This window comes from Vigna umbellata, chromosome 8 (genome assembly GCF_029865625.1).
Source record: "Vigna umbellata cultivar VRB3 chromosome 8, Vumbellata_1.0, whole genome shotgun sequence".
Classification (NCBI taxonomy): Eukaryota; Viridiplantae; Streptophyta; class Magnoliopsida; order Fabales; family Fabaceae; genus Vigna; species Vigna umbellata.
Genome location: NC_142172.1, coordinates 43,834,811 through 43,896,714, shown reverse-complemented (window position 1 = coordinate 43,896,714; position 61,904 = coordinate 43,834,811). Strand labels below are relative to the sequence as shown.

Sequence of the window (61,904 nt, the reverse complement as noted above, 5' to 3'; positions counted from 1 at the left end):
GTCAACAGAACTAGAAAATTTAAAACATTTCACTCAAAGAAATAAAGGAAAAATTTAAAATTTAAAAACAAAGATAAAAATAATATTATAATCCTATTATATGAGAAAAATATAGCTTTTTGAGATATATATTAAATATTAATTTTATTTTTTAAAATATAAAAGCATTATTAAAATTAATATTGACATGGAAAATATATAAAAAAAATGTAAATATGGTTTTTAACATAAATATATTTTGAAATTAATTTAAATAATTACTAATTGGATTTTTGTTATTAAGAATTGTAAGACCCATAAAAAATATTTACCTTAATAGTAACAATTTTATTACTAGTAGTAATAAATTTCTTTGTGAATAGAAAATATAATAAGTTTATGTAAAAATAAAATGTGGAAAGCTATATAAGAAATTTTGGTAGCTTAGATGGTAGAAAATTCTGGTGATTTCAAGAATATGGGTTCAAGTTCTTTTCTACCTTTTTGTTTTAAGAAAAAATTAAAATATTGATAGTGGATAAGCACTCCACGTTTGAAGGCATTATTGAGGGATCAAATATGTCAGATGGTGATTAAAATATTAATATAATAAGATAATATTAAAATAATAAATAATATTAAAAAATTGTTAAATAGTAAAAATTTTGGACTATAAATAGCCATGAGAGGGGAGGTTATTCTGCACAAAGAGAGGAAGAATCAAATGAGAAACCTTGAGAAATAGAGAAGAAAGAGTTAGGAAGAAATTTTTTAGTTGCAAGAAGAGTAGAGGTTCTAGAGGGTTTTCGGGGAAACAAATTCGGAGCAAGAGATTAAGTCTAGAATAGAGGTAGGGGAACTAACCTTTCTAAGCTTTTATATTATGATTTAGTATTATTTTATTACTATTCATGTCTTGAAATTCTGTGTGAATACTGTTAATGAAAAACATATGTGCTTACTGTATATCTATCTATATTGAATTTCTGTGTTAATATTATAGGTTGTTGTTTTGAATCTGTAAATAAGAAATTTGTTAAAACTAGTTGAGGAACACTTTGGCTAAGGAAAGACTTGGTACTTAAGTTGTCAATTGTGACGCACCTCTCTTTCTTGGAAGTCTACTCGACAAGTTTTTAACTTAAATCTTGTTGAACATATTATGTACTGTTAAATTATTGTGCAATATATCTTGTTGGAATGAAAATTTCTGATGAATTTAGGTTATTGTCGTAGATATGGAATTATGAATTATAATTGTGATGGTAGGATAGAGAAATCTTAAAAACCAGAGTTGGTACATCCCTGATCATAGAGCAGCCCTGGTCAAATCCAGTAAGTTGTGACTAGTCATATGTACTGGCGTTTATGGTGAGTTTGATTAGTCAAACATTTGATTCTTCTCCGGTGACCATTTATGGTGATATTTTAGTATTGTTAATTTATTTTGTGATATATTCATTTTGTATGATTTATGTGATGATTGTATTTTATTATATTGGATTTGAATTTATGCATCTGAACATTATATGAGCATTATGGAGAGATTTTGTAATGGTATAATATGAGTTGAGGAATATGAGCATGGTATGAGTCTCGTGGAGAGATTATATAATGATATGGTATTTGTGTATATGTTGATGTTGAGGGTCCTATTGTTGGAGGTTATCCTGATACTCTAATAATCATCCAGTCTCAAGTAGAGAATGATGAATTATGTGTGAGAGGGGCAGGAGGTCCTGGTCTATGTGCCGGTTTTGGACATAGTGTTGAGGACTAACCTTGTGGATGGTATGGAGTATTTTGGAAGTGTATTTGTAAGAAGAAGTAGAAGTCATCACAAGTGCATAACCTCCCGTGACTGCTCATCAACGTATCATCCGAATGAGTGTCTATTGGGTATTGTGGAATGATGGGATGAGTATCTATGGTGAGATTGTTGTATGATGGTATGAGGATGTCTGACATAATTATTATATGATGTTTGTTGAGTGTATCAAAGTAATTATGCATGTTTTATGAATGATTTGTTGCATGTTAGCTTACCCTACTTATTTGTGTTTGTGTATGTGCGATGATCGTATAATTCGTTATACGGAAGCAGATGAAGGAATGTCGTCTGATTCAGTGCCAATGAAGAAAGAGATAGAAGAATAAATTAGAAGGATTCGAGTTATATTTATGAGTTTGTAGTTGAAATCTGAGTTTAATACATATATATATATATATATATATATATATATATATATATATATATATATATATATATATATATATATCAAGTGTGAGATTATGAGATGTTCCCTTAAATGTAATGCTACAATATATCAATTATGAATTATGAAGTGTGATATTATGGAATGTTACAAGAATGATATTACGGTTTTAATATCTATACCATATCAAAATGACATGGTAAAATAAATTAAATTATTATTTAAATAAAATATTATTATTTCATTGTCAAATATATTAAATTGTATAAATAATAACTTTGAAACTTATTTTACTATATATTTGTGTATGTTTAGTTAATAATTGTAATGTGAACTCCGTTTCATTTAAATTTCGCAGAAGATAATAATTCTAAATTCAGAATATTCAAAATCTACTTTATTAAACTTATATTATTCTATAATACAAAAGTTTACCGAGGTTTGAATTTAATGAACACCACAACTCACTATTTCTATTTTTTTAGGTAAAATCTAAGCCTTGATATAAAAAATGTATGAAGTTTGATCCTTTAAATTTGGTTGTTTTGTATGTTTGTTTACGTGGTTTGTTTTGATTTAGTTTGTATTGATTAATTTAAGATCTAATTGATTGAGCAAGTTCGCATGAATTTTTATATTAAAAGTTTTTTTTTATCAAAGTACTAATAAATAAATACAATTTGATTATATGAACATGTTTTTTTTTCTAAATCATAATATTTGAACATGTTTTTTTTTTTAAATCATAAAAATTAATATGCAGATATCCGATACAATAATGAGTTGTGACAGTTTGACATTGAACGCTAGTTTATTGTACAGATCTAAGAGCATTTTAACTTCAAATCGTCGAGCGTCAGTTTTGTATCACTGAGTATTGAAAAATGTCAATGCGTTGGCGCTAAGTAGGAGTAGTATATCACCACTAAATGTCATTTTTCACTGCATGTTTGGAGTAATTTTACGACAAAAGGGTGTCTCTAAGCATGCCTTTTTGCGAGAAAAATGACATTAAGCGCCACAACTTTGGTTAAGCACCACCTTTGCGAAAGGTTTGGCGATAAGCGTAAGGACTGTCGTTGAGCTACCTTTCACAAAAGGTTTGGCACCGAACGTCATTTTATATGAATATTATAACATTTTATTGAGATGATGATATTATTGTGGATATGTGTGATGATGATTGTTGAAGAAATTTTATGGAGAAATTCTTTGTGGTCTTATTAGTGTGTGTATTGACATATAGGGGTTAGAAAAAATGTATCATGAACTCTAATAACTATTCAAACTTAAATAGAGTAGAATGAGTTATGTGGAGGAGGTTTTAACCATTATATTGTTGGTCATAGGTACCAAGATGACTAACCCTATAAGGGGAAGAGTGATAACCTCTTTATTTATGACTTTGCAAAGCATATATACCATTACTATGTTGAATCCCTATGTCAAAAACATGTATCCGAATAATTGAGTATAATATCAATTATTTGTGTTAATATATGACTTTTTAAACATTATATATGTTTAGTTTATAAATTGGTATTTTATGATTAAATTAGACCAATTCTTTTGTATATTAGCTTACTATTTCTTGTATGTTGTTTTATTTGTATCGTTTTATTTCTTTTGCAATGATCACCAAACGAGAGAACAAGAGTTTATATATCTCAAGAGGAATATTATTATTGTTCTCTCGTTATTAATTTGTTTTTATTTTCTTCATACTTCTTATCTTCTTGTTATACTTCTTATCTTCTTGTTATACAATAATTTTTTGGAACTATATTTATATTTTATTTTTAATTGTAATTTTTTTTAAATATTACTAATAAATATTTTATTTTAGTAATTTTATGTTGAGATATTAAAAAACATTTTTATTATTGGATCCAGTGAAAATGAATTTAAATGCACATTTAAAATTAATATCTTATATTTTCTCTTTCTCTCGTCTCTATTGATTAGAAACCGTACAATTTTCTGTATTTTTTAATTTACATACAAAATGTAGTAGGTGATGCAATATTACATGTCTAGAAAAAAAATATTTACTCACACTCTCTTGTAATTACAGAGAATAAATTTTAATAACTTTATACATATATTAAACGTTAAAATTATACTTAATTTAAAAATATTTGTAAACCCAAATTACTTTTGTCGCAATAAAATTAAATGATGGGTAAAAATATGGAAAAAATTATAAATTGCAGTTCTGATATTAAGAAACCATTTACTTACTATTATTTAGTTTATCATAGAGCTCTAAAAATGAGTCACAACCCGTAGGTCAATTCGGCTCACCACAGGTTCAGGTCGGGTGGGGTTTGAAAAAAATGTATTTTTTTATGCGGGTGAGATCTCAACCTGGTTCATTTAAACCCGACTCATGCGGGTTGAACCCGTGGTGGGCCGGGTTGGCCCACCAACCCACCTACTTCATTTTATTTTAATAAGATTTAATTTTAATTTTATAAAAAAATATTTATTATTCTTTTTTGCTTGAAAAAATTATTCAAATTTCTTATTTTCAAAATTAATTAAACACTCATATTGGGAGGTGAAATTTGTTTAGATTTGAATTATAGAAAGTTTATAATTTTTTTTTATTTTAAACAAATTGTAATTAAGTGAGCTAGTGAGCTAATCCATTTATCTACTAACCTGTGGTGGGTCGGCCGAGTTCGAATTTTTTTGACTCGCTAAAAAATGAGTCAGGTTGGATTGATTCACTAAATGATTAACCCGTGGTGAGTCAGATCGGATCGGACCGAATGACCTGTTTTGACAACTCTACTTTATTATTTTAAGTACTAAAGGAGTCATGAAGAATCGAGAAAGTTAATTAGGCTCAAGAAGTGTGATGGGAGAGTTATGGGTGGGGCAATCATGATAGGTTGGATTACAATTAATTGAGACATGAAGCTAGTAATGGTAAGTTGGCATACAATAAGTAAAGTGATTAATAATTGAAGTCTATTAACAGTAAATATTAAAATCATTCCCTTTCAAAACCCTAAAAACTTTAACCAACCAAAGTTATTACAAGAAACTGAAATCAAATTTGGATATATGTGAACAAAAATTAAATATATATTTGGCAATTACACAATAATGGCCATGATAGATGTGACTATGTTAAGTTAGATTGTCCTTGTCCAACTCAACACTTAGTGTAAATATAAATCATTTCAAGACAGGACTGAAATCATTTACTCGAAAGACTATAAATTTAAAATCAAACAGAAAAAAAATATTCTGAGATGTAAATAGATTCTATTTTCGTTATATTTATAGGATGAGCCAATATATCATATACTAAGCAAAATATAGTTAAAATATATTGTATTAGTATTTAATAATGCATCATTGTTTTAAAACAGGGAATATCAAATATCAGATTAAATTAAATCGGCATAAAATATCACTGTATAACTCATCTTGTTCATCAAACCTTTCCGATGAAGAGAGAATTTGATTAATTGGAATCTAAGAAAATAGATTCAGTGTATATTGGGAGGAAGTTTAAGTAAAAATAAAATAAAAACTATGGAATGTTCCAATTTGACCCACTACCACGAATTCGCTTAAGAAACAATTTTAGCTAGTGTCTCGATAATTTTTTTAAAAATTAATAAATTATTTTATTGAATATATAGTATTATATCATATTTATATTAATAAGATTTATCTATAAATATACGTTATAAAACATGTTTATGCCATATGTATATTTCTTTTTAATTCAGCAATTTGTCTCAATGTGAATTTCCAAATAATATTTTAAATGTTGACGAGTTTTGATGGGATGATGTTATGATTTTTTTTTAATTTCATTGTTAGTTACGTTATGTCATCGGATGCAAATATGCTTAAGTTGTAATTTAGTTTTTCAAACTTTTATTATGTTATATCATTTTTTATAACTTCTTGTAACTTTTGTTTCAATATAAAGATCTATTTTGACTTAACGTTAAATATGTTAAATTAAGTTGACGATATGGAGTAAAATTGAATACACTTAAAATTAAATTAAGTAAAATCAAATAGAATCTACGTTAAATTTAATGAGTTTTGTAACTATTTCTGTAAATAAGGATTGTAATCCATCACGAGTTCTAATCGGATTAAATTTGAAAAAAATGTATTTCTTTTCATGTGAACGAGTTTTCAACCTGATTTACTTAGAATCCGGCTCATCCGAACCTCTGATAAGTTAGGTCGATTCACCAACCCACCTAATTTAATTTAATTATTTATTATTTTGTGTTTTAATATTATTAGTTAACATTTTTTTATTATATTATAGATAGGGATAAAGAAAAAAGATGTTTCAAGAAAGAAAAATATTATAGATTTATCTATTCAAGATTCTAATACTATAAATGGACAAGTGATACAAAAATTATCAATTTTAAAAATTTATTTGTTCGCTTTTGTGTTTGTTTTTGGATTACGCTTGGATTGTATGATATTTTTTTTTAAATTTATTTGTTTACTTTTGTGTTTTTTTAGTTGTCTTGGATTACGCTTGGGTTCGATTTTTCGACTCGCTAATAAGTGAGCCGGGTTGGATTGACTCATTAAATGAACAACCCGTGATGGACTGGATCGAATCAGATTACCTGTTCTAACAGATCTATATGTTATCATAATATATTTATTGCTTTTTAAAAAATTATTTAAATTTTTTTCAATAAAAATATAAATATTACATTAATAAGAGATATTATCATATATATATATATATATATATATATATATATATATATATATATGGGTTAAACATGTTTTTAGTACCTAAACTATCAAGCGAATTTGTTTTTAGTCTCTCTTTCAAAGTAAGGTACATTTTAGTCCTTCTCCTTAAGGAAACTTTAATTTTTGGTCCTCAAAAACTAACGTCGTTAAAAATCAGCTGACCTGGCTGACGGTGTGTCACGTGTGTTCATGGGTGTAGAAGCAGTGAGGGAAATGACAGAGAAGAGGTCGTCTACCTACATCTACCTCGACTTCTCCTGCTACCGTCCTCAAAATCACCTCACCGTCCACTTCCAAAAGTTCATCCACCACTCCACCCTTACCGACGACTTCCTCCCACCACACCATGCCAGGGAAGAGGCCGAGCAGGTCATGTTCGACGTCCTTGATAACCTCTTCGCCAACACCCGCGTCAAACCCAAGGACATTGGAATCCTTGTCGTCAACCCCACACCCTCCCTTTCCTGCTTTACTCTCTCTCTTTCTCTCTCTAAACTTTCGTTTACCAAGTTTTCTGTTCTACCTGGTTGTAGAGGAGAAACCGAAAAAAGACTTGGAAAAAAATCAGAGTTTTAACTTACACGCTTTTGGTCATGGACAATTATTGTCATTCAGCTGTTGATCTCATTTGGGTTAGTTAATCATGTATGTTTTGGCTAATTCTATACTTGTGTTTTTTCCCATTTATTCATTTTACTGTGAGATGTTCCTCACTGCTTTGAGGAAAATTGAATAAAATATCAAAAGGGTGTTTTAATTTTTAATTGGAAATTTCATATATACTTAATCCTTAATTCTATAAAGATACAAATTTGGGAAAAGGTAGAGATTTTGGTGTTTTACTTACCCGTTTGAAATTTGAAGATAGATTAGAGAAGAAAGGATGCGTATGGTGTGTTCACTATCTTTGTTTATTTCAATTTATCTCTATTTCACGGTTTCTAAATTTCAATCTCAATTTTGATGACTAAAGTTAGAATATGAGTTTGATACGAGATCTATAGTGAAAAGGGAAATCAATTTGGGTTGTGAAAAGAGAGCTCAGATTGTGTAGGAAATCGGCGAAGCGTGCAGATCGTTTAGGTTTTTCCAAGTGCAGAGGATGTGTGGTTATGATGAATTATGTATATTTTTGCTTTAAGAAAAAAGGTTTAAAAATAACATAGAAGCAGGGAGGGAAATGACAGAGGTGGCTCATGGCAGGAGTGATGTCAGAAAAAAAAATTGTGTGGCATTACACCGTTAGCCAGCTCAGCTGGCTTTTAACGGTGTTAGTTTTTGAGGACATAAAATTAAGGTTTCTTTAAGGAGAAGGACTAAAATGTACCTTACTTTGAAAGAGGGACTAAAAACAAATTTGCTTGATAGTTTAGAGACTAAAAATATATTTAACCATATATATATATATATATATATATATATATATATATATATATATATATATATATATATAAAATATTATACACTAATATTTTAAAAGTTTTGTAACTTCATTATTATTTCTTTCACTATTTACACGATATTTACGTATAACATACATGTCAATAATGAAAATTAAGGATATTAGGTATCTAAATTCTTTTCATAAGTTCAAAATTAACATTTTCATAAAATATATATAATTATTATATAAACAATTACACATCTCACTATTTATCATGTTACTCTTCATCTCTGTCGTAAATATGGTTCAATAATCAAAATTACTTGATATGAATCTTTTTCTAAGACAAAAAAGGCAGATATTTGGTGACAATGTATCGCAGGCCCAAAAATAGGTAGGAAGAACTTTCTTATGTTTCTAAACTCCAACATTTTAAAGCAATCATAAGGTTTTGCTTTCTGGTACCTTTAAAAGCATTGTAGAAGTACCAACACTACAATTGAAAGAGGGGGTAAAAATTGAAACTAAACACTTGTCCAAAAGTGTAAAAATTCTGTGGCATTTGTATAAACAGCAACGCAAACTAAGTCCAGAGACGACTAATTTGTGTTATTGGAAGTCATAATTAAGAGATGCCGGTCATAATACAATCAATTATGTTAGAAATCATGAGAGGGATAAAAATTCTGATATAGCATCAGCTGGGCACCCATTGGCACTGATTTCAAAAACATGGAGGAGGGGTTTGGAAGAAGGTCGCTTGATATGTGACCAAATAGTTTAAGATGTTCAATGAAACGTAACTGCAGCACATAGCGCTGCTTGATAAGACCAGAATGCTGATTTCACTTGTACTGTTGTCGGCAAGCGAAGTGAAATAAAACAGACATGAAGATAAAACGAGTTTTGAAGGAGCCCTGAATGATATGCACACCACACATCAGATATTAGAGAATATACATTATTGGTCTGATATCACCAAATCGAACCTTTTGCTGAGATAGTATTTAAAAATTTTCTGACTCCACCAGGTTTTGTTGCAGAAAATATATTAAGACTTAAGCATAAGAGCAATGTTATGCACTATACATTCCACCAGAATAATGTCATTTGCAGTAGTGTACGCATAGAAAGGGAAATGAAATGAAAACTTAAAGAATCCATTCTCCACAGAGGAGGGTGATGTAATGGTACCAAAGAAATGGATGTTAGATTTCAGTTCTGGAAAAAGTGAAGTTATATTAGGGAGCCGTCCAAGAGGAGGCGCACCACATAATAACTTTGTTCTTGTTCTCAAATGTCGAAGTCCAACTGAAAGTCAATAAGATTTACTACATATTTAAATAAATTTCTTTGTAAACAGAGTGAAAAGAAAAGTTTGTTTGATGATCAAAAAGCTATACCCTCTCTTAATTTCTTCTAAGAGTGCATTTGTCCGACAATCCTCTTCTATTCAAATGTATAGCTTTGCAGAGTAAATTGGGCTAGTAAAAACATATACAAAATAAAACTAAAAAAAATGGAGCTCCTCACAAGATATGAGGGCAGGTGCTGATGATTAAAGATCTATAACTCCAAAATCTAATCTTTGTCAAGTTGGGATTTGAGCCTCTTTGTCTGGAGTGAATCCATTATAATGGTTATCTTCAAATGCTACAGAAAGCCAGAAATCTTTCTTCAATCTGCGGACAATTATTGAAATCCTAAACTTGAGGAACTCCAATGCTGCAGAATACAACCTTGTACCATCAATAATAGAGCTCCTTTGATATTCAAGAATCCAAGTGTTGGGGTCTAATTGCACTGCTGAAGCATCCCATTTTGGTTGCATCCATGAAGTATTTCTCTTCAAAATCAAATAGCTTCCCTGTCCACTATTCCACTTTATAAACAGATTGACAAGGAGTTAGTCAACAACAATCAAGCAATCCTAGTCTAGGGATGGTAACTACAAAAACAGAGAATTCACCTGAGTGACTCTTCCTGATAAGAGAGTGAATGTTCGAGTAGAGAATCCATTTGTGAGCAATCCTGCTGTTTGCAAAGGCCATCCCCAAATGGTTACCTCCTCTGTAAGAGATTTGTACATTGTACACCTTGAATTCAATAGCAGATCATCCTGTACAAAATGTTAATGGTTTTTTTAAGCAATACTGCCCTATTATTAACAGCTTAAAAATGTATTGGAAAATGTGTTTTAGATTATTTAGCTGTAGTCTCATTTTATCCTATAATCAACTAAAACAGAATAAAAAAGCTTTCTTTTAAAGAGTAAGAAATACCTGGCTGATTTCCCAAGACGAGGTATCCGTAAAACTGCAATTTGAAACTTGTCCAACAACCACGCTTGCCAAATCTTTGTGCAAAAGCCTCAGCTTTCCATTCAAATCATTCACTCGGCTACATTTCTCACCGAACCTTTTTACCAAATGCGGCGACAAAGCAGGCTTGAAAACCCCAGAGACCACATAGGAGAAAACAAGGTCCGCAGATAGAAGGAATCCAAAAAAGAGAAGCAGTCTCGAGAAACTGAAAGCAGAGGTTTGTTGTCTCGTGCTCTGCCTCTCCATTTCGTGGGTGGAGTCTGATGTGGAACTTGATTTGGAGAGAGGAGTGGATGATGAGAGCTGAAAAGAACTGGACCGGGGAGTGGACACAACGGAGGCATCGAAGGAGATAGGAGTACATAGAACTTTGTTGTTGTTTTTGTTGGATTTAGAGAGCTTAGTGAGGGTGCTTTTATGGACGCTGGTGGGCATGAGATCGAGGGTGGCATTGATGCTGGCCAAACACATTTCGCAATTGCAATTGGCATCTTTCTTGCAACCAGGAAAGTAGCAGCTGCTGTCACGGTTGTCTTCTTCCCATGTGCTGGATTTTGATTTTGATTGCACAAAGAGGGTTCCCATGGCTTCTTCCTTCTCCCAACACACAGATTTTTTGTTTTTATTTTCTACTTTTGATTTTTCCTCTGGTGGCTCCTGGTAACAACCTTAAAGTGGTTTCGGGCCCACCTTTGAATTTGAATCCCAACGCTCATATTAGTTTCTTAGGATTTTATTTTACTTTAACTGTTAAGGTGTTTTCAAATTTCAAAAATTAACAATAGGAAAGAACTGTCTTCGAACTAACAAATTATCAGGTTTGAAGTAATTATTTATTCTCTAAGGCCAACCTCCTGAAAGTTAATAAAAAGTATTATTTCTTGTTTTTTTTTTCTCTCTATTCATTATATAGTAACATGTACAATATCTTTCATTGAATAAAAAAAAAATAGTATAATAAGTCGTACCCTACAAAAGTGCTACACGTAATAATATTGTATTTATATTTTTATATCAGTAGATATGATTTTGGAGATTGAAATTGTAAATATGTTTTTTTGTCATTATTTTAATTAGCAAGCCTGGATTCTTTTTGATAAAAAAAAATGTTGATATATATTATTATATTTCTATACGATTTATAATAATTATTAGAAAATATTTTATTTCAGAATATTATGGGTATAGTTTGGGTAAATTTAATACCTTCTCTTTTCAAGAATCTTATTGTTTTCACTTTTAAAATATTAGTTTGTGTTGAAAGTTTCACTTAAATAAAATCAATATATAATATATGTAAGTGAGTATATAATTCTCTCTTTAAATCAATTTTATAAGTTAAATTAAGTTTAAAATTCATAATCATGGTAACGAAAAATATATGAGGAAATTGAAGATTGTTGACACGATATTAAATGCTTAGGTCATCATGGATGATGGTGATAAAAGTACACTTGCATTGACTTTAAATGAAAATTGGAGTGAGTTACTTCCTAATGATCAGATTAAAATTGTGATACTAAATTAGAAACATTAAAATCATATGTTCATTCTGATAAAACGAAAACCTAGTATTTTTTTAATGTATATTTCTCACCATTTAATATTTATAGTTATAAGTATTTTTTTCATGTCATGTTAGAGTCATAGTCTCTTAATTCTTACTTTCATTTTGTACCAAAAAAGAAAACATGACTGGGACGACTGCATAAGTGATCCAAATATAGTTATTTTATTTTCTTTTCAATATACATTCTAAAGTTTACATTACAAGTTTTTAATTCAATAGGCATTATTTCTTCTTTATCCTCCTCTTTTTTTTTAATTCAATCGATTTTCAGTCTACAACTTTTCTTTAATTATGAATTTTAGTCCTTGCTTCTCTTTCCTTTTCAATTTTTTCTCTAAAGTTTGTGCATTTGTGAATTGAAATTTACAGTTGTCATTAACATTTTTTAATATTTTCTTTAATCTCTGAAGTTCATCTTATATACTTTGTTCCCGTCTACAATTTCTTTTATTATCCAGTCATCATTTTTCGATTACTTCATTGGTGTTTATTTTAGTTTTGCAATAAATTTGATTTCGTTAAGATGAAATCAAACGTTTTACTTGCAAGACCTTCAATGTTTTATCTCGCAAAGTAATATTGTTAGCTTGTGTTCGATTAATTAATATTTAAATATTCGTTATTATTTACAAATCAAAATCTTTAACGGGTCAAGGAATTAAGATCTTAATCTGTACATTAATCAACTAAGAATAGCTATGCAGAATGATAAGAGGATTTTATTTATCATCTTATAATTTAGAATCAAAATAGTCAAACTTAAAAGTGGCAAAATGGGCTTGATATGATATTTCAGATTGAAATTATTTTAGAAATGGGATTGAGATCAATTGTGTTCAACATCAAACTTCAACCAATCTCCAAATTAACATAGGAATCAAAGTTTTTACTTTATTATCTTTTATACAATATATACCTTTAAAAAATATTTAGATATTTAAGTCAGTAGAGTTAGATAATTAGAATTAATTTTTAATAGGACAATAAATGTGACCTCTTACCTTAATTTATAGGTTTTAGAATTGATTTTTAATTAATATGGACTTAATCCTGACTCAATAGTTGATAAACATATTTTACTTGTAAATACTTTTAATTTGCATCTCTAATAAACTATTAGATGACTTACAAATCAATCACTGACTCTCTAATAAGAACCGCTTTCTGAAAACTAACTAAGAATGTGAGGAAGGTGACTGTGCAGTTAACTGACGATTATGCGATATAAAGTTTTATCTCTTAGTTCGTCTTGAACTATACAACGAGTTAGACGTCAATATACTTTTTAAAAATAAAAATTTAAAAGTTAACTTTTATGTATTATATACACAATAATCTTATATTTTTAATTATTAACACATACAAATTAAATTTTAATTATTAATTATAATATAATAATTTAACCCGTAAAAAATAATTATTTTAATTAATTTATTTAAAAATTAATTAATTAATTACAACTTAAAAATATTCATAATATACTTTTAATATATATATATATAATTAAAAAAATTAATTAATAAGTCAGCTTATGAGTTACCTTTGCACGGCAGACTATAAAGTCTAATCCGTTTTCTTGTAATGAGTTAACCTAATTTATCCCATTATCCATGATGAATCAAATATTTGCCATCTCTGATAGACATTACATTTAGATTTTGAAACAAATGGAAAAAATTTTAAAACAAAATTTATTGTCCATTCATACAAAAAATTATAAAAAATTTCAAAATAATAAACAGGATTAGAAACAGCTGGCTTCCAGAATGAATTAACTCATATTTGTTGTCTCTCACCAAAATCAAACCATCCCAATAAAAGCCATATTAAATGCTATTCCGCCAAAAAAATTATTTTTCATTTTTAACTACTTTGAAAAACACACAAACAAAAAAGTAAACACATTACGGAACTAAATTTGTAGGTAAGAGTTACCTAAAATATTTATATTCCACCATATATTTCTAAGTCCAAAGTTCATAAAAATAGCTTACTAGACCAGAAGTATCCTCGAAGATTCTAGTAATTATAGTAGATTAAAAATTAAACAATTAATGAGATTACGATAGGATATAATGGCCATTAATGAAATAAATTGATACTTTCCCCTTAAGCGGGGCTTAAAACAAGAAGCAAACGTCATCAAAACTTAAGGTGGCCAGTTTTTCAACCACAAATATTCCTATAATTACCGTGAGGGAGGGATTGTTTTGAAACATTGTTTCTACAGTGACCTATGTCAGACCATAAGGGAATTATTATTCATGATAATGTTAGTGCCAACAGATATTTGGAAGTCATGCATAATATTGGAAACAAATACCATAAAAATTAAAAATATTAAAGTATATATAAAAAATGATTTCTTTAAATTGATTTCTTGTTTTTACATATTTTCAATTTTATATTTTTATTTTGTCTTAATTAAGTTTTATTTTTTTAAAATTAAACAATTTCATTTCTCTCTCAATTGAAATCAAATTGAGATGTGACATTTTTTTTTTAAATCAACTTATAACCATACGTTAGTTCAACTAACTTTAACTCGTTTTATCTTTCTTCTATTACTATTTCTCATATTTTAATATATTTCTTTCTTATTTTTTATAAAATTAAATTCTTTATCTTGATTGTTTTATTAGAATATTGAAGAGAATTTTAAATATTAAACATATTAATGCTTAAATATTACACATACCTTTTGGATTATTTTTTAATTATTATGTAGTTTGAATTAAAAATTAAATTAACGGACTAATTACTAATTTATTATATAATATATTGTGTAAAATTTTCATATACAAAATACGTATAAAAATATTTTAAGTAATTATAAGTAAACGAAAAATAAATTTGATTAATAATATTTAGACAACTAGTTAAAACAAGATGACTTCTTCAAATAAGAAAAAAAACACTTTTAAGAAATGAATAAAAGAGCTAAAATACTTAACAGAAATTTAATTACTTTTTTTAAATATAAAAATCATTATTACATAATATTTTTTCGGAAATACTAAACTTTTATTTATATAATAAAATTTATTATTTCCTATATATGCGGAAAATGAAGCAACTTTTTTAATTTTTTCAACATGTATGAATTGAAGGAAAGTTGAGTATGGAAGGGTTGGTGAATGTTGGGCTAAAGCAACGAAGACACGAATCCTGCGGTGGGAAAGTATCGCTTTTTCCAACAGATTGAGGAACGAATAAGTTTCGAAGTTTTTTCAATGCAATGCTTCTTCTGCCTTCTCAAACATAAATTTCAAATGCTATGTCCTCCACTATTGAAACATCTATCATTCCATACCATTTTTGTTTCACCTTGGATTCTCTAAAACTATATTCACATATGAAATAACGTCATTTTTTGCACATGTCGAGGTTATAAATTTAATTAATTTAAATAATTTTTGTATTCAGTAAAAGAATTTGTACTCAATTTCGTTGTTAAATCGTTTCATGATAATAACATTCAACTATAAGTCACACTACTTCAAAATCAGTTTCATTTTAAATTAATTTTGTTGATGCTAGTCCAAATAGACACTCTATATCTCTCATATCTCTCTCGCTGCTTTGGTGACAAATACAATGCAAATATTTGATCAAGAATTACATTGCAAATAATTATATAACCATAAAAAAATAACTTAATTAAATTTTAAAATCATTCAAAAAAAATTATATTCTTAATCAAGTTTTTTTAAATTTTTTTTAGTTTATTGAATTTTAAATTTTTATATATTTTTAATTAATGTTTATTATTTACTTTTCCATTAATTAGGTGATATAATTATTATTTTACTTTACCATTTTATTTTCTTGTCGCAACATGTCAAGACGGAAAGTTTTATTATTAATATAAAAATGATACTGTAGTTTGATATAAAAAATAATTATTTTATATTACTTTCACTGAAAATAAATTAAATAAAATGTTCGGTCTCTTTAATAATGGTGATCACTTATAATGAGAAAAACAATACTTAAGACACTTTATTTGATAATATAAATGATATTCGTTTTTATTAATGAAATGAATGAAAGTTACTCATTCATTTAAATTAAACATTATTACTTTTATATTAAAAACATAATATTACATTTCTTAATATATTGATACACAATAATTAGGTAATATAACTAACTGAGAAATTAAACAACAATAACTCAGGTAAAAAATGTAGTTAATACCCAATATACTAAAAAATAAATTAATAAAAACTTAATTAAAATAAGTTAATTTATATTTTATTAAATTAAAGTTAATTAAAATTAAATTTATAATTTATATTATATTATATATATTTTTTAATTTTAATCAGATTTTATTTTAAAATTTTATAAAATAATTTTTTAACTATACAGATATCACAAATATCCATAAGTTGTAAAATATTTATAGATATATTTTTAAACAAATATTTCACGACTATTGATTTTGTTAAGAGTCAGACAGCAACTCTATTGTTATTTTTAATTATTATGTTTTTCAGTTAGTAGATAACTAATCTATATGCAATAATTAATTATTTTGTTATTTTGTAGATGTAGGTAATTGATTGAGCAGTTACAGAGGGAGAATGCTCCAGATGTGCACTAATGAAAAGAGGGGTGGAAGACAATGTTAGACTTAGAAGAGATTTTCTTGGAATTAACTAACAAATCATAGCAAAATATCCATTGAGGGAGTACTGAACAATAACATAATTAAATACAAACAGAAGGCATTTTGGAAATGATCTCTAATGGAACTAAAATTAGTGGCAACACATTAATGATGATTTCATAATTCAACACACCTAACTTAATTATAATCAAGTACCTTAATGAACATGAACATTATTGATACGCCATATTTAAGCACAACCAATCGAGTGTCTTGGCTACTTCATGGTCCTTCATCTGCTCTGACTTTAATAGCTTCATTACCTCAACCACAAGAAAACTATGTAACCACATAACCAAGTTGAAAAAGGAAAAGTTTAACACTACGTCATATTAGCTACCGATGTGGGATTCGATAAGATCATCTGATATTATGCTATATCATGTGTTCTCATGTTTAAGTATATGGAAATTGAGGGAAGTTGACCATAGATATGGTTTCATCAAATTTTCGTACGGTTGTTGATTATTATTATTATTTTTTACGATAAATTTATAGCCAATTGATCGGATATGGTGACGTACCGGCTTAAAAGGACCAAGCGGTAGATGCGCAGTAGGGAGCTTTGCAGTCGCTCGGTTCCAACAACAATTAAACGGAGTTAAATCATAATTAATATTACAACGGTGACTGATAACTGGTTAAGACAAATATTAATGACCATTAAAAGATAAATTAATTGGTCAGATTCTTATAAACTATATAAATAAAGATTTAATTTTGAGGTAAAGTTTACACTTTGATAATCATATTACTTTAGATCTCGAAAGAAAAATTTTGACTTGAGCGTCAGTGTTTTAGTATAAACATAATTTTTATTATTCTTTTGCTTGGGGATATTATTGATTGTTTGAGACCATGTCAAATGCGACAAATGCATAGGTATTAGGGTGAATAGAGTGGTCTAAAATTGTTTCTTAAACCTAACAATTTATTTCCTTCAGGGCAATGTCAAAGCTTTGTGTTGCTTGACTTGCAAAATGGGTTATGTAGTATCTTCTGGCAAGAAAAATGTGCATAGAAAAAAAATATGGAGATGTAAGGAAAACGATGCTTGGATATTAATATCTTATTATGCATCCAGAGGAAGACGGTACTGGAGATAGGGATCGAAAAGAAAGAGATATTCAAAGTACAAGAAACATGATGACATAAATCTGTGAAAAAAACACGGACATGTGAAGTTTAAAGAGATATTCTTCCTTCTGTTTTCTTTTTTTCTTAATGATTATAGAATACTATAAAGATTTAATTTACTTTCATGTTGGTTTCATGAAATGTCTTGAATTCTTGTTCTCTTACCAAACTTATCGAATTTAATCCTTAATTGTTCCATTCATCGCAACTTTAATTCAGTTAAAGTTTCAAATAATTCTGAAATACCAGAGTTCACACAAAATATATCCATTAGAAATGCAAAAACTAATGTGAGTGGAAGATAAGGCTTAAGAAAAATCCAACCTTCCACTTTTTCGTAAGAATTTCAAGTCCTTAAAAAACTGATGCTAATAATTAATCAAAGAAGTTTGCTGGTACCCAAAACACCAATTTACCTCTCATCCTAATCAGAAGCATCAAAACAGGTTTTTGGTTTGTGCATTTATACGCAGAACCGAGTCAAAGTTTTGGAGGAGATAAAAGTTTGAGGTCATCTTTTTTATTTTTCTTGGAACTAGGTTACTATTTTGCCAATGAAGTGAACAAAGAGATGAGAAAGAGGATTAGGAATACCAAACTATAAACTAGAGATCAGTTGGAGAAAAAAAAAGAAAAAGAAAGCAGAAGAAAAGACCCTTAATATGAAATAACACTTCCTGTACATGACAAGAAGAAAGAACTTATCCCATAAGGCTAAACCTATAAACTTTTATTCCAACAAAAAGCAGAGTATCCTCTGCTTCTCCCTCTGCTCTGTTCCCACCCTGCACGAGTCAGTAGAAACGGAAACTCGAAGAATCTCCGACTTGAGAAGTGGTGGTTGACCTTGTATACTTCTTTGATGACGAAGATGAGGATTGTGACAAGTCACCAGACCTTCTCCTCAGCATCTGTCTCATCCCATCAGCCACTCTAACCGCAGGGTTTGATTTGAACTTGCGGCAGAATGACATGTGAGCCTTCACAGCTTCATCCATAGCCGGTGATGCCTTTTTCTCTCCGTAGCTCACTTCATCTCTCACTGCTTCAGAGCACAACCCACATAACCATTTTCCATCAAACTTGGACTTTACTTGGGTGATGTAGTCTTGGGTGCAATCCTCCTTCAAGCCACAACACTCGCACTTCACTGACTCAATCTCCATCTCTTTATAATACCTCTTTTCCGAACTCGTTGCTTTTTGTAAGGATGAGAATCTTTCTTTCTCCTTAAGACATGCAAGAAGGGTAAAGTGTATGGAGCACAATGATTGAGGTGGTCTTGTTTATTTACTAGCGTGTAGCATGGTTTTGTTGGCTGAAGGACTAGGAAGTGGGTTTTGTTGTGAAACGAGGGGCTTTATGGTGTTTGAGAGAGAGAGAGAGAGAGAGAGAGAGAGAGAGAGAGAGAGAGTGTGTGTTTAAGTTTAAGATGGTGAAATGCCATAATTTCCTCCATGTTCTAAGGGACATGGGCAGTGGAAAATGTGACAAGGCTGGTCGGAGGGACCTTTGCTCTGCCCTTTTCTAGCATTTAATATTTTAATTCTACCACCCATAAATCAAACTACCCAAAATGTAAAATAAGTGGGACAAAGAGGTGGCTACCCTTAACAGTTATAGTATCTCTATATTATAATCTTCTATTGCATTTTTACTAACTTCTTACTCCTTTCTGATTTTTTATTGTTTGCCCTGTTGTCCCACTTCAATATTTTATACTAATGCATCAATAATTTTTTCTTATTAATTATTTTACAAGAAATGTCTTCCACTTTAACGATGAGTTAGACCGCAGTATTTCAATATGATTAATTTGGAATATCCTGGCCACAAAAGCCCAACTATCATTCTCTTCAAACGTGTACAAAGTACTACTGTTTTTTTATGGTTTAAACAATTTCTTGTAATGATAAAAGTGATTCTCATTTATAAAAATGTGAAAGTTAAGGAGAGGAAGTTAGTTTGGAATTCTTTCGTGTAGTGATCCGAAGACTTGTCGAATTAGAAGATTATTATTTGCTGAATGATAAAAAGTTAACTGTGTTTAAAAGGTGTCATTCGCTCAATCCGAAGTCAGTTTTTTTGGAGTGATTTAAAAGGTGAAACCTGAACGCGTTGGAATGAATTTTTGGAGGGAGAAAGGATCTAGAAACTTGGGAGAGTTGTTGCATGAGGAGAAACTCCATAATGACTTTCCACTTCTTGGGTTTTTTTGTTTTTTTTATGAACTGTGATATATTAATAATTTTTCATAACAATGACAATAGATTAGGTGTTTTCATCTGTTTGAATTTACTTTTAAAAAAATATTTGAAATGAACTAATAACAAATCACCGTGTAAATGTTATAAAAATGTCATATAACATTCTTTATTTTCATAACTATGAAACATCAAGAAAGAATATAAAAGTCATATAACATATATTGCAAAAAAAACTAAGGGATTAACATTTTCATGTTAAGACTTTTAACTTTTCTTTTAAGGAATTAGAATATGAATTTATTGTGTGAACGATATTAAGTTGCGTTGAATATATCATGGCAAGAAAAACTGTATTGAATTGAGTTCATAAAATCTAACCCAGATACATCTTTTTTCTTATTAAGTAATATAATTTTAAGTTGGTAACTTTGAATAAACCCATAAGTATCACCACTCTTTAAACTTATATGAGCCAATGATTTTAAATTTTAAGTCCAAATTAAAAAGAATTCACATTGAGCAAACACACAAATTCTTTGGAAAATGATATATATATAAGCTTCTCATTTTACTTTACGATTTGATATACTTATAAAAGAAATAACAACAATTTCATCTTCCATATTTAAACTCAAAATTATTAAATAAATTGAAATAATTACTTTAATTGATTCATGTATTCCTCAAAAATATCATTTAATATATTTATTTTGAAATAAAAAACAATAATCTTGCACGTTTGTTGATATAATTAATTTTTTTTTATTTCACCATATATAACAAAAATTGTTAAATAATAAAAATCCATTCATATTATTTTGACTTCATGGCAATAATCGGTGTCAATATATACTTATTCATTTAATTTTAAAAAGTAAAATATTGAACTTATAAGTTCATTAATAAGTAAGTCTTAGTTTTTACAGCATGCAGTTAATGTGGAGAGTGTTTTTTTTTTACTTGGCTAACCTTCCTCGTTTCTTTTGTTCCTTGGGTTGTTAGAGAAAAAAAAAATAAGGAATAGAAAATTGAGAGAAACTGAAAGCACATGGCAAGGTAAAGCTACATTTGCTAATCCAATTATCAATAATTTTCAGTGCAAAATGTCAAGATTTCCTCCCACAATGGCCATGTGCTTTGCGCCAAATAGCCTTTGTTGAGCAAGCTTCAGTCACCATCCTAACTCACAAAACAAATTTTATCAAATCTCTCACAACTTTTCCCATGTTTATGTAGAGTCCTTATCTCAATTTCATTATACTGCTCTCATATATATTACCATAACATATAATTTAATATAATCATCTCCAACAAAAGTGTGAATTCTCAATATATCTATTTTGTTAAAAGTTGTGGACTGATTGGGCACCTCACCTTATTGTTGTTGTTTAGAGAAAAAATCTGTCACAAAAAAGTGTGGGAATATAATATAAGGATGAAAAGGAAATGCATATATAAAAGTAAGTTACAAAACTATACTTTCATTACAATCATAATTCTCTTTAAAATTACTTGACAAAAGAATGTGACAAATAACAAATTGACGACTTGACTGGACATTGCCAGATTTTTCCAAGCTGTTCAAAGTTCCAATAATACTGCTCTGCTCTCTCCATAAAAAACCATTTATTTTCCTTTTTTCTCTTCCACAGAGACAAAGCATCTGGTGATTCTAGTAAAAAACATATATGCAATTCTCCTTTTCCTCTAACAAAGTGCGCATGCAATTAATTACACACTTCTCAAAAATTTATTTTGAAGTTGCTTTTATAGGTCTCCATTAATATGACGCCAGTGTGACAATATCCTAGCATCAATGAAAAAGAAGTATCGATTGCTATATACTATTATATTTTCCCACAACTTTAATCTTTGTATTTTATATATAAATGTTGCTTCAACTGGATATTCTTTGGCCTATAATTTTGATGCAATTTGACATGAAAATAAATATGGACTTCTTCTATAATCGCGACACTGTAATTACTCATGAGCTCATCAGAACCCTGAATTGATTAAATTTGCCGAAAAGAAAGTCGAAGTCAGAGTCAGAGTAGGTGTGTAAATATATGGAAGAGGATGTGCAAAATGAAACATGGAACGTGCATCTTCTGTTGATAGTTTGAACTCCCTTCTCCAGCGACTCGTTTCTTAGAATTTGGACATTAACTTTTTTATATTAATAAATAGTTTACAGGCTGAAATCTGGAATGTGAATTTACAGAAGAGCATTTCTGTGAATAGTATGATAATTTGATTATGTTCAACAAAATTTAAGTTAAGTCTAATTATGGAAACAGTATTACATTTATATTTGCACATGTGTTACTTGCTATGAATTTGTATATCTTGAGTATATATATCAGTATACATTGCTATACCGGACCGTTAAACCCATCTACAAAGGTAGCTTTCAGGCTTTAATGTGATGGTTTTGACATTGAAAGGAAAGTGATGGTGAAATGGAAAGGGTTGAAAAGCTGTTCTTCTTCTCTTGGGACCAGTGATCTGATTTTGAAGGGCCTATTCAGATCATTATTAAGCAGCGGAAAATAAAGTTAGTTAGGTTGATTACATGAGAAGAACCATAATTCAGTGGGCTAACTTGCCACCAATAATTGCATAAATTTGGTAATAATTTTAGGACCACCGATGTTACTGACCAAAGCCTAAAATGGAACCATGATTTCTGTGATCAAAATAGCGACTCTACTCGTGCCACTGTTAATAGCTAAGAGTAAAACTTATATCTAATTTCTGTTTTATCAGAGACCATGGAAGTTTTTATACATGTTTAGAGATTGAACCCTTGTTAATATGCTTAATTAGTTAGGAATCAAAACCCTCACAACATACTTAAGAAAGAGTTATTCATCAATTGTTCTGCACTTGTTAGTGATGAAAATGATATGGTTGATGACAGTGAAAGTGTGTATAAGCATTGATGTCATCTAAAGAGGGAATTTCTTTGAGAATTCAAATCTGACTCTAAATTCCACGTTAAGTAGAAATGAAAAAATAGAGTACTGTATAAAAGTGAAAGATCGATTAATTCATATTCTTAAATCCCTTATATAGTTGGACTTATATCTCATTGGTGTTTGTATCTCCCAGTGAACCTCCTCTTTAATAGATCCAACGGTGGTATGTGGTTTGTCTTGATGACCGGCTCAAACGAGTACAATGGTTGAAAGATTTTCTTGGTGAAGAGTTCCACGTAAGCATGTCAATCCCTTAAACCTATACCCTTAAGATTTTGGATAAAGAATGGTGTTCCTGACATGATTGGATTCATATCTTGTTTGTCGTGATGACCAACTCAAACGAGTACCATAGTCCTTCGAAGGTCTTCCAGAGGTTCACGTAAGCTTGTCAATCCCTTTAACCTATAGCCTTGTATCTCCCAATGAATATTTATCCAAAACATGGGATATTATATCATTCATTTATATCAGAAAGTTTCTGATATGAACATGCATGAAGAAGATGTATAACATATCTTCTTTTATGCAATAGATTCGAGCGGTGTAACTCTCCATTTATTCAAAGCTTATCCTGCAGGGAGTCACCTTATTTAGAGTTCATACCTAATTCATGTTATTCTGCTCGCCATGTGTATAAAACTCGTCAGATCACTCATATACGTACAGTGACGGATGAGTCTTTCGATCTTTACTTAAATTCTCAGAAACAATCATAGCACGAAAATCTTTTATAAATAACAACACTGAAAAAATGAGAAAGAGAAAATCATATTCTTTGTTATAGAATTTAAACGCATGTTTTATATTATCCATTCGACTCATTCGTTTGTCGTTTCATTTTAAATTTCTGCGGCTATGCTTGTGCCGCACTGATCCACCATATAGCATTATTCCTTCTGAAAATCCAACCAGATTTTTTTATCATACTTTTTGTTTGTTTGTGCGCTGCTGTCAAGTCTGTTGTCCCTTATAATATTACAACAATACTGTGAATCTAATCCTTCATGCAAAATGCAAAAGCTCAAAACAAAAAGAATCTTACCCGTCAACTCCCTTAAGCCTCATTAATTATGTTTGTCTTGTACTTATATATGTACAAAACATATATATTTGAACTGGTTTTCACAGAAAAGTTCTAAGAATAAGAAAATAAAAAGTTATGAGAATTTTAATAATTTATGGAAAAAATATATATTTTTTAAAATTCTTATAGAAAATTTGTATATACGTGTGAGTAGTTGATGGGTCAATGGTTTCTCACATGCATAGCTTGGTTGGAGTTATGTTAAGTATTAGTTGGAAGTGTTAAAAAAATTTAATGGTGTTCACATGGCAACCCACATGGCACTTAGCTTCCTAATGTGGATTCTTTCTTTTCTTTTGTTTTCAATCCAACCACTATCAATCAATCATCTTGGAATTGGTAACCTACTTTTTAGTCTTCACACTTGAAAGTTATATTGAGAGACTATTACAAAGACCACCAAAATGGATATAAGTTTCATACATAGGTCATAACCACAAAAAGTCTAAATCATTCATCATTATGCTTTAATTTAATCTCTCTCCATTATCATTATCGCTGTCATTGTTTCTCCAAAATTACAACGGCAGCAACCACCACCAATTATAAAACTCATGCATGTAAGAAATATGTGTGATATTTATATTATTTTCAAACTAATAAAATTTGTCAAGAACAAGGCACTAAAGGTAAGGTGAATTTCTCTTTCTGGTGTTCAAGTTTGTTACATAATCAAATATACATGTTTAATTTGAGAATTAGAGATTAAGTTAAATATAAATTAATATCCAAATTAGAACTATTTGAATCCAAACATTGAAATATCAATGGAATGCTGTATGGCACAAACAAGATCCCTGACATTAACCAAAAGCCTTAAAAGAATTGGATGTCATAATCTTCTCACTGACAAATACATTAATTGAAGCAATAGCTTGGTCGAATTCAGAATATAATCCAAAGATCTTTTAGACATTATTGGGTTCCGTAAGTGTGTATCTCAGCTACACTTTATTATGTGGGGCATTATGTATACCCAAAAGATAAATCACAATAAACAAGACCATGATCTTGTATGATGAAACAGTGGTCTCAACATATTTTCCTTTTCTTAATTGCTAATGGGGCATCCATCTTCATACCTACGAGACGACTTTTGTAATTATACCAACATTCATCATTTTGTCTCAAAACAGGTATATTTCAAGTTCAGTCCTCTTGTCTCAAAAGCTTTTCGGGTATTGTTAGTCATGCCAAGAATCTCAACTGGCAATTCATGATTAGTTTTATTGTATGACTACAGAAAATGCAAGCAAGTTCATAGTGTTTGATGGTGTAGAATTAATGTGTGCGGCAAAAGCCATATCGCAACTTGGCAAGAATATGGTTTCTGTTCAGCTGGAATGGGACGCTGATTGTGCAGAGAACCTGATTAAATTTATTCATTAAGAACTATACTATGATCCTTTTGACGTGACAGGAACATAACAGGTAACACGTATTTATAAGATTCAGTGAGAAAAATTATAAATAAATAGTATAGCAGATCACTGATTTTGAAGTGTGTGAATCTCAAAGTGAAAGTTCCTGATTTAGTAGAGCAGCATGCGTGATAAATAAACAATGTCTGATGAACAATAATGATTAGTGTGAATGGGTAAAGGAAGAAGGTTGTTTGAGCGAAGAAGCACGAACACTAGTCCCATCCCCGGGGAACCCTGTCCTCATGTTACTGATTCATGTTTTTGAGAACTGAATTCATTGGTGAGTGAATGTGTGACATGGCGCAGACCATATGGCTCCAAAGGCTTTGATTGTTAAGTTGATGATATTAAGTGTTATGACTCAGAAACAGTAGATGGTGACAAAGCATGGTGTGACCCACCATGTGCACCATGACTGTAACATCCACCACCTGCCACATGTGAAGCCGCCATAACCGAAGCTGCTGTGCCTTAATATCGCTTTCTTCCCATTCAGATTGTCTTATTAATGTTCTAGATATTTCTCGTAAGCATCATTAATCTTTTACTATGTTATTGTTTTCAGGACCAGTATTCTTTTCTTTGCGAAAAGACATCAATACCACACCTGGATCAGGTACAATAGAATTAATTAATCTCATATATACCCAACAAATTTAATTATAATATTAAAAAGTAGACCTTCATAATTAATACGAAGAATTAATTTATAAACTTGTATTAAGCTTAACATGAGAGGTTTGGATGAACAGTGAAGGAAGGACATGAAAGTGCACACTAGAAAATAATATTCTTTATTTATGAGTTTAGACAAATTTGTGGAAACAAAATAGGTGGGTTTTATTTAAACACTTTTTCTATAAACTTCTTAATATTTATAGGCAAAAAAAAAATTAAAATAGTAAGAAATAATGGGTTATCGTACTTAACTTTTGATAAATAATATATATTTCTTCTAAAACATACATACTTTGTTTAAGACTTATAAAAACATTCATACAATAAATATTATTAAATAATTTATGTAATATATTGAAGTTCCTTTCGGCTCCTTTTCTAAATTAGAATGAAAAATACATTATTTATTTTAATAATATGTTATTTTCTATATTATATAATTGTTTTATTAAGAATTTAAGTATAAATCTACATCTTGAATAAAAAATGAAAAAAAAAATCACATAAAAATAAAAACTGTTTCTGCTGAATGGGACCGGGGAAAATGCCTGATACCTCCGTCCGGAAACACTCCTCCTTCACCGATCGGTCCTTCTCCCTTCGCTCTCCTCGCGCTTGTTCGTAACACAAATGGGTTGACCTGCAGCAAACACTCCGACACTCAAGTCAGAATGGGCTTTTGCAAGTCTATATAATTATCAAAGAACAGAGAGTTTACCTTCTCCTTTGACTGCTATTTATATGATTTCAGAGAATATTACCCATTAATTTACCTCTTAATGGCTTTCAATGCACACTTTAAATACTCGACAATGACCGTTACCTCATTAACTACACATTCATGAGCATTCAACTGCTGTCTCCAGTCCACAGTTTTATACACCTGCCCGATCGGACATATTGTGCTTAAGAGATCCGATCGGACATATCAGGCTGGGACACCCGATCGGACATATTAGCCTTGCTTCCACCAGCTCGGCCTTGTCCAAACCTTCCCGGTCGGTTGCCCGGCCTCGGTAATAACACAAGTCCCCCAAGCCCTAGCAAAAATATCTTTTTGCGTAGGGTTTTGAAGTGATCTCCGTTCGGCCTTTCTCTTTCTCTGCCTGACCAAGTCTTTAACACGCTAACACTTGCTCTAGTGAGAACTGTAAAGTCATGACTGTAACTTTTAGGCGGAAAATGTGAAAAAAACGAAACGTCTTACCGCCTGAACCGTCAGATTTCTCTATCACTGAAACGTCACGTCACTCAGACCGTCAGATCTCTTGACGTTTGACGCTTCGAATATACCAGTTGAGTCTGTTTTAATCGTCGTATAAATACCCATACTTTTACCCTAATTTTTTACTTCAATCTCCTCACCGTCGCCAGCCTCTCCTTCCTCTAAATCTTCCTCTGCTCTTTTCGTCCTCCACACCTCAGGTAACCATGTCTTCTGATTTCTCCGGCGACGAGGGTAGGGGGTATGCTGACGATGACATCGCCAGTCCATCTTCATCCCTGGTTGCTGTAACACCCGAATATTTTAAAGGGTATTACTGATAGTAGAGACTAAATTAATTTGATATCTCATATAAACAATCAAACTTTATTTCAATTACTCCAAGTACAATACCAAACTTACAAACTTTAAACAATATAGTCTTCACCATTGAAATTTCAACTTATAAATTTTACACAACATAATCTTCCCAATACAAATTTATTCTTTTTACAAAAATCCCTGAAAGTTTTTCCCCGCATCTCTCTCATCTCTAAGCTTTTTCAACCGCATCTGCAACATTATCTAATCACATATAACATGAGTTATATGATCATAGTACAAACAAATAAGGGTAAGCCAACCATATCATAAAATCATTAAACTTGTAACAAAAATATTAAAATCATGTACTTCTGCAATTGATAAAATATCATTATTCCGATGTCATTAATTCATCATTATCAAAATCATCTTTCTCATTTCCATAAATCTTACAAGTGTACCATGCTTACTCATGAAGCCTTATGGTCAGACCGCTCTCTGCCTGCTTCCTTAAGCCTCACTTACATACTATGTCTTACTTTCTGAAGCCTTATGGTCAGACCCCTCTCTGCCTGCTTCCATAAACCTCAGGTGTTACTTTACTCATACCAAACCCTCATGGTATAACTCGAACATACTACTCCCGGTAGTAAACATCATTTCATAAGTAATGATTTCTCATATCCACTCCAACATTTCATAGAAACCAACAATTCATACCCTCTTATCCACCTAACTCAATCATGTTCATTCTTTAATCATGAATTCATAATAACCCGTTTTGGTATCGATAAATTAAACATATTGCCAGATATCATGCTTCATATTATAAACTCATTTTGCCCATAACGAGTATAACTCAACATATTTTCACCAAACAAAGATCATGGATCAACCAAAATACATCAACATATCTTAGTAACTACATATTAAAGTCTGGCTCAATGTAATGATAAATAAAATATATATGAAATTTTTACCATGATAATATTATGCATCTACAATCAACTTGTTTTATTTTATTTTCATCCTAGTAGAGATTTTTCTTTACCCCAATTGGTCACCGGAGAGGACCCAGATGTCTGAACGCATCAAACTCACCTTCGACGCCAGCACATATGACTAGTCACAACTGACTGGACCAGGCCAGGGCTGCTCTATGATCAGGGATGTGCCAACTCAGGTTTTTAAGGTTCCTCTATCCTACCAACAAAGGGAGGCCTTCAATAATTAACAATTTATTTATTTAATTTATCTACCTTGTTTTCTTATGCTCTAAATCTTAAAATGCCTAATTTTACTTCCTCTCACAACAACCTCAAACACTGTATATATTTAATACCCATATACAAGCTATTACATAACCCTTATTCCAAACCTTCCAACAAGATTAATTTCAGCCAACAAACTTATTCAATAAAATCATCACAATAAACATCCATAATAGAATTCATACAAGATAATTATAAACAATTAACAATAATAAAACATTACTATAAATGGTCATAGAAGAATACAATATTTGACAATCATAAAAATAATCTTAATATAAAAATTCATGGGGAAACAAGAAGTTGAATCTGGCAGAGCCGGTTAGACAACTTCTAATCCATCCATCAATACAATATAATTAAATAACAAGAACAATACATGTATGGGGAAATAAGAAGTTGAATCTGGCAGAGCCGGTTAGACAACTTCTAATCCTTCCAAAAATGCAATAAAATAAATAAGTAAAACAATAAATAGTTTGGGGAAACAAGAAGTTGAATCTGGCAGAGCCGGTTAGACAACTTCTAATCCTTCCAAAAGTGCAATAAAATAAATAACTGAAGCAATAGAAAGTTTGGGGAAACAAGAAATTGAATCTGGCAGAGCCGGTTAGACAATTTCTAATCCTTCCAAAATAAAATAAAATTAAATAAGGAAAACAATAGAATGTTTGGGGAAACAAGAAATTGAATCTGGCAGAGCCGGTTAGACAATTTCTAATCCTTCCAAAATACAAAAAAATAAACAACTAATAACATACAAGTGGCATAACATAATCAACATTACATTTTACAACTATCACACTTGGATATCAACACAAAGCATACTCTCATTTAAAATTTAAGATCATACAGAAACAAAATACTCCATATTCAAGATATAAGATCAGAAAAAGCAAAATATAGCATATCCAAGACTCAAGATAATACAAAAGGAAGTACTCAAAGTTAGCTCCCCTTACCTCTATTACAGACTTAATCTCCTCGTCCTCTGAAAACTTCCAGAATATCCCCTTTGCAAAAATTTGAAATTCTTCCAACTCTCTTCTCTCAAAAATTTTCTAAGTTCTTTGGTGTAAATTTTCAGCCTCCCCCCCTTGGCTATTTATAGCAAAAAAAAAATTTACTATTCATTTTTTACTATTCATTTTAACTATTCATTTTTTTATTCATTTTACTATTACAAAAATAATTTTTTTATTTGCAATTTGATAGATTCTGATCTCAAAGCTACGTGGAACACTTATCCTTTCCAAAAATATTTTCTTTTTTTTTTTTACTATTCACTTTTTACTATTCACCTTTTACTATTCACAATTTACTATTCACTTTTTTTTTTTTTTTTTATCTAGTATTTAACTTACAAATATTTTTCAAGGATCTTACAATCTCCCCAACAACAATTATTTTCGCCCTCGAAAATTATTTATTTAAACAAAGACTATCTAACAAAAGATTACTTACAAAAGAGATATGGATATTCCTTTATCATAAATTCTTCCAATTCCCAAGTCATTTCCTGTGTGTCTTCATTCCAAAGTACTTTTACTGTGCGAATATCTTTCCCTCTTAGCTTTTTCATTTGAACATCTAGTATACGCACTGGTCCAACTTCCATTGTTAAATTTTCCTTGACCTGAATTTCATCAACTTCTAACACATGCTTTGGATCTGGAATATACTTCCTCAGTTGGGATACATGAAAAACGTTATGCAAATTTGCCAATCCAGGTGGTAATGCTACCTCATAAGCCACTGGCCCAATCTTTTTGAGAATTTGATACGGTCCGAGAAATTTTGGTGTCAGTTTCCTCATCTTGATAGCTCTCCCGACTCCTGTAGTTGGTGTTACTCGTAAGAATACATGATCTCCTTCTTCAAATTCTAACGGTCTTCTTCTTTTGTCGGCATATGACTTTTGTCTACTTTGAGTTGCTTTCATCCGATCTTGGATTAATTTTATTTTTTCTGTGGTTCGCTGTAATAGCTCGGGTCCCACTGTTAGTGCTTCCCCATCTTGAAACCAACACAACGGGGTTCTACATCTTCTTCCATATAAAGCTTCATATGGTGGCATACCAATACTGGAATGATAACTGTTGTTGTAAGTAAATTCTACTAATGGTAGTATCTCATTCCAACTTCCAAGATGATCTAATACACAAGTTCTTAGCAAATCCTCCAAAGACTGAATAGTCCTTTCTGTTTGACCATCAGTCTGAGGGTGATAAGCCGAACTCATCCTCAACTGCGTTCCCAGAGCCTTCTGTAGCGTCTGCCAAAACCTTGAAGTAAACCTTGGATCTCTGTCTGACACAATGCTTGTAGGTATTCCATGCAACCTCACTACTTCCCTGATGTATAACTCCGTCAGCTTTTCTAGAGACATACGTTGATTAATGGGCAAAAAGTGAGCGCTCTTGGTTAGTCTATCAATGATAACCCAGATAGAATCGTGACCTTTTGATGATTTTGGTAAATGTGTTACAAAGTCCATCGAGATACTGTCCCACTTCCATTGAGGAATGTCTAACTGTCGTAACATCCCTCCCGGTTTTTGATGCTCCACTTTTGCCTTCTGACACACCAAGCAGGCTGCTACAAACTCGGCCACATCCCTCTTCATTCCATTCCACCAAAATGACTCTTTCAGGTCTTTATACATCTTAGTCATACCTGGATGTATGCTAAGACGACTTTTATGGCCTTCGTCTAAAATTAAATGTTTTAATTCACTCTTTGCAGGTATACACACTCTGTTCTTAAATCGAAGGATGCCATCTTTACTTAGAACGAAGTCCTTAACTTGATCGGTGTCCAACAACCTGATCTTTTGCTGCAACTCTTGATCCATCGACTGCTCAACCTTCACTTGTTCTAAGAAGTCACTAGTGATTACTAAATGACCACACCATATATGATCTGGGGTTAACTGCAACCCCAAGTTCATATCACGTAACTTTTCTAACAGTTCTAATTCCTTCACCATCATTGTTGTTATCTGAGCTTGTCTCCTACTCAATGCATCTGCCACCACATTGGCTTTTCCTGGGTGATATAAAAGCTCGAAATCATAGTCCTTCATATATTCCATCCATCTTCTTTGTCGCATGTTCAGCTCCTTTTGATCGAACAAATACTTTAGACTCTTATGGTCACTAAAAACTTGGAAACTTGCCCCATAGAGGTAGTGTCTCCATGTCTTTAATGCAAATACTACTGCTGCAAGTTCTATGTCATGCGTTGGGTAGTTCTTCTCATGCGCCTTTAGCTGCCTAGATGCATAAGCTACAGGTCTCCTTCCTTGCATTAGGACGCACCCCAATCCTTGATATGACGCATCGCAGTACACCTCAAAAGATTTGCTAGAGTCTGGAATGATTAATACTGGTGCTGACGTTAGTCGTTGCTTCATATCCTCAAAACTGGCTTCGCACTTGTCAGTCCACAGAAATGGTTGATCTTTACGAGTTAACTGAGTTAGAGGACCTACAATCTTGGAAAACCCTTCAACAAAACGTCGGTAATAACCGGCTAATCCTACAAAACTTCGTACTTCAGTTACAGTTTTCGGCCGCTCCCACTTTAGCACAGCTTCCACCTTTGCTGGATCCACTGAGATTCCTTGAGCAGAAATCACATGACCCAAAAATTGTACTTTCTCTATCCAGAACTCACACTTTGACAGTTTCCCATACAGTTGATGTTTTCTTAAAATTTCCAACGCCACTCTCAAGTGTTCTGCATGCTTTTCCTTATTCTCTGAATAGATAAGAATATCGTCTATAAATACTACCACGAACTTATCTAAACATGACCGAAATATTCTGTTCATGTAGTCCATAAAAATCGCTGGAGCATTCGTCACGCCAAACGGCATTACCACGTACTCAAAGTGTCCGTAGCGAGATCTGAAAGCCGTCTTTTGCACATCTTCCGTCTTGACCAGAATCTGATGGTACCCAGATCTGAGATGAATTTTTGAAAACACCTCTGCTCCTCTCAACTGATCTAATAGATCATCGATTCTTGGCAAAGGATATTTGTTCTTTATTGTAACCTTGTTCAGCTGTCGATAATCCACGCACAACCTTGAACTTCCATCCTTCTTCTTCACCAGCAATACAGGAGCTCCCCATGGAGACACACTTGGACGGATAAACTTCTTCTCCAGCAGATCTTCGATTTGCTTTTTCAACTCTACTAGTTCGGCAGGAGCCATTCTGTATGGAGCCATAGAAACTGGGCCAGCTCCAGGCATTAGATCTATTGTGAAATCGATCTCTCGACTAGGTGGTAAACCTGGTACTTCTTCTGGAAAAACATCAACATATTCTTCCACCACAGGTATTCCGATGATTTGTTCTTCAGTATTCTCTCTTTTCTCCTGAGCTAACACCATAAAGCAGGTAGCTCCATCTTTGATATCCTTCGCAACGACTCGAGTTGAGCTTAGTTCTAAATCGTTCAAATTTAGAAACTCTATCTTTTGTTTCCCACAGTCAATAAGAACGTGATTGGCAGTCAACCAATCCATTCCCAAAATAATGTCTAGATTTTGAAGGGGTAAGCAGATCAAGTTCACTTTGAACTTGCGTCCTGCAATTTGGATCGGGCATCCGACACAGACTGAACTGGTCGTAACTGGTCCCGATGCTGGTGTAGAAACTACTAATTCACACCCTAGATCAAGCATCGGTAATCCGAGTCTTTCTAAACATGCTAGGGATATAAAGGAGTGTGTGGCTCCAGAGTCAAACAAAACATATACGCATTCACCTAACAACATACAGGTGTGTAAGATTAATGTACCTGGCTTAGTAGCCTCTTCTGCAGACATTGCGAATACTCTCCCTGTTGCCCGGGGCTTTACTTCAGCAGAATCTTGTTGTTGTGGTTCTCCCACCTTCTTTTTCTTTGGACAAACATTAGCAAAGTGTCCCGGATCATTGCAGATGAAACATCTCTTCCCTTCAACTTTTTCCCCAATAAGTTTAGGGCAGTCACGTCTGAAATGTGCCCCTCCACACTCAAAACACTTCACTGTTCCTCGATATGATAATTGTGGTTTTTCATAAGGTTTCTTGTTGAATTTCATTGAAGATTCTCCCTTTGCAAGTCTGGAAACTCTACTTGGATCAAACTCCAACAATTCTATCATTCTGGCTTTCTCTACCAATGCTGGAAACTCTTGTATTTCCAATGGCATAAGTACCTTCTTCAGTTCATGCCTTAGTCCTCCCTCGAATTTTCGACATCTCCATTCTTCTGTGATATTCTGAGTATAAAACCTCGAGAGATAATTAAATTTTACTACGTACTCTTGTACTGATAACCTTCTTTGTTGTAAGGTCAGAAACTCCGCCTCCCTTGCAAATTTTGCACTGTTTGGAAAATATTTTTCCAAAAACCTTATCTTAAAGTTCTCCCAATTCACAGTCTCACCACGAACCGTCATCAACTGTTGCATACTTTCCCACCAATATTCAGCCTCACCCACCAAAAGAAATGATGCATAAGTTAATTTTTGTTCTTCTGAGCAAGTTATTACCCGAAAAATCTTCTCGTTCTGCCTTAGCCAAGAGTCAGCCTCATCAGGAGTAGCCTCCCCATTAAATTTAGTTGGATCATGCCTTAAGAAGTCATTCAAGCTAGAATGATTTTGAGGTACTTGATCAACTTGTTGTTGCTGCATCTTTGTCGAGTTTAAATGATTTCTTCAAAAAGATAACAATACAATTTAGCATATGATATCAATTTCCTCCAAATAGTCATTTTCATCATAACCATTAATAGTTTTACTAAGAATAATAATTTCACTCCCCATAGTCCCAAAATACTTTCGAAAACCATTGCTCTGATACCATAATGTAACACCCGAATATTTTAAAGGGTATTACTGATAGTAGAGACTAAATTAATTTGATATCTCATATAAACAATCAAACTTTATTTCAATTACTCCAAGTACAATACCAAACTTACAAACTTTAAACAATATAGTCTTCACCATTGAAATTTCAACTTATAAATTTTACACAACATAATCTTCCCAATACAAATTTATTCTTTTTACAAAAATCCCTGAAAGTTTTTCCCCGCATCTCTCTCATCTCTAAGCTTTTTCAACCGCATCTGCAACATTATCTAATCACATATAACATGAGTTATATGATCATAGTACAAACAAATAAGGGTAAGCCAACCATATCATAAAATCATTAAACTTGTAACAAAAATATTAAAATCATGTACTTCTGCAATTGATAAAATATCATTATTCCGATGTCATTAATTCATCATTATCAAAATCATCTTTCTCATTTCCATAAATCTTACAAGTGTACCATGCTTACTCATGAAGCCTTATGGTCAGACCGCTCTCTGCCTACTTCCTTAAGCCTCACTTACATACTATGTCTTACTTTCTGAAGCCTTATGGTCAGACCCCTCTCTGCCTGCTTCCATAAACCTCAGGTGTTACTTTACTCATACCAAACCCTCATGGTATAACTCGAACATACTACTCCCGGTAGTAAACATCATTTCATAAGTAATGATTTCTCATATCCACTCCAACATTTCATAGAAACCAACAATTCATACCCTCTTATCCACCTAACTCAATCATGTTCATTCTTTAATCATGAATTCATAATAACCCGTTTTGGTATCGATAAATTAAACATATTGCCAGATATCATGCTTCATATTATAAACTCATTTTGCCCATAACGAGTATAACTCAACATATTTTCACCAAACAAAGATCATGGATCAACCAAAATACATCAACATATCTTAGTAACTACATATTAAAGTCTGGCTCAATGTAATGATAAATAAAATATATATGAAATTTTTACCATGATAATATTATGCATCTACAATCAACTTGTTTTATTTTATTTTCATCCTAGTAGAGATTTTTCTTTACCCCAATTGGTCACCGGAGAGGACCCAGATGTCTGAACGCATCAAACTCACCTTCGACGCCAGCACATATGACTAGTCACAACTGACTGGACCAGGCCAGGGCTGCTCTATGATCAGGGATGTGCCAACTCAGGTTTTTAAGGTTCCTCTATCCTACCAACAAAGGGAGGCCTTCAATAATTAACAATTTATTTATTTAATTTATCTACCTTGTTTTCTTATGCTCTAAATCTTAAAATGCCTAATTTTACTTCCTCTCACAACAACCTCAAACACTGTATATATTTAATACCCATATACAAGCTATTACATAACCCTTATTCCAAACCTTCCAACAAGATTAATTTCAGCCAACAAACTTATTCAATAAAATCATCACAATAAACATCCATAATAGAATTCATACAAGATAATTATAAACAATTAACAATAATAAAACATTACTATAAATGGTCATAGAAGAATACAATATTTGACAATCATAAAAATAATCTTAATATAAAAATTCATGGGGAAACAAGAAGTTGAATCTGGCAGAGCCGGTTAGACAACTTCTAATCCATCCATCAATACAATATAATTAAATAACAAGAACAATACATGTATGGGGAAATAAGAAGTTGAATCTGGCAGAGCCGGTTAGACAACTTCTAATCCTTCCAAAAATGCAATAAAATAAATAAGTAAAACAATAAATAGTTTGGGGAAACAAGAAGTTGAATCTGGCAGAGCCGGTTAGACAACTTCTAATCCTTCCAAAAGTGCAATAAAATAAATAACTGAAGCAATAGAAAGTTTGGGGAAACAAGAAATTGAATCTGGCAGAGCCGGTTAGACAATTTCTAATCCTTCCAAAATAAAATAAAATTAAATAAGGAAAACAATAGAATGTTTGGGGAAACAAGAAATTGAATCTGGCAGAGCCGGTTAGACAATTTCTAATCCTTCCAAAATACAAAAAAATAAACAACTAATAACATACAAGTGGCATAACATAATCAACATTACATTTTACAACTATCACACTTGGATATCAACACAAAGCATACTCTCATTTAAAATTTAAGATCATACAGAAACAAAATACTCCATATTCAAGATATAAGATCAGAAAAAGCAAAATATAGCATATCCAAGACTCAAGATAATACAAAAGGAAGTACTCAAAGTTAGCTCCCCTTACCTCTATTACAGACTTAATCTCCTCGTCCTCTGAAAACTTCCAGAATATCCCCTTTGCAAAAATTTGAAATTCTTCCAACTCTCTTCTCTCAAAAATTTTCTAAGTTCTTTGGTGTAAATTTTCAGCCTCCCCCCCTTGGCTATTTATAGCAAAAAAAAAATTTACTATTCATTTTTTACTATTCATTTTAACTATTCATTTTTTTATTCATTTTACTATTACAAAAATAATTTTTTTATTTGCAATTTGATAGATTCTGATCTCAAAGCTACGTGGAACACTTATCCTTTCCAAAAATATTTTTTTTTTTTTTTTTACTATTCACTTTTTACTATTCACCTTTTACTATTCACAATTTACTATTCACTTTTTTTTTTTTTTTTTTATCTAGTATTTAACTTACAAATATTTTTCAAGGATCTTACAGTTGCTTTTACCGGTCCCGACGCTAGGGCCTCACCTTCGGGGAATTCCTCCGATCTCCTGGTTGACAGTGATGCTCCTGACGAAGTTGCCCTCCACGTGGACTCAACCGGCGCTTGGGATGGGAAGCCCCGAGCTTGGCCTCCTGTCCCCGGCTACGACTGGGACCATGTGTTACTACCGAGGGCGGGCAACCGATCGGGAAGGTTTGGACAAGGCCGAGCTGGTGGAAGCAAGGCTAATATGTCCAATCGGGTGTCCCAGCCTGATATGTCTGATCGGATCTCTTAAGCACAATATGTCCGATCGGGCAAGTGTATAAAACTGTGGACTGGAGACAACAGTTGAATGCTCATGAATGTGTAGTTAATGAGGTAACAGTAATTGTCGAGTATTTAAAGTGTGCATTGAAAGCCATTAAGAGGTAAATTAATGGGTAATATTCTCTAAAATCATATAAATACCAGTCAAAGGAGAAGGTAAACTCTCTGTTCTTTGATAATTATATAGACTTGCAAAAGCCCATTCTGACTTCAGCGTCGGAGTGTTTGCTGCAGGTCAACCCATTTGTGTTACGAACAAGCGCGAGGAGAGCGAAGAGAGAAGGACCGATCGATGAAGGAGGAGTGTTTCCGGATGGATACAGCAGGCGTTTTCTCCGGTCCCATTCAGCACAAACAAAAACTATTAATTTATTGTTTTAAATTTATTAATTTATTGTTTTAAATTTATTAATTTATTGTTTTAAAGTTTTAGATTAAAAATGATATCGATTATTAATGTTGTATTTTTCTAATAAACTTTGTATCTCTCCGATAAATCTTTTTCTCAAAAATAATCCTAACATCTTTCTCCATCTACCTTCCAGAACTTGTAAACATTGTCTGTGTAATTCAATATTTTATAACGTTTAATAACTCTTTTATTCTATTTCTTTCTGCTATCTTATCTCATCTTATTCATTCCAGAACTTTCAAACGTATCATTATAATTTGCTTGATAAGTGATGACGAAGGAACACCAGATGGAAAAATGGTTAAGAAAACCATTCAACATTCAATGAATTTGGAATTTCTTTTTTCGTAAAATCCGCTATACTATCATTGCAAAAAAAGAGAGTAAGGTTTTTGCATCCTTCAGCAACATCACGTATTCATATCTTTCACCGAAATAAAAATGTTCTGCGACGTGTGTATCTTATTTTTAATACTGAATAAACATTTCAATTTTATCTCTATAGTAAATAAACTTTAATTAAATGTCTTAGAGAATTGAAAATAACTACACGTCATCATTTGATTAAAAACTTGATAATAAAGCATGAACATATAATTTATGCTAACTATATAAATTCTTTGAACATGATCGTCTAGTTACAATTACAAACTGTTGTACATAATAAATTTATCATTTTTTTATAATAACTGACGTAAAAGTCATTACAGGTTAATCAACCATGTAAACTTTAATACGGACAATACATGCATATATTAACAAAAGATACGATAATGTAAAGACTGTCTAATAAAGAGGGAGATAAATGGACACCTATGATGATTCCAACATCCACCCAACAATCCTACTACAAGTGATTAAAAAAGAACCAAGAAAAAAGATTAAAAAATGATAATAAGCAAAAGCACGTGTAACAGTGTTGTTGGAATGTTTGATAAAAAAGAGTGACGTATGTATCAGCACTCATATAAAGTACACGTACGTAGCTTATGACCTTCACTCCATTACATCTTCATTACCTCGCCTTTTCCGACTTTTATTATACACATTACGATCTATTAAGACATGAAGCATAAATAAAACATCGACTCACTCTTCCTTACTTTGAAATCCTGAATATAAGTTCTGAACTTTATTTAGACAATTACAGGCGAATATTTATGTCTAGAACTATATGAAATTACTACTACATTTTACTATAGATGAGAATGTTGAACATAAGCACCTCGGCAAAATTACTTAACCTTAAACAGTACATGGACCCAGTGAATCTTCTATTTGCTAGAAGATAACAAGTATAAGTTGCCTGTTCTCTGATTTAAGTATAACAGCTTAAAGAAACACGTAAGCAGCCTAATGGCGATTCCTATTATCGAATCACGATTATTGGCTAATAAATACAGAGCCCCCAAGTTCTTACAAAGAAGTAAAAGGGTGCATGATTAAACAAAAAGGAGAAAGTACACTACAAAAGAACCCCGTGAATGATAGTTCAGAGTTCTGACGAGACTGACACTCTGTCGTTGATGGTTAGCACTATCTTGAGTCACTACGATCATATTGTCTAGAAGCTTTTTTCTCCACAAAATCAAACAGTTTTGATTTTAACTCGACTTCGGTGTCATGGTAAAACCCATGGTAGAAACTTGAGCATCGTATATACATATACAATTTTTTTTCTGTAAGTTTAAGTGACATCTGTTGAACTTGCAAACAATGAGAGCTATAGCTTGACAAAGACAGACAAGTCCCTGAAAAGCCAAGGACAAACAACCAGAATCAATGACACTTCATCTCAATATCGGAATCGTCATCTGGATTCCCATCAGGATTGTTCCCAGGGAGAAGGCCAAGAAGAGGTAGAGGCAATAATGAGCTAAGATTGCACAGGATTATCAGAGGTGCCAAGTTATCAAATTTGTCCTTGGTAATTCCAAATAGTTGAGTCAAGCCCGCCCCTAACAATCCCCCAACAACACTCCCTCCATTAGATACAGACATGAGAGTTGCGAAAAGAGTTGCCTCCATTCCTTCAGGACATAATCTTGCTGCTAGCACAAGAACGGGCATGAAAGAAGCCTGAAATAAATCAGTAATCAGATGCAAGACAAATTTTGCTACAACAGATAATACACAAATAGTTGCGTGGTATAACCAAAGCACACGAAAGTTATCCACGTGGTGCGCGTTAGTACTGCATATTTCATGGTCTTTATAGACATTTAATTATGTCGTCAGTCATAAAAAAAGATGAAATTTAATTTATTATTATCAAAACTACAACAAAAGGTATATTCCTCCTTTAAATTTACTTCTCCGTAAGAAAGGTGTGAATGTTCAAAAACAAGTCGGAAGAATTCCTTTCCGATCGCAAAAAAGAAGAAACAATTCGAACTTCCAATCCATGGAAACCAAGTATTTCTACAAGAGTGCCAATAACAAGCTCTCCAACACACTTTATAATTGGCTAATATTGATTGAAAACTACAAAGTCAGGAGAAAAAAATAAGTAGTGAAACCCACCAAAATTTATGAATTGCCATAAAATTTAATCAATTGTCTGCTGGATTTTTGGTGTTGAGCCTTCAAAATACAGTGATTTTGATATTTTAAAATACATTAAAAACTTATCTAATATATCAAAATCAATGTATTTAGAAGGACAACACCGACTCAGATAAATAGTCTACAAAGAAAGGTCCTCTTTTTATGAGTGGCTAGTAAACTTTACAACTAAGATGTTCATCATAAATACCCATTAGTTAGACATGATAGCAATTACCTAAGTTAGGTAGTCAAAGAAATACATGGGGTTATGTTAGAAAGAAGGGAACTTGACCAGCAACTATATTGATAGATACCCAAAAGTTAGTTAAGTTAGTAAATATAGTCAGGTTCCGGTCCCCATAAGGGTAGGTATATGTTACCAGTAGCTGCCTACCACTTGGAATCCTAAGCAACTTCAGCTGTCATTGCTATATTCACCATGGGGCCAGGGTCAATGCTTGGGAGGTGGGGGCGGAACGTATTGATAGATACTTATGATAGCCATTAATTTGTTATCCTAGTAATTAGTTAGAAAGAAATACAAGGGTTTGTGCGTTAGAAAAAGGGGAATGGGTCTACAACTATTATAGGCCCATTAAATGTGGGTTTATGCTATAAAACCAGTAGCTGCCTATAAATTGGGATAACTGTAAACAGGTTAGGGGACTTGTGATTGAGAAAGTAGTGCGAAGAGTGTATACAGCACTCTGAGATATCCGGAATCAGGTATCATAGGGTTACCTTACTAATTTCAACCAATAAAAAACCCATTATTTCTCACTGTTATGATTTCAGTTCTATAAACAGGTCGAGCTTTCAATCTTGGACTTGTGGAGGTTGTGAAAATGATTCCAAGATTTGACGGGAAGGGTGGTACCTTTGGTAGTTGATCAATTTAGAACATTGATGGAACTTGAAGTGCGAGAGGACAATGAGAGGAGACACTCTCAACTGTATGATTCGATGGAGTAGCAACCAAATTGTCACAATTTCTACCATTGATAAGGTTGTGTTATGTGCTTTTCAACCAAAGATTTGATTTTGTCTTCAAGATTCAGAGGAAGAAGATAAAATAAGCAATGATGAATTTCCATAGATCAAGAGCCAAGGAAAGAATCAAGGTGGCAAAGAAGAATCAAATCTGATGAATCAAAAAAGAATAAAAAACAGCAAGAAAAGAAGAATTGGAGGGACAAAAAGGGATTGGAAACTGAGGAAATCAATGTGAGCAACCGCCGTTGCAAGAAACACAAGAATCATATGCAGTCACGGAAAGAAGTATGGTGAACAATTGGAATTCTGGAGGAACACCAGAGAAAGAAATGGTTTCTTTTCAAAATTAATGCAATGAAATGCTGAAATAGAAAACAGGAAGCCACAGGAACTGAATTGTTCCTTTTTCACATGAACATGAACCAGTAAAATAAGGTGGAAGAACTTCATAACCTCTTCAGCAGCAACTGGAAACACTGTTTCGCGGTCAAAAAGGCCATAGAAAACAGTGTTATAAAAGAATTGATTCACTCACATAATTGTGTTTGTCCCAGGTTAATTAAACGTTAGTTTTGGGATGAAATGGTCTGGTTGGCTTGGAGACCATGCTTCTTAAATCAGTTGAAATACCAGTAGGAATTTGTTTCAGCAGTCACAAGCTGTTTATCGTAAGGACAACGTGAAACTTTAGGGGGAGAACGGGCCAATTTGTGATAAGCATGTGAAACTTTAATGTGATACGCATTAGTTAGTTAGTTAGACAAAAGTACAAGCAAGGGGAACAGGCCAACAATTTATTAGACCCATTAAGGGTGGGTTTATGTCAGTAGATCAATAATTTGTTATAGACAGGAATAACTAAAAACAGTTTAGGTGATCTGATATTGGCAAAGCCTGTAAGGACTGGATCCAGACCTCTCATAATATCTGGAATCATGTAATGCTTCCTAGGGGTTTATCCCTATTTTCTTTCAGTAGAAGACCAGTTCTTTCTAACTGCTGTGATATCAGTTCTTTCTGACGGCTGTCGTACCATTTTCTATCAGATATCCATTAGTTAGTTATGTGAGTAGGATAGACATTCAATGAAATGCAAGGGGTTGTATTAAAACAAGGGAAACGGTCTCGTAACTGTTTAGACCCATTAAAGGTGGGTATATGTTAGCAGATCAGTAGCTGCCTAAAGATATTAAGAGGGTTGAGAAGAGATATTAATATGGTTAAATAGAATTAGGTTTCAGATAAAGCCTAGACCTCTCAAATATCCCGGAAATTCTTCGTAGAAATGCATTCAATCAATAAAAACTTCCGATCAACAGTTAGGACAAAAATTACACTAGTGCATCATGTAAATCATTAGACTGAAGTTCCACAGAACCAAGATAAAACACATGAGACTCTCTTGATCTACAGAGGGGACGACAGTTGCGATGAGCAGACAAACAGAGGATGAACAGTACCACAATGAACAAAAAGGCCTGAATGAAAAGTATAGCAGTGGACAATGTCAGAAATTTGATCTGAAGAGTAGACAGGCAGAGCAGAATCAAACTCACTCAAATACCATATTGAAGACTAAAAATTTTAGAAACAAATGCTTTACTTGGGAAGCACCCAACAACCTCACCATATAGATTCAGAGTGACATTACATTTAAGAAAAATAAAAATAAATTCAACATTTAAGAATAATGATAAGTAACTAACACTGACACACTTTCTTAGACTTTAATTCCCAAGACCATAATGATATTAACGTTTCCAAATGCAAAGATGTGATATAATTGTACAATTAATCCCTCAAGAGCTACTTCAAAAAGACTGCTAACAGCTGGTGCTTTAGGCCGCTTTTAGAAGTTACTAGTGCATTTGCATTGTAAACAAAAACAACAACTTCCCATCTAACATTAGCAAATAATAGCAGCTTCAAAAGTAGCAACAATAGCAGACTTAAATTTACCCTGAAAAATTTAATATTATAGTGAGAAACTAATAGACTCTAACAGAAGGGTGGAAAATATAAATAGTTTTTATGCTTGAATAGCGAAAGATAAATGAAATACAAGAAAACTCGTTTTCAGTATAACCTGATTTAGTAACTACAGCAAAAATGATATTTTGTCGGGAGCCAGTAGTATATAACTAATGAGTAGAAGAATAAAATGATAACCTGACTCAAAACAGTGAGAATTAATGAATCACCAATTGCAAACCACTCATCACTAATGCCAAATTTCCGGTTTAGTCCAGTAACAAGGAAAACCTGACAATAAAAACATAAAGATGTTTAGAACAGTCATCTCACATTAAAAATATATACATTTAACTGAACAATACAATTAACCTGAGTCATCCCAAGTGTTGAACCTAAAAGGGTAGTTGCAAGAAATATTTTCCGTAAAGGGACATTCTTCAAAAATCCATTATAAATACCAACACCAAGCAGAGACGCAACTGAGGTAACAAGCTTGACACGTCCCAAAAACTCCGGGGTAAAACCAAGAGAATTTGTGCTGAAATGGATAAGGGATCATTTAAAATTGAAGTAAATACAATGAGGTGATAAGAGAATACCAAGAGCACAGGAAACTCTTCACAGATAAAAGAAAATAATGATCATATTAACAGTGAACATACGTAAAGTAGAACATCGCAGAGTCAGACTGCGGAGTTGCTTGCCACAAGAAAATAAACAGAGTGGGAAGAAAAACACTACGCTGTCGCACAGAACCCCACAGCTGAATAATGCTCTGTTTTGAACTTTCCAAAAACTCTGTCCCGGCAAAAAGAAAATTTGGCCCCGTAGCTGCACTGAGCATTGGTTGTTCTTTTACAAGAATGGCAACCACAGATGTTATCAACGGAAGCAATGATGTGACCCCGAAAACAAACCTGCAACAGTATATAGTTATTGGAGTTTAGAAGAACATTCAAAAGATAAAAAGAAATACTGCTATCAGAAATCATAAGTATCTTGGTTCACACAATTCTTTCAGTACCTGACTCCATATGCATCCAGTAAAGACCCACTGAAATACGAGCTCACAATTCCACCAAAGGCCGAAGAACCCCAACATAAAGACTGAAGAGATCCCGAGGTGCTTTGTGACTCTCCACGTGCCCTCTCCACAACCATTGAATCTACAACCTAAAGCACATAGCAGTGTCTGAAATAGTTCTCTGAACAATTTCAATCTACAGATGACAGAAAACTACAGGTATAATGTCAGAGGCATATAAATTTCAAAAACATAAAATAAGGTGAGTTTGCATCCATACACTGAGCACGGTGTTGGAAAAGGCAAAGCTGAAAAAGGACTAAAATATATATAGCAGTTAGGTATCAAATTAATACCTTAGTGCAATATGAAAACCTAAATACCAGATTATAGAAGGAGTTAACTAATTAAAATTTAAAATATAGTACATCATAAACTAATCAAATAATATGAAAGCATGAATCACAAAATGAGGTGATTGTAAGCATGCATAAAATCTATATAAAAAAACGTCATTAATGAAGAGAACCAGTAGACAGTTGTCCCTATTTATCCAAAATGTTCCTTGTTGACAAAAAGGAAATGAAACCAATAAAATTTCATAAAGGTTAAACAGATAAAAAGATATAAATTGTATTTCCGAAAATATTTATTTTGTTTTCACTCTCCACTTTCCTTATTTTCTCCACCATGAAAGATTCTTTCATGGATGATGGACGGCCAATAGTTAGAGGGGGGGGGGGGGGGGGGGGGGGGGGGGGGTGTAAATTTGGAATATGGAATTAATTTAAATGTATCTAAATCTATAAGACTATAAATATGGGAAGTTAGAAGTTGTAGGAGAGAGGAGAGGTGCTCTCGAATCACCTTGCTGAATTCTTCCTGGTCATACTGACCCGCATACTCCATAATACTCCCAGGGTACATTTCCCTAGTTTTCTGTTCAATTCTTCCTGTTTGCTTCATTTAAACTAGTTTAGTGCAACAATTGGTATCAGAACCTTCCACCATATCTCTCAACTGCAAACGAGGGGCATGGATGGTGATGTTGGCATTGCAGTGTTCATCCAAGACTAGTCAAAGGGCTAGTGCACAGCCAGCACATATGGGCGCTGGGTCTACGGAGTGTGGTGGGGTGTTACGACCTACTGCAGGGTATGGTACTTAGGTTTCAGATTGGAAGGATGGAATCCAACTGTAAGGTTTAGAAGGTCCAGGGATCTCCAACCGTAATTATTAGCTTTTGTAGTGTGATTCTATAAGGTTCTTGTCACTGTATACTAGCCCTTCCGCTGGTCCTGAGCAAACACTGCAAGGCTCATATCACCTGTACCTTGGTAGTTAAGTAACGTGGAAAATCTGAAGAAAAAGAATTAAGATTCCTTGGATTGTATATATCAAACAGTTGGGAAGAATTCTGGAAAGAGAATTTTGGATGAAATTTTTTAATTTCTGGTTCTTTTCTCTCTTGTGTTGTGCAAGGTTCTTTGCACTCGTGTAAGATTCACTATTGGACGGAGATCAGGTAAATGAATTTCGATAACATGATTTTTTTTTATGTATTATAGGTTATTGGCATAAATTGATAGCATAAACATTGATATAATAAGCAAACCATCAAGAAAAAGGGATATTCCACCAATCATTTACACTCATAAAATAGCCAACATCTAATTAACAGGAAAAAATATATATAAAAGATTCTCCCATTCATTTGCTACAAGATATATGTACTTGCAATTGAAGATAACACGTATAAAAATAAAGCAGATAGGAAGTACACCAGCATAATTAAAGAACAACGATAATCCATACATCACCTTACATCTATATATTTTTACCATTTAATTACAAACTATTCTATCCTAATAGTTTTTCCGTTCACCCACACTTGTGTTTCAGTAATTTCACATCAATGTTAGATATTCCGCTTGGTATTGATGTGCAACAAGTATCATTTCTGTAATTAAATTATTCCAGAGAAAAGCATATGTGAATAACTAAGTAGGAGACACTCACAACATCCGAGAAAGCAACAGAGAAAGATCCAAGAAGTATGCAAAAAGCAGCACTGTATTTGTTGTCAACAAAAGTAGCCATCAAACTCCATGAGAGTGCACCAAACAGCCCTGACAAAACCAGGTATGACCTTCTTCGATAACCAAAGAGGGGGACCGAATCACTGCACACCACATTAATTACTTCAATAATGAAAATGCAGTCCCCGGTATAGATAAAATAAAATTGAGAAAATAATGAAGCACCCACTTCGGGGAGTGGAAAAGGTGAGTAGATTTTAGACTCACCTAATAAACCCGTACAGAGGCTTGACAAGCCACGGTAAAGAAGATAAACCAGCAATCACAGCTGCCTAGTCAACATTATATGAGTGTAACATGTCAGTCCTTCAAATATCAGTTCATAATTGATTCAATAAAAAAAGAAAAGGGATCGGAAGTTCAAGGAAATGCTATCATCGCCCTTTTGGTTTCTATATTTGATTCAAGCAAAGGTTCACATAGAATTCACAACTTGACTTAGATAAATGAACAAATGTTATAAAATTAAAATGAAATTAAGATGTGCCGAACAGCATATTAAACCCCGAGTTCAGAAGACACACCTCAGCAGGGTCCAAATGCAAATCATCTTTTAAGTAAAAGTTGACAGCCAGTCTTGCAAGACCTAAAACACCTTGAACAAAATACACCATCGCAACAGCAACATTGTCAGGGGATAACTCTACCCCAAACAATTTGATGCTGCTCATACGATATTTGTGCTTTCTAGGAGCCACTTTACTAGAGGAAGAAGCCTCTAGATCGATCTCAGTTGTTAACGCGTCATCTTTTCCAGCATCTGCCACAAAAATCAAAATCCAACATTGATGCCATTTTACCATATTTGAAAATGAATTTACGAATTTAAAAAAGATTTAAAAAAAATAATTCAAGCTCAGTATAAAATACTTCATCACTCAGCACAAGCATGATGAATTGCATTAAGGATAAAATTTACAAAAGCACATAGAAACTTTATAGACCAAAAAAGAAAATTAAAAGTTGCATGTGTCGTGGATGAGGAATTTCAATTTTGAAGCTTACTAATACGAGAAAGCAAAAAAGGGTCGCTATCCTCGCTACTGATTCGGAGAGAGGAGCTAGACCTCGGAAAAGTGCCGGACATTTCCATCTCCGGCTGATTCCGACGCGTTCTCCGGCGGAATGGCGGAGTACGAGAGATAATTGGCGTGCGGCGTGTGAGAGAGGGATGAAAGTTGGAAAATTTGGAGGGTAGAAATGGTAATAAAGACAAAATATAAACGCAAGTCATTTTATTTTATGGAAATATTTATTGGTGTAATTAAATTAATTAGGGAGTTCAAATTTGAAGCATGTTACTGATGCTATCGTCCTGGCATAGCAGCTATGGTGAGTGAGTGTGGTGCGTGGGAGGTGTGAATGAATAAGACACGGATGATGTTGTGGTGTACCAACATGGAGTTCGGATAGGGCCTTTAACAGTGTGGTTCAAAGCCCTTAAAAGTTGTGTTGGGCCTTTAAAATGGGTTTCATTATTTTTTTATTTTTCTATCGTTTTATACGTAACAAAAATGTGCTAAAGCTGTATATACGAAGAATGGAATACAATAGAAACATGTTTTCCTAATCTTTCTTAAAAAATTCGAGATTTACAATTGAAGCATTTTCACTCTGTATTTTAACAAATTTTTATTGAGATATATAAGGAACACGTTTACCACATTACTCCTTTAGTTTATAGAATTTAACATACATTTTAGGTCTGAAAAAACAAAAAATTGTACTTTAGAGAATTATCTTGGCAACTCAAATTTATGATTTTAAGCCTTTTGCAAGATAAATTAAAAAATAATTAATCATACTTTTAGTATTTAAACTTAACCGCACGTTTGATATATGTCAACTGTCGTATTTATTTAATTTTAAAATTTAGATTATATTAAAATTTGAAAATTACGTTAAAATTTAAAGATTAAAAACATATTTAACTTTAAAATAATATTAAGTTAAGGGTAAACAAAGAATAAAACTTTACTGGGAGCAGAAATATGTGTCTTACCAAATCCAGCTTGGAGTATGCACGAAAAAGAAATTGCAAGTTTCCAAAAAAAAGAAAAAGAAATATTGACAGAGACGTGGTCGGCTTTAACGAAAAGTAAATAAAGAAAGAAAGAAGGAAGGGTAACTACGATATGAGTTTACTCATTAGTTTTACTACCATGTTTGTTTTGCCACAAATGTTGTGCTTAATATAACGCCACAGAATCATTCTTCTGACCAAGTCAGAAAACTGTTCCCTCCTAAACCTTACAGCATGTGCTCCACTCCAAACTATACACAAATCCACCATCGGATTATCTAAATGGTCAGTACAACGGCTCCGATCATCATGTACTGTAAATATACTAAAAGCACAAACAATCAAAGCATATGAAAAGAGAAGGGAATCTACTACAGATGATGTCACTGGTCCTATGAGCGTCATTATAGTATTATCATTATCACTTTCGAATACTATTATATTATTATATAACAATAAACAAAGATAATATGGAAGATCAAGTCATACACATGGATCATTACAAAACTGTGGCCAACCCAACAGCAATCCAATCCCCTAATTCATTCATCATTTCAATAAAATCACCTCTACAGTACTATCTCTGCCCGCAATTCCCCTTTCTATCTTCTACATTGCTAATCTCAGAGAGGGTGACACTCATAAGCAGAAATAGAAAAACCAGGTACAGTGATCCTGATTTCCAAGGACCATTTTTTGTCCTAGAAAAATAAATATGAAGGTATTATTCTGAAGCCCTTTCAAGCAAAAGATCGAATGGCTTTGGGCGTTGGAGGCTAAAGGAATCAAACTATGGCCCGTAAATATCACTGCCTTCTAATTTATTCATCTCTTCCTCCAAGACCATCCCTTGGTACCGGCATTCATTGCTGCAAAATGCTCTCTCACCCCTGCATTACAACATCACCAGCTTCATTCAAAATCTTCTGTTTATTAATAGTTCTGCTCTAATACAAATTAGTATATCACACTTTCATTTCATTCTTATCCATAACCAGTTTTTTTCTGATCCTAAAGTAAAAACAGTGATTCAAATGAAGAATCGCATCATATTATACTTTATATTGTAACGAAACAAGTAATTGTGTTTGACCAAAATAGAAAAGAGAGTTGGACTGGTTTACAATATCTCAATTCACAATTTTCCCAGACTTTGTTGTTTTAAGAGAACGGATGGAAAAAGTTATTAACCATTGAGACTTAAGACAAGAGCTCAAAGATACGAAGAGGACAAAAAGAAATTAGGCAGATATAGGCGAGGCCCATCCATTATGACATCAATTTAATTTCCCGCAGAAATATATTCAAGATGTAGTACCGTTTGATGATCAGATATTAAAGTAACTTTGCAGTACACAAATGAGAAATATCAGCTTTTTTCCTTTCTTTAAATATAGACCACTTGAATCCTTTGTCAGCTATTCCTGTTAGAGCCTAGTGCCAGATAAGTTCTGACAAATATGCTCGCAGTAAAACTCTTTCATTTTTTTAATCTTGATCAAGCCAAATAAAACTAAATAAACAAAAATAATACTACAAGAAATGACTTTGTTTTTCCTAGTAATTTTTCCCAGAGTTTTCATAGTTCCCCATAATTTATATGACGCAAACAGAATTATTTCAGTCGAGGTTTCATCTAGTCTATAAAAATGAGTAAAATTTGCTGTCAATTCACATCTCAAATCGAAAAAGCCGATTAAATTCCTATTTCAAGAACAAAGAACTGGACAAGTATTTCTACGGGGGGATAAAGAATAAGAAATTACCTGTACATGTAGATGTCTTTACCCTCTCCAAGGTTTCTTTTGCAGTGAAAGCAAACACTCAAAAAGCTTCGAGAGTGATAATTGGTGTGATGAGGAAAACACCCATCTTCCTTAACAGAGCACCCAAGTTCGAAGCAGCTACTTTCGATGATGCAATTATCGAATATGTGAGTGGTTCTCGGGTTTGGCCCGTGGGAAATCACACGAGTGTAATCCTCAGAGAGTTCCATTTCGCTGGCAGAGAGACATCCCATAAAAATCCGCTGAGAATTAGCACCCCCGGATGCAGATTTTCCCATACACAGACTCCCAGGGGAAAAATTTCCCTTCTCTGCTACGAATTTGGATGATTCAGTTGCAGACAGAGGAGGAATCTGAATCTTAAGCTGAGATCCAAAAACAACCATTCGACTCTCATGTTTCGAACTCACTTCACTGTGTTTCTCTTCGTCGACAAGAGCGTCCACTAGGCCAAGACCAACACCTTTAGAATCCAATCTGTCCCAGTGACGCTTGTGTTCACTCCCTGGGGTTCTGGGGCTGTTTGTTTCTGACCAAAAAGGATTCTTGAAACCGGAGAAAGGCTTGCTGTCAAGTATGGAGGTAGGGCTCATCATGGTTTCCGTTTCATGGAAACCTTTCGGAGTGAAATTGGTGAACAACCTCGGAGAACTGAAGAAAGAAGACGAAACGGATTTCTTGTACTTTTCTGAGGAACCAGAATCTGCCATTAGACCCCTGTTTTGTTTCTCTCACTAACTCATTCACTCAGTCACCAGTCACCTTAGCTTGCTTTTATGTTTCCTGAAACCAAGACACAGAATATGCCACAAGTTTAGAACCTTGTTAAGTTGTTTAAGGAGTGCTCATATCATAACAGTGCTTGAGTTTGTGTGTACAGGAATAACCTGAAAGGACAAGGTTGGCTAACCAAACAGGCCATACTTTAGAAGAGGCAACACCAACACCGACTTTAAACCGAAGCTATAAATTCTGTGAAGGATTAGAAGAAAAGGGGAAAACTGCAAATTGCAAACAAGTTTCCATGAGTAGAAACCTCTTCCTGTGTGACCCCCCAATCCAAAACCAACGAGAAAACTTAGAGAATCAGAAGAAAAATAGGAGTTGCTTTATTTCGTTCAAGAAAAAGGAAAAAGAAGGAAAGAAAGAAAGATGACTTTTTTCCCCGGCTTTCTCGCCCTCGATTCTCCTGTTTCTGAGAATAGAATCACGATGGGGCTCAAAAACGACATGCGAAGAGACCCTCAGTGGTCATGATCAAAGGACCAGACGTGCATGCATCAGACAGCAGAACAAAGAAGAGTTTGTATTTTTGTTCCTTCTTTTGGCTACCTTTATTTCTCCCTTTCAATTTCTCTGCATTTATGTCTCTCACTTCTGTTTCACCTCAAATTATTAGTGCCTTACGAGTAAAAGGCCAAACACCCCTAAGGTAAAACCCACTCAACTGGTCCCAAAAATCCCATTTCACCACCAAAATGTAAAAGATAAAAACTTAAAAGCTACGGTTGTGATGATGATAATTCATACGTAATCCATAAAGCCCCTCTCTTTTTCTCTCCTCGCCCTTTTATGCCTAGTGGGGTTATCTTTTTTCTTCACTGTGCTCTTTCTCCCTCTTTATTTCCCACTAGTTCAAGTGTCCATCATGAGCCCTGAAAAATTGGCATGGAGTTGCAGAGCGAGCAGTACTGAGAAAGAGAGAAGCATAGGACACAAGACAAGGGAAAATTCAGAATTCAGACATCAGAAGCAGTGTGTGGTGATAGTAGTAGTAGTGCGAATGTATAGCTTGTTGGTGTCTCCTTATAAAGACGCGTGTTTTGAGAATGGGTGTTTTTTTTATATATTTTTTTTATTTTACTTTTTAGTGTGTGTTGGTTTCAGGAGTAAAAGAACCGTGGTTTTAACAAAACTTAAAACCACCACACTGCACTCTTTTCTCTCTCAGCAATGGCAGTAACAAGGTCTGAGTTTGATGTGCCTGTGAGAGCACAAAGGTAAGGTGATGTTTTGTGTGTGAAATCTAAGATCGGCTATCTCAATCTTTCACTCTCAACTCACTCAGCATCAGTGGATCAAAGGCAAATATAAAGTATAATAGCATAGCATGCTCACATCATAATACAACCACTCACAAAACTTCAATTACAAGATGCCTCGGTCTTAATCTAAATTAAATACATAAAAAAAAAAAAATTGATGCGTATTTTTTTTTAAGTGCACTTAATTTTAAGGTTAGAGAAACAATTACCAATGAGGCTGGTTGTGATGTAAATTTGCCATCAATCGCCAGAGGAAAGTGGACAAAACATAATGATATTCGTCCGGCAATGTTGAATTTCATTACAGTTATACTAAATTGAAAAACTGAAAAGGTTTACATGACAGCTTTAAAATAAATTCTGATAATTTATTTATAAAAGATAGTAAGTTTTATAACTACTTAATATTTTTTTTATCGTTAACTACCTTTATTAATAAGTCCGTATTAAATAAATAGATAATTAGAAATCTTTTTGAAGAAATACTTTCATTCATTTAAAAATATTTAATTAATTTATGATTTTGTGAAATTAAATTACTTTAGTATATTTATTTTCATCATTAGTTTGTGAATAATTTTTTAATTTAATTAAGAATTAATAAATTACTTTTAAAACTTAAAAGTTCATCTGAAGTTTTAATAATGAATTTATAATTTTACTTAGTATTTTGTGTGAGAATTCATTCAATCAGAAACAGTGTTTTGAACGATGATTAGGTATTGCAATAAATTAATTATAATACACGGCTTGTCATTGCAAATGTGAGAGGTAACTGTTTCTATATTACAAATTATATGTATTATGCATTAAACTATATGTATTATATATGCATTAAACTTTTAAAAAGTTCTACTATTACTTCTAATTATACAAAAATGTACAGTAGTTATTAGCTCTTAAAGCATTCAAAATAAGGGGAAAAAACAACTGAATTGTCTTAAATTGTGGGAATTAAAGCACTTAAGTTTATTTATTCATGTTTTTCTAAAGCAATTTCAATGAGTACATTTGATTATTTGATTGTGTTGTGTTGAACTTAATACTGAGGTTTAAAACATCCTCTTATGTAATATTTGTTTTTTCTGTCTAATTTATTTATTTATTTTTATTACATGTTATTTTTATGGATAACATGTATGAATTATTCTAATCCCCAATTTTAACAGACATTTAAGGCGAGTTGTTTTTATCTGTAAAAAAAGTGAGAAACTAGGGAAGTTCATTGCTAAGTTTAATTTTGGCAGTTTAATTTAACTTTTATAACACTAATTTCAGACCAAAAGTAAAAAATATTTAACATGCCATGCCATTCACATTCTATATTATTATTATTATATTATAACAAGATTTGTTAGATACTTAGACAAATCCTTTAGGAGGAAATAGCAGACATTTAAAATAGAGTGGTTTTTGTAAAATTATTATAAAATTTATATAATGTAAGAATTCAATTTTGTGCATTGACAGTGGCTAGAAATTAAAGTGGAAGCATTTGAATTAAGCACACGATTGGTGTCTGTTTTTTATCTTTAAAAAAATTGAGTAGTAGTGGGGAGTTCACGGACCCCTCTGTAGAGTTAATTTGCACACCACCATCAAATCATATATAAATATACTTTACCATTCTACTACGTCAACCTAATAATAACGGGTCCCACTTCATCTCTATTTTTCAACACTGTTCATATTCAATTCTCTGACTCCATCTACGTCACTTAACTCCCACCCATAACTCTTTTACAATTACTAACGTTTTAAATGACAATAAGACCCACCTTCACTTTTTTTTTTGTTTCTAAACTTCATTTCCAATTTCAAGGTTTTTGTTCAGTTTCACGTATTGAATAAAGAGGACTAAGTCAGAGTTATTTTGCAGCATTAACAGCAGCACAAAGAATATTACTAGAATGCCATGTAAGAGAAAAAGAGAGGGGGGACCCGTTTTGTGATTAGGCTGTGAGCAGAGGGTGAATCATGGTTCATGATAGCACCAAGCCAGAAACCATACCCAACCCATCACTCTGACCCCATCTAGCCCACTGGTTGGTTCAAATTTGCGTCACTCTTTCATGCGCCAAACTTTTTCTTTACTCTTTTTTGCGGATTTGGACATGCAACGTCCAATGAAATACTCAATAAGTGCACGCCAAGACGAGTCTGCATTATTCATTATTCATTCTGCAAAACATTATTAAAGTAACCCTGCTCCAAATTCTTTCATAACAAAAATACCACATCATCCACACATAAAGGTTTTCAATTTTAAATTCTTATCTCCAAAAAATATAGATCTTATAAATGTTTTTTAATGTAAACAAAACTTACCATAACATCTCATAAAACCACCTTACGAAGGTTGTCACACCTTACATATTTAAACAGAATTAAAAAAAAAATATTTTTTAAGAGTGAATTATGAAGGAATACAAGACCAAATGATGTCTATCAAAATTTTGTATATATGAAACTCAAAATGTAAGTCACTGTCTCACTGGTGGGTTGTTTGATTGATTCTGCCATATAATGCTACCCTATCCTTCTCTACCTATGTTAGGCAATCTAGCCAGCTACCCTATATTTTATATATACATATATAAATATTCTAGTTTTGTCTACCACCTTCTTGCATGACATCTCCATGTGGGTTGTTATAAGATAGAGATTATATATTTTAATAAAACACTTTCATGGGAAGGTCTTGTATCTTAAATTAAAATTCTTAGTAAGAAGACTTCAAGCAATGATGGATGACATGATAAGATTTTAAAATTTATAGTTGGATATTTTAATAAATAAGGCATTAGTGTAAGTGGTAAAACATTGAAATCTAAATGAAAATTGAAAGTTTTTATAAAATATAATAATTAAAATTAAATTATACAAACATAATTAAGTTTATGATAAATTAATTTCGTGCATTTATTAATAAAGTTACTGAGAGTTTATATTAGGTTTAAGAATGCGGGGATCTTCAACTTCCAATGTCTAATAGGGAAAAAAATGTAACAATTATAAAGTGTAATTTTGAATCGTAGTGCTATGAAACTCTTCAAGACAAGTTCTCACAAATTTACAATTAGAGCCTATGTTTAATTATTAAGTATAATAGATTAATATTATATACGTGAAATTATAATAAATTGTGAGGCACAATTATTAAAAATGTTTTATTTTATAGTTTCAATACATCTTATAATTTTAGTTTCTTTATATGTTGAGTTAAATTAGTCTCCTTCAACGAACCCAATCTTAATTTGTTCATTCACTATTAAAATTTGTGACCTTTAATAACTAAATGGAAATTGTACAATAAATTAGAATAAGGTTAAGCATAGTATATATATATATATATATATATATATATATATATATATATATATATATATATTTTGTGATACGACTTTGTTACTTGTAGTCATTGAATTGATCATGATTACACATGTGAATACAGATTTATTATAATGAGTTGTTAAACATTATTTGTTATAATAATTAATATTATAATATACTCTATTATTTTGAAAGTTATTAAGATTCTGATATTTTGGTTCAATTTTTTTTTCTTGTTTGCTGTCTGTTTGATTATATTTATTTAACAGTTAACTATAGTGACTGATCAAAGTTTATTGATTTAAACCATCGTGGAACTCTATTATATTGTCTTAGATTTAAATACTAGCCTATCATGGTTTTAGGTAGTAATTATGACTTCAACTTGTTTTTTGGTTTGTACAATTTAGTAAGGATAGTGATAAAATTAGAGAGTAATATTTTATATGTTTAGTTGTTTTTAAATTGAGTTTAATTAAAAATCATGCTAAAATTACTTTTGAAATGCTATACCTAAGTTTCAATTATTTAATAATGCTTTAAGTTGAATAGTCTTTGCAGCACATTTGTGTTAGGTAATACTAGGGTCCAAACTATGTCTCCTGAGAGCTTAATAAAATTATACCAAATCGTTTAAAAGATCACATCTTGCAGTTGCTTTTTGACAGCTAAAACTTATATTTTGTTGTTAAAACTTACATTTGTTTTGTTTTGTATTTGCTTTGTTAAGATTCCACGTGATATTTAATTAAGATTTTATATTAGTGATTTTAATAATTCTAATTATCAGAGTTTAAGAAAACAACGAACAAAATCCCCTGAGAATTTTTGATGCATTTTGTGAGAAGTATGGTACATTATGTAACAAAAATTTACATCTATAGAACACATTCTAAAGAAGAAGAAAAATGTCAAGCTCAAACTATAGTCATTAAAAAAAATGATATAACAGAATACCATAACTTTTATTAAAAAAAGAACAAAAGTATAGAAAGGAATATATATCTTCATCTAAAGAATTTATAGTTTTTAATCTTAAGAAAAAAATATTAACATATTTATTTTCTCATCTAAAAATACGAGAAGATCTAAAATTAATATGTTTCAAGACTTCCAAATAATTTAGCCAAATTCTCAATCTTCAAGACATATAAAATTATTGTAGCATTATAGTTTAACTATTCAAAGAGAGTCATGAACCACAATTTCTCCTCACATATACTAATATAAACAAGCTTGACAATATAAATGATACTCATAATCTTAATTCCTTGAATTTTTTTTCCAGAATGCTATAATTTAGTTATGTATTACTCAATAACAAGCTGTGCAAAATAATTATTAAAATAATATATTTTATTAAAGTAAAACTTTAATTTAATTCTATCTTATTTAATTATGTTACCAAAATAAAGTTTGTCCCACATATATGAATTACCAACGGTAAATTATTCAAATTCACAATATTTTAAACAAGAAAATTTCTAAGTCTTATATCGTCTCATGTAATGAATTTTTATTATTTTCTTCTTAGCACTTGTCATCATATTACCGTATTCACCTTATGATATTTTCACGTGTTACTTTTTAAGGTTGTTTTTATGTGAGATTCCTGGTTATGCAGTGCAAATTCTTGAATGAGGTGACCAATCACACTACAAGCAAGTGTTTATTTTTAAAAATCAATTTTTAACTCATACATAAATAATGTTCATATTATTTTTAAATGAAGGATAATTTTGTAATCTTTATTTTATGTTTATTATAACATTTTTTATCATCACAACCATTAAATCATTCGTAAACTTTACTTTGACAAAAGAAGAAGATAATAATTAAAAAATTATGATATGATAATATATGAAAAAAATGTTAAAAGCTTAAAAGAAAGAATTAGTTTAAGAAATACATTGAAAATCAAATAATCTAATTATTGAAGTCTTATATAACTATAAGCATCTAGGTACTCATATGAGTCCACTCATGAGACATTCACATAAGGGTCTAACCCCAAATGAGTCTAACGGCCTAGTTTATCAAATAATTGATTATTACTTTTCTGGTTATTAATAATGAAAGTTGCAAAAACCTATTCACTTTTTAACCTATTTTCAAACTTTGACCTATAAATACTTTACTCTAAACACTTTTAAAGTAGAACTTTTCACTCAAAAATTTAAAAGTTGTGTACTAGAGAAACTCTATGTGTTTATAAAAATCAATTTTGAAAAATCTAGAATGCTTAAAGCGAGTGAACTTTCACTAAGTGTATATTGTGATTAACTGCGGATGTTATTAGAAAAAATGTTCATCATTTATGTGTGGAATAAGGTGTTATTCATTTTTTGTGTACAAGAATGTGTTTCCTAACCTTAATTTTATTACCTGTGATTGTAAATTATTGGTTACTTTTAGTGTTTAAAGGGATTAATTATTGGAAATAAGATATTTTAATCTAAACTAATATAAAATCACTTCTTCAATTTTTTTTTCTATACTCTTTATCTTTATTGTTGTAATTTATACAAAATTGATTATATTTATAAAAAGGAAAGTTTTTAAAAAACACAACTTTTATTAAGTAACCAATTCACTCTCTTTTAATTATTATCATTCCACGAATATTTTATTATGGGTTTTTTAACATTTACCTCCAGATCCACTTGTATAGATACTCTCATTGTTACACATATCAAATCTATCTATTTATAGAAACACACGTTAGAAAATTGATACAAAAATTGTATCATTTTAGTGGAAAGAATGTACACAATACAAGTTACTTTGCAATCTAAAAAGTTTTACACTATTCACGGCTTGTAGTCAACTAGTAACGTCTTATCACAGCATAAACGTAATGATATGAGTCAAGATACTGAAATTTTATTAGGGGATATAATAATCAATACAAATATACCGTGGGGTGAATTTGGTTAAATTCAATTTTTTTTAAAAAGAGAAAAAATCTAGAGTAAAAAGGTGTGATTTTTTTTTAATGTTGATTTTATCTACTTTCATATTTGTAACCAATTTTACTATTAAAAATCAGTCCATGTGATTTTCACAGCCTTCCCTTCTATGTGCATTATTGATGGGAAAGCAAAGGGTAGGATGTCCCACATTGATTTAGGTGTTTGAATCCACGTCAGAATTAAACTGAGCCCACTTGTGTCTTTGTTTTTGTTACGATGTTGAAGAGAAAAATGATATCTATATAGATTGTCTTGTTAAGCATACGTAATTTGATGACTATGAGTAGACACCACCTTATTGTCCTTGCTTGGTTTATACTAGAAAGTCTTGGATATGTTCTTCATCTCTACATATTGTTTTTTTCTATTAGTATAGGAAAATTTGATTATGAAATTAGTAAAATGTTATAATTTTTGTATAACAGCTTGAAACACTTTGATTAAGTTAATTATGTTTTTATAAAGTTATGAGTATTTAGCAGAGAAAAAATTCTCAAATTTCATACAAATTTAACAAATTCTATAAACAAACAAGTCGATATACTATTTTACCACTTTAGTATACTTCACAACATAACTAAATTCATATCAACATATCATAACTTTATTTTTGGCCCATAAAAATATAATTAACCTTAATGAAAGTCGTTTTTAAAGGTGATCGATGACTTTAACTTTTCTAAATAAATTGTCTAAAAGTTGATATAACTTCTTTTTAGTTGTAGCAAACCAAACCTATCCTCAGAGGATAGATGAGGCGATTCATGTAACATCCCAATATCTCACACTGGATAATTCATAATTTATATATTGTAACATTACATTTACGGTAACATTCCGTAATCTCACACTTAAAGATTTACAGCTGATATATATCTATACATATTTTAAACTCAGATTTCAACTATAAACTTCTAAATATAACTCGAATTCTTATAACTTATTCTTCAATCTCTTTCTTCATTGGTACTGGATCAGACGACATTCCTTCATCTGCTCCCGTATAACGAATTATACGATCATCGCACATACCCAAACACAAAAACACAAACACAAACAAGTAGGGTGAGCTAACATGCAACCAATCATTTATAAGACATGCATATTACTTCGATACAAACATCATATAATAATTATGTCAGACACCCTCATACCATTGTACCACAATTCCTATGGACACTCGTCCCACAATACCCAATAAACATCACAATACCCAATGCATACTCATCCGGATGATACGTTGATGAGCGGTCACGGGAGGTTATGCACTTGTGATGTCATTCTTAGTCCCCTCACTATGTCCAAAACCGGCACATAGACCAGGACATCCTGCCCTCCATACCATTCACAAGGTTAGTCCCCTCACTATGTCCAAAACCGGCACATAGACCAGGACCTCCTGCTCCTCTCACCACATAATTCATCCCTCTCTACTTGAGAATGGATGATTATTAGAGTATCAGGATAACCTCCAACTACAGGACCCTCAACATCAACATATACACAATTACCACATCAATACAGAATCTCTCCACGAGACTCATACAATGCTCACATTCCTCAACTCGTATTATACCATTATGAAATCTCCCCATAATACTCATATCATGTTCAGACACATAAATTCAAATCCAATATAAGAAATTACAATCATCACAATTAAAATTCATAAATTTCGTATCTACCACAATAACATGAATTCATTCCAACGAGATATATTGCACAATAGTTTAACAGTACATAATCTGTTCAACAAGAATTAAGTTAAAAGCTTGTCGAGTAGACTTCCAGGAAAGAGAAGTGCGTCACAATGGACAACTTAAGTACCAAGTCTTTCCTTAGCCAAAGTGTTCCTCAACTAGTTTTAACAAATTTCTTATTTACAGATTCAAAATAACAGCATATAATATTAACACAGAAATTCAATATAGATAGATGCACAGTAAACATTAACAGTATTTACACAGAATTTCAAGACATGAATAGTAATAACAATACTAAATCAGAATATAAAAGCTTAGAAAGGTTAGCTCCCCTACCTCTATTCCAAACTTCTCTTGCTCTGAATTTGTTTCCCCGAAAACTCTTCAGAACCTCTACTCTAAAATTTCTTCCTACTCCAAAAACTTCCTAATTTCTTCTCTTCTCCTAATTTCTCTCCACTTCTTGGTGCAAAAATTTCATTTCCCAAGCTTGCTATTTATAGGCCAAAATTTTGGCACTATTTGTTTTTTTTTTTTTTTTTTTTTTTTTTTTTACTATTCATTATTTTATTAAAAATATTATTTTAATTCAAATTCTATCTGATCCTCCTGGCACCAACGTGTCTTTCTTATCACTTTGGCACTATTCATTTTTTTTTTAATTTTTTTTTTAACTATTCACTTTTTACTATTCACTATTTACTATTTACTTTTTACTATTCATTCATTTTTTTTTAAATATTCTAAAATAAATTCTCAAAATTTTAAACTCCTTCCTCTGAAATTATTATAATTATCTATCATAAATTTTAATTTTTCTTGCCATAATTTTATTAATTTTATTTTTATCCTTAAAAATTAAAAATTACTACTATTTATTAAATCTAAATATATTTTTTTTTATG

The 61,904-nt window shown here is 32.0% G+C and overlaps 4 protein-coding genes and 2 long non-coding RNA genes across 9 annotated transcripts; all 6 read right to left on the bottom strand.

The window, feature by feature from the left end:
* Nucleotides 1-9,652: 9,652 nt before the first annotated feature.
* LOC124822787 (C-8 sterol isomerase) lies at nt 9,653-11,310 on the bottom strand. Its single transcript, XM_047294853.2, has 3 exons — nt 10,623-11,310; nt 10,310-10,459; nt 9,653-10,222 (listed from the first exon to the last, which is right to left on the bottom strand). The coding sequence occupies exons 1-3, from the start codon at nt 11,247-11,249 to the stop codon at nt 9,932-9,934; spliced, it is 1,068 nt and encodes a 355-aa protein (XP_047150809.1). The 5' UTR covers nt 11,250-11,310; the 3' UTR covers nt 9,653-9,931.
* Nucleotides 11,311-18,618: 7,308 nt separating this feature from the next.
* Nucleotides 18,619-19,540, bottom strand: LOC124822998 (uncharacterized). Its single transcript, XM_047295117.2, has one exon. It carries the CDS (start codon nt 19,210-19,212, stop codon nt 18,841-18,843), a length of 372 nt encoding a protein of 123 aa, XP_047151073.1. The 5' UTR covers nt 19,213-19,540; the 3' UTR covers nt 18,619-18,840.
* Nucleotides 19,541-28,000: 8,460 nt separating this feature from the next.
* On the bottom strand, nt 28,001-30,280 carry LOC148194783 (uncharacterized). Its single transcript, XR_015781587.1, has 2 exons — nt 30,185-30,280; nt 28,001-28,212 (listed from the first exon to the last, which is right to left on the bottom strand). It is a non-coding gene; the product is annotated as an uncharacterized LOC148194783 (long non-coding RNA).
* A 4,877-nt stretch (nt 30,281-35,157) lies between these two features.
* LOC148194782 (uncharacterized) lies at nt 35,158-37,437 on the bottom strand. The gene is made up of 2 exons (XR_015781347.1): nt 37,342-37,437; nt 35,158-35,369 (listed from the first exon to the last, which is right to left on the bottom strand). It is a non-coding gene; the product is annotated as an uncharacterized LOC148194782 (long non-coding RNA).
* Nucleotides 37,438-39,710: 2,273 nt separating this feature from the next.
* Nucleotides 39,711-48,484, bottom strand: LOC124836540 (Major facilitator superfamily protein). 4 transcript variants are annotated; one of them, XM_047311717.2, is made up of 9 exons: nt 48,142-48,476; nt 47,661-47,896; nt 47,344-47,408; nt 47,057-47,219; nt 45,038-45,186; nt 44,676-44,930; nt 44,383-44,551; nt 44,209-44,301; nt 39,711-40,578 (listed from the first exon to the last, which is right to left on the bottom strand). In XM_047311717.2, exons 1-9 carry the CDS (start codon nt 48,368-48,370, stop codon nt 40,279-40,281), a joined length of 1,659 nt encoding a protein of 552 aa, XP_047167673.1. In that variant the 5' UTR covers nt 48,371-48,476; the 3' UTR covers nt 39,711-40,278. The 4 variants fall into 4 exon arrangements, 3 of the variants coding, with proteins under 3 accessions (XP_047167673.1, XP_087952839.1, XP_087952838.1); XM_088096713.1 differs by having other exon boundaries at nt 48,204-48,335; XM_088096712.1 differs by lacking the exon at nt 39,711-40,578 and adding an exon at nt 43,622-43,999 and having other exon boundaries at nt 48,142-48,480.
* A 1,093-nt stretch (nt 48,485-49,577) lies between these two features.
* Nucleotides 49,578-52,864, bottom strand: LOC124836525 (FCS-Like Zinc finger 8-like). Its single transcript, XM_047311698.2, has 3 exons — nt 51,834-52,864; nt 50,926-51,729; nt 49,578-50,049 (listed from the first exon to the last, which is right to left on the bottom strand). The coding sequence occupies exons 2-3, from the start codon at nt 51,654-51,656 to the stop codon at nt 49,950-49,952; spliced, it is 831 nt and encodes a 276-aa protein (XP_047167654.2). The 5' UTR covers nt 51,657-51,729; nt 51,834-52,864; the 3' UTR covers nt 49,578-49,949.
* Between the last annotated feature and the right edge of the window lie 9,040 nt (nt 52,865-61,904).

Bases quoted from the DNA above. Each gene is read 5' to 3' on its own strand.
- LOC124822787 (XM_047294853.2), bottom strand. From the start codon at position 11,249: ATGGGAACCCTCTTTGTGCAATCAAAATCAAAATCCAGCACATGGGAA. The intron at 10,460-10,622 runs GTATTTCTTACT...CATTTTGTACAG, and splicing joins CGTCTTGGGAAATCAGCCAG to GATGATCTGCTATTGAATTC. The intron at 10,223-10,309 runs GTGAATTCTCTG...CTGTTTATAAAG, and splicing joins TATCAGGAAGAGTCACTCAG to TGGAATAGTGGACAGGGAAG.
- LOC124836525 (XM_047311698.2), bottom strand. From the start codon at position 51,656: ATGGCAGATTCTGGTTCCTCAGAAAAGTACAAGAAATCCGTTTCGTCT. The intron at 50,050-50,925 runs GTAATTTCTTAT...GTTGTAATGCAG, and splicing joins AAAGACATCTACATGTACAG to GGGTGAGAGAGCATTTTGCA.
- LOC124822998 (XM_047295117.2), bottom strand. From the start codon at position 19,212: ATGGAGATTGAGTCAGTGAAGTGCGAGTGTTGTGGCTTGAAGGAGGAT.
- LOC124836540 (XM_047311717.2), bottom strand. From the start codon at position 48,370: ATGACTTGCGTTTATATTTTGTCTTTATTACCATTTCTACCCTCCAAA. The intron at 44,931-45,037 runs GTACTGAAAGAA...ATACTGTTGCAG, and splicing joins CTGGATGCATATGGAGTCAG to GTTTGTTTTCGGGGTCACAT. The intron at 40,579-44,208 runs GTTATCATTTTA...GATTTATTTCAG, and splicing joins TTCTCACTGTTTTGAGTCAG to GCTTCTTTCATGCCCGTTCT.